This window comes from Haemorhous mexicanus, chromosome 1 (assembly GCF_027477595.1).
Source record: "Haemorhous mexicanus isolate bHaeMex1 chromosome 1, bHaeMex1.pri, whole genome shotgun sequence".
Taxonomy (NCBI): Eukaryota; Metazoa; Chordata; class Aves; order Passeriformes; family Fringillidae; genus Haemorhous; species Haemorhous mexicanus.
The window spans coordinates 44,141,350-44,203,496 of NC_082341.1; the positions used below are offsets into that span (position 1 = coordinate 44,141,350).

Below are 62,147 nucleotides of genomic sequence, written 5' to 3' on the forward strand. Positions count from 1 at the left end.
ACCTGTCCTAAGAAGACAGGCTGAGAAAGTTGGGGCTGTTCAGCCTGGAGAAGAGACGGTTGTGTGGAGACCTCATAGCAACCTTCCAGGATCTGAAGGAGGCCCACAGGGAAGCCAGAGAGGGACTCTTGATCAGGAACTGCAGTGATAGGACAATAATGGGGACAAATTGAAAGAGGGGGAATTTAGGTTAGATATTGGGAAGAAATTTTTTACTCTGAGGGATGAGACACTGGCACAGGTTGCCCAGGGATGTTGTGGATGCCCTAATCCTGACAGTGTTCAAAGACAGGTTGGGTGGGGCATTGAGCAACCTGTTCTAGTGGGAGGTGTCCCTGGCTGAGGCAGGAGGGTTGGGACTAGATGATCTTTAAGGTCCCTTCCAACCCCTTACCATTCTATGATTGTATGTTGTTTGTTTCCTTACACTAGGCCCAGCCTTCCACTTCATGCAAGCATGGCTCAGTGGGTAGGGTTTTCTCTCTTTCTCTTCTTCCTCCATTTGGCTAAAGCCTTGCAAGTCTCTGGGACTTCAGCATCAGAATGGCTTCATGAGTGGGAATGGTCTGATATGAGTGAGCCCATTTAATAGTCAACAAAACCAGATTGTGCCTGCACTGCCAGGGACAAGGACAGACTCTGTGACAAAGCTGAGCTCCTTGCAGTGACACTGCTCATCCATCTCCCCAGAAAATACACCTCCCTCTGCTTGCACACACAGATGCTGAGGCTGTCCCTCATCATTTCTCCCCAGGCCACATCTCAGGCTTGCAGTCAGGAGCCTCATGAGCAGGGCATACTGGTCATATCAATGGCTGTCAGCTCAGTTTCCATCTGTTCCAGCATCATTCCTGCAGCAATGGGCCCAGCAGGAACACTGGAAATCCCACCCAAAATGTTGTAGACAAATTCTTTAGACATATGGCTTATAATCCTCTTGGAGGAAAAAAAAAAAAAAAAGGGTAATATAGATTAACTACACCAGTAGAATGGAATTTTGTAGAAAAATACAACCCTATTGTTCATGTGGTCTCTGAGCCATAAAAATGAGTGCACGAACTTTATGTGGAGGCTTGAATTTTGCTAAGCTTTAGAGAAAGACACAAGGTTATTTCTCCCAAAACTGTGATGTGCTCCTTTGTCTTAATAATCGTCTTTACTTTTTGTCTGTAGGAACCTGTAAGGGAATAGAGTCAGCTTCTTTACACACATCTTACATAACAGACTCTTTTTTCAGCTCTAAGATTGCAATTTAAATATAGTGCAGTGGCTGGTGAGATCTCTCAAGGACAGCCCCATCTTCCAGTATATTGTCAGGAGGGTATGTGTGCATCTGCGCACAAAGACAGGGAGGGGTCAACATTTTGTTGGCAGCAGAAACCTGCAGATATGCTCTGCTTTAGCAAGAAAAATAAGAAGTGGTTTTGCTTGGTTTCAACTGCCAAGAAACACAGCTACTAAGAAACAAAATGATGTTTTTTTTCATGGGCAAATAATGGAGCATTTATGTTCTCTATGGAGCAGATGGGAAAGTGATATGCCATGTCACTGCTGCCTGGCAAAGAGAAATGGGCTGGTGTTCTGGGCCTGGCAGGAGTGCTGCTATGAAGAAAGTCAGAATTACATATCAGACACAGAGGTCAATGCAAGCTCTTTGCTTGCAAGAAATGCATTTAAACTTGCACTCCTCTACACTGTAGAAAAAAATTGACAATTTCTCAAAAACACCCAGAAAGCTCCTGTTTTTTGTTTCCTCACAGCCAATTATTACCAAAAGGACTACATCTTATCATCCTGCAGAATTTTTTACTCATTCCATCCCTGCATGAACTACCAGGAAAACCATGGCCAAACCCTGCCTGGCTGCAAGCAGGGAGCAATGCTCACCTTTGCACCATCCCACAAAAATAAGGGGCTGGATTTCTCCTTGCTCTTGCTCTAGGGGAGGATAGAGAATACCCAGAGTTGCAATCCTGCTGGCACAAAATCTGTTGCAGGAAACCACAGGATACCAACCACCTCCACTTCCACACAAAACTCTTTGGCCAAGGTTGCTCCTGCTGGTGTTCTGCTGGACAGCTGCTGCCCAGCTGCTGGCACCACATCCTTTCTGACCAGACTTAGCACAGTAAAACTGCAAATTTGCTAAGGGTAGTCTGAATCCCCTCACCCAGATCATCAATAAAGATATTAAATAGGACTGGGTCCAACACAGCTCCCCGGGGACACCACTAGTGACTGGATCTGGCACCATTCACCATGACTCTCTGGGCCAAGCCATCCAGCCAGTTGTTAACCCAGCAAATGCTGCACCTGTCCAAGCTGTGGCCTGCCAACTAGCATGGAAATTTGAACTCAAATGTGTGTTTCAGGATGGGTTCCAGTCTCTTCATTTGGGATGCTTCTGCTTCCATAGATTGTGGTTATCACAGGGCTGATGGCCAGGACTGAGAGGCAGAGCTCAGGGGGAACAGGAGGCCACCAAAATTCTGGGCTCACTGTGAGTGTTGTACTTGCCTTGTGAAACCCATGGGGCACAAGTGGAAGCATTGGTCTCAGAAAATGATCCCTACCCAACAGAATGTTTTGCATTAAAAATAGGATAAGAGATTCTTTGATGAGCTAGGCTTCTTGAGGCTTTACAAAACTGAATTACTTAAGGGAATTCCTACTGACTTTTCACTTTACCTTGATCTTTTACTTTATCCATATCCTGGAAGAGTTTGCTACCATGTGCAAATTCCCTCTAAAGCAGACAAAAAGTTCATCCACCAGCACAGACCACACTGTTCAGAGTACACTTGTGCTTTGGACCAAGACTACCTGTCATGACTTCCTGTGCATCTCCTACATGTGACTCCAAGGCTGTGCTCCAAGATACCAGTCATAGTTAGGGAAGGAGAAATGTTATTTATTGTGTTTTAACTTTCCCAAATTAAATGGGTGCTCCCTAAACCTGCTTGAAAAACTAAAGCCTTTTCTTGCCAGAAAAGGTCACAGCTGGAACAAGAGATTGGCTAAGGAAGCAGCTACCAGATAAATTTAGTTTAAGGGAACAGAAATTCATTTTATGTGTCAATGCTTGTTGCCTGTGTAAACCAGCCTGCAAAGAACATCTATTTTTTTTTTTTTTTTTTGACCTGAGAAACATGGAGAAACATGGAGAACAAGCTATGGAGTCCAGAGGCTTTTTGAATAAAGTGAATAAAAAACCACCATCAGTGCATGCCTTATGGTGGGGGACTTCTCTCTACTGCACTCTCCTTGTCTTTTCCAATTAAGATGAGATTAACCTCAGCTTCTCTGTGTAAATGCCAGGAATCTTCTTAAGGGGGGCTGTCTCAGCTGCCTCTGCCTGGAGGCGGCTCTGGCAAGGAGACTGGTAGAGCACAGAGTGGGGGCTGATGTTGCTTCTGACAGTGCCTCTCTCACCCTCCTCTGACTGCAAAGTGAGCAGACAACTCCTCCCAGCCACTCTTTCAAACGCTCAGCTTGAAAATGAAATAAACTGATGAATAATATGTACCTTCAGCTGACAGAAGTTGAACTGAATTTTCAGAGAAAAGGATAATTGAACTGGAGGTCACTCGTAGTATTGTTTCCCCATTTCTGTATTAGAATCTTTTTTTTTATTATGATGCTCCAAGACAAAGCACAGCCCTGCTAGAAAATGAAGGCTTCTGGAGAAGCAGTTTTTCTGGACAAAAGTTAAATGAATGTTGAATGCCTTGTTGAGTGCTCTTCAGAAGGGCAGGAATGACGTTAAACTGTATGAAGTGTTTCTTTATTACTATTTGTCCTGACAACTGAAATTAAGGTAATTTCCATCTTTCAACCAACTTCTGCTCTCACTTTTACCATTATATGTACATTGAAAACAGTTGCATGATTTGCATTTCTTGTGTGACACTGACATATTTTTTACCTGTTGATACAATCATATAATTTTTTATCTCCTTTTCATATATCTTAACTGAAAATCTATACACAGCTTTTCTTCCTTGTAGAGTTGAAATGGGGAAGATAAAATACAGTAGAACAAAAATACAAGTTTTAAGGGGTTTTGAGGTTAAAAGAAAAATATCTAAGTGCTTTAGGTTCCTACAAAGTTCTCCTTACCATCACTGATCTGATGGAGGGCTCCTCAGCTGGTAGAAACATAATATCAGAGCATATAATCCTAATCAACCATCCACAAGGTCTGATGCTTGTACGCTGGAGCCTCTGTAACTCTGGAATCTGTAATTCCACGGAGCCTGCAGCAGGTAAGATGTCATAAGATGAATGAACTTGTTTTGTGAAATGTGGCATTATCCAAGAGCTAACATTGCAGCGCTAAAATCAACCAGGAACAAGCTACCTCACAGAAGCATTTTCCTACATTCTCTGGAAATGCTGGACACAAAATCAGAGAGAGGACATCTGTCCCCATGTAACCAAGCGTTCCTCTGGCTCCTCCCAAAGTGCAAGACAGAACCTTTTGGGTCAGGTGGGTAAGACCTGTGGCATATGGAAATTTGGAGATGGAAACAGCATGAATTACTAACAGGGTTTCCAATCACAGCTGTCTGCCAGCATGAATCAAGTGCCTGCACACTCAGCATGTGTCCTTGGGGAAGATGGAGAAAAATAGAGACTTTTTGGATTGCAGAAACTATTTACCATCTCCTCTCATCTGAACTGTGAAGAAAATAGATGTGTCGGTACACTCCTTTATTTTGGCAGTTAACTGTTATCTGACATAATCTCAAAACACCTTTGTAAAATGGTACTTTCTGCTTTGCAAGTATTGCTTAGCTCCTGACAGCAAGCAGGAGGGTGAGCAAAGCTCCCCAGCAGATACCTGCTCTCTAACCACTGCCTACCCTGCAGCAAGGGTGTGAAGAGCAGAATAGCATGATGTGATTGAGGGACAGGACACGTGCAGGTCAGAATACTTCCCAGGCAGAGGCAGTGATCAGGGCTGAGGTCTTTGTGAGAAGGTTCCTGTGTCAGGGGCCAGCAGAAATTGTGGCAGAGACCAGGAGCAGATCAGGAGCAGCCCAGGAGCAGCCCTGCTGGCTGTGAAGCTCCTGGCCTGTGGGCAGACCTGCCCTGGGGCTTGCTATCACTGTGTGGTCAGCACAAAAGGAGACAGTAAGTGGTGAAGACACAGGTTAGGACTGTCCTCTCATCCCTGGAGAACCTTGGTTATTTACAAAGAGGCTTTTCTGCTCCCTTAGGACAGCTGCTAAGGAGCAGCATACCCCAGCCTGAGCTGAAATAGGACACAGTGATGGTCAGGACCTCAACCTAAACTATTCATTGCTTAAGTGTTGTCTGTTCTATCATGTAAAACCAGAGAGGATGACTGTCTTTGCAAGAATTTACCCTGCATGCCTGAAAACTGCAGCACTGTACAAACTGAGGGCCACAAGAATCTTTCCAGTTAGAACTGAGACTCTGGTCATAAATGTTTCAGGGCCACTTGCTGTCACAGTACTGAATCCTACACATCCCTTGCCTCCAAAACTCGCTGATCACAACCCACTGGATAGATGGTCCCTGTCCTGTGCTGCCTGTGTCATGTTCTGGCTGACCTGAACTACCTACCCTCGCAGATGGCATTAAATTCTGGCAGCCAGGAGTGCTCCCTGACATGCTTTCCTGGTGTAGACATGGCTCTCCTGTCCTCCAAAGGCAGAGGCTGGCTGTAACAGGCAGATTATTCCTTCACTAATCAAAAAAGGAAAATGTCACCAGGAAAATTTGGCCCGAGCTGTGGGGTTTCTTGTACTTTGAAGGAACTTGGTGGCAGGTCTCTGACTGGCTTCAATCAAAACAGGATCCAAACATGGTGATGAAGATAAGCCTTTTTCTAGGATAAAGTGTATTTAGATTTAAACCACTGGTCAGAGGCATGACTGATTTTTCTGTGCTTTTTTTTAAGCTTAATTTCATACAGAAATTAGGCTACTGTGGCCTGATTGTATGCCATCTTCCCAGTCCCACAAACTTTTGATCCTGTTGGCCAGTTTCAACTCACCATCGACCTGGGATACAATTCCAGCCTGCATATATACACAGAGGCAGCTCTCCCAGAAAAGACTGTGATGTGATCTCCTGTTGCATCCCTGAGAATCATCAGGCCACAGAGGTGCACAGAGCACCCAGTATGATGACAGTTCTGCCACAGCTTCGAGATGTTTAGATATCAACAAACCTCAAGATAAAAATCTGTAAGAAACCTGACTTTTCCTGCTCTTAGTGCTTACATTTGTTGCTACTGGCTCTGCTCAGCTTTTTAGGTTTATGAAGTGCAGAACTTTGGTGACCAAGAATCATTTATACAGTGAAGTGCTTAGGAGTTGGATAGCACTCCAGAAAACTGAAAGAAACCACTAGCATATTTGAAAGTCTTGGCACCTGACACATTTACATCAAAAAACAGTGCACATTCATATAGCAGAAACTTGGTAATTGAAAGTTGTCACCAAACATTTTGGTTCAGAAACTGAATTTCTGGCTTACGTATTTGAGCGCTTCGCAGTAAGTCTTTGGTATCTACCTGTTCATGTTCTAGTCATAAGAAGAAATGAGTCCTTTGTCTCCCCAAATGAATAGTTTCACTGCTGCTTTTTCTGTTTTAAAATAGAAGTCTCCACAGTGGGAGTTTAGTTATTGAATTGATTTTCAAAAAAGATTTCATTTGATTTGTTGCAGTCCTTTGAAGTAGCTGCTGGAGAATAGCACAAGATTTGCCCAGACAAATGGATGAAGACTATTATTTAGATGATAATTCCTCATATGAATACCTTTATGAAACCAACGTCTGTGAAATGGGTGACTATTTCACTTTTAACATCTATCTCACTGCTGTCCTCTACATTCTGGTATTTTTCCTCAGTCTGCTAGGAAACACTTTGGTGTTATGGATCCTACTGAAATATGAAAACCTTACATCTTTAACAAACATCTTCATCATGAATCTCTGTATCTCTGATTTAGTCTTCTCCTGCATGCTGCCTTTTTGGGTAGTGGACCAGTCCTTTGGATGGATTTTTGGTGAGTTCCTTTGCAAAGCATCAAATGCTATTTTCTCCATTGGCTACTACAGCGGTGTTTTCTTTTTGACTCTCATGACCATCCTGAGGTACTTGTTTGTGGTGAACCCCCTTTCAACTCTGAGATCCCAGACGCAGTGCTGTGGTGTTCTGGTGTCCTTGGCTGTTTGGACTGTTAGCATCTTAATTGTGGTTCCTGAGGTGATTCACACCACAGTGCAAGAAGACTTGGAAGGGCGCAGGTTCTGTGATTATGCCAATGGGAATTGGAAAAAGGTGGACATTTACGTGAGAAATGTACTCTTCCTGTTTTCCTTTGGAGTCATCATATTCTGTTACTTCAAGATACTCATAATCCTGCTTAGAGCAAGATCTCGCAGAAAGCACAGAACTGTGAGACTCATCCTCATTATTGTGGTGGCTTTTTTCTTGTGCTGGGCACCCTACAACATCCTCAGCTTCCTGACTACTTTTCCACCACCTACCTGTCAGTATGTGAAAGACTCCAACCTTGCCTTTCACATCAGCCGTAAAATTGCTTTCTCCCACTGCAGCCTCAACCCTGTGCTCTATGTATTTGTTGGAGTCAAGTTTAAGAGGCATTTGGCACATTTATGCAGTCTGTGTTTACACTCCAGCAATGGTCAAGCCTCCAGCCCCAGGACCTGCTATGAAGGCAAATTCCAGCATGAAGGGACATCTCTCTATTGAAGCAGGACCTAACAATTAGGACTAATCCTGAATGAACTTTCAGATTTTGCATTCTATGGATAGCCTCTAATTCTTAGAGGCTTCCCTGAGAAAGACACACAAATTTACTCTTTGCAAACATGCTGTGTATGAAAAATAACAAAATGTATTTGCAGTGGGATGAAGAGATGAGAATGCCAAGAAATTACTTTACTGGCCTGAAAATCTTAAGTTCACAATTTCTTGAACAGTGAGATGGATTTTCTCTCCCTTACACTCTCTTTTGAAAAGAAAAAAAAATTGCTTTTTCCTTTGGGCATTAAAACATAGGTTTTAACATAAAAGCTGTTGCATATCTCTTTCTTACCTGATTTAAAATACTTGGATTGTATATAGCAATAGACACATAGGTATTTTTGTAAATTTTAATGCCTTTCCATGTTTATCAGTTTACTCATTGGTCTTTATTTTGTGGGGAGTGATGTTTCTGGATTAACTGTTCTGACAATAACTGCGAGACCTTTGAGTTTCTGAAGTTCTCAGGGCAAATGTTATTTTACCTTTTGATAGATACATATATATATAAAACTAGCTTTGTGTAAAAGTAGTCTTTTGGGTCTGAAATTGATAACTTTAGGAGAGCCCTAGAAGATGCTAAACAGATACTTCACTAGGATATCAGTTTTCCTTTTCTTACTGCTCTTTGCCACAGGATTCTTCCAGTCTTTGAATATGATTTCAGATGATTGCAGCAGATCAACAGCTCATCTCCTGAGCAGAGCAGGAGCATATTTGCCTCTGACTGCTCTTTCCCTCCTTTTCTCCCTTTGCCATGGTGCTGAGAGCAATTAAACTTTTAAATAGGTTATAGTGCAAGAACAAAAGGCTTTTTAATAGCAGGATAAAAATGGTTTGCTTTATTTGTAAAATTGAAATTGATGTTTGGGGTTTTCATTTGGTTTTGGTTTTTTTTTTGTTTTTTTTTTTTTTTTTCTTGTTTGTTTGTTTTGAGGTTTTTTTGTTGTTGGGGTTTTTTTTTAAGATAAACTGATACCCTTCTTCATTCTAGCTCAATAGGTATTTTTAACCCCAGGCAGTGTAACATACGGTACATACTCCAATGTAGCTGAATGACAAAGTCCCTGCAAAGCAGAATATTTAATTTCCAAGCATTTATATAGAAAGCCAAAGTAGTTTTGCAGTGGCACCAAGCAATGGTTTAGCAACAGTTCTAAGTCACAATTTGGCTTTTCAGGCATCTGTCTTAAAATGTCTCTGCTGTTTCTACAGTATTTCATTTGACATCTAAAGATTATCTGGAGCAGACAACAGATTCTTCACAGCTGCTGTGTAGTTCACAAAAAGGAGAAACTCAGATAGGCCCATAATACAGTATCCTATTTCTGATTATACCCAGAAGCAAGATTACCTAAGGAAAAGCATATGTTCACCAAACATATATGACATAGACCAATACAGCTCATAGTTTCTAGTTTGTGCTTTGGTTTGGTTGCCAGAACAAAGTATTCGTATCATGTCCTTTATCATCAGATGCACCTTTATAAACAGATCAGTTCTGGTATCTCACTTACTACAGTAACTGCGTTCAATGTAAAAAACTAAAAAGGGGACACATTAATTCTACAGGGCTTCAATTCACTTGTGTTCAGTCAAACTATGAAAAGATAGAAGTTGTCATTTTTTCTGGCTGTGGTGGAGACCAGCATTTGGCAATTGCTTCCTGACAAGAAACATTTGAAATTAATGTGGCTTCCAGAGACTTTGGGCTGGGGACTGAATACTGTCAATTATTGAAGAGATACCTTATTGAAAGACAAATTGGTCCAATTTCTTGTATTCTGGTAAGCAAGGACCACTTCATTGGTACCAGCAAATCTCCACATGAGGAAAATACTGTGACCATGAGTACCAAGAAGGTCTCATGAACCTACATAATTTCAACAAGCTGCCATTCAACTCATTGTCCTGGAACCACATGACTGTGAAATATTTACTGTTCATATATTTTACATCTGTCTAAAACAAAGTTGAGAATTATAATAGAAGCACAAAGTCTGAAATAATCCTGCTCTGCCCAGTTTTTAGCAAATTATTTAAACCAGTTTTTAGCAAATTATTTAAATCTGCTTGTAACTTCAGCATATTTTGTTATTTTGTTACAGTGTACCTGCTTATGTAAAAAGATTTCTTGATATTACCCAACTGTATTGCTGCCATAACCAAAGTAACTCAGAATGTAGATATGCTGCCTCCTGATATAATGAAGTAGTACTAATAAACATTCAGAAATCCAATGGAATTCTACCCTGTGACTATTGTTCTCAGCCTCTGATAACCACCTATTAAGGTATTTTTAAATGAAGAAGTAAATATAAATTGTCATAGGTTATTTTAGCATGGAAGAGACTTCTGGAGGTGATCCACTGCTCTGTGCTGCTCAGAAGTTTTATCTGTCTGATCAAGGTCACTCAGGGCTTTATCCGGTCAAACTGATAATCTGCAAGAACAGGGACTCCAAGTCCTCTGAGTCCTTGTTGCAGTGCTAAATGACTCTTATGGTGGATGGTTTTGCTTCCACACAAACAAAATTTCTTTTGCTGCAGCCTGGTGATGTTGCTTTTTTCTTGTCTTCTCTGTGTGCTCACATTAGAGAATGGAAAAGAGCCATCAGATCTCCCCGAAACCTCATTTTTTCCTGGGGCTAAATCTACCCCAGCCAATTTAGTGTCTTTGTATGTCATGTGCTCCAGCTCCCTGTTCATCTTGGTGATCCTTCATAGGGCTGACTTCAGTCAGTCAATGTCTCTTCTTCATATTGGTGGCCCCAAAACTAGATACTCTACTGCAGACCACGAGACCTGCAGTACTGAGACATTGTCAGTGACCATGAGAATGTCAGGCAGAGTGGAATAAAGGTTTCCCTCAGACTGATGGTAGCACAAGCCCATAAACAGTTAGTCCTCACTGCTGCAAGACCATATGCCTGTGTTGTGTTCAACTTTTTGTCCACTTGAAATCCAAGACCTTTTCTGGTAAAGCTGACCTCTAATCCCATCTTTAAGGAAACATCCTATTTCCACTAAAATCAATGAAAATTTTGCTTCTGATCATAATCCGAGCAAGAATCAGATGCATAAATGTCTGCAATTTTGGCAAAGCACAGCCTGTACTTCTTTACTGCCAGAAGTGTTTTCACTGAGAGTCAGGAAACCTTCCTATTCTCAATGTTTTGAAATATTGAGTTTATTGCAATCATAAATAAAATTCTACTTTATCTTCTCCTTATGGTTACTCCACAGCTGAAAATGCCCTTGCTCATCCACAGAAGCAAAATACTGAGAAGGACAAAGAAAAGTGTGAGGAGTGGAGTACTCTCTCCATATTCAGGAACTGCTCAGGTAACAAAACCAAAACATATTTGAGTTTGTTTCATTCCTCTAAACAATGCTGCTTTCTTCCAACAAAGAGAAGGGGAAAAAAAATAAAAAAAAGCTCTTTATCCCTGGACCACCCATGTAGGTGTATATAAAAGACTCTGTTTCATTTAAACTGCACAGTCCAGAGTCTATGTGTTATCGTTGCTGGTGCAGTTGAGCCAGGACCAAACCAGATAAAATTCTTGGTACCTACTTTGTCCACACAGGAGTGAAATGCAGGCAGTTCTGATTAGTAATAGCTCCTAAATCTGATGTGCTCTGGTGGAAGTCAGTCTTGGAAGCTGACCTGATATTTAGTGGAATATTCTTCCAAGCTCCTCAGCCACTTTGTCTAAAATGCCATATTTGGTTCTAGATGTTTTCCAGAGCTGTGCTGGTTCTTTTTATGCTGCCTACTCCCAGCTTTATACCTACGGACAATTATTTGTCCACCTATTCAAAACAGAATGCAAACAAATGCAAAAAGTGCTTTCAAAGCTTTCTCCCCACAGTCACAGAAGGTTTCTGATGATGAACAGCAGCCTGTTGTTCAGTCTAGCTACAATGGTATGTTAATCCATTGAGGGTGACCAGGGGAACTGGGAGTGAGCTGCCCTCATAAAATACCTCAAGTGCTGGTGGAAGCAAAGCCCTTCCAGTCATTATATAACACCAATCAACTCTTGCAAAAAATGTAAAGAAAACATGTAGCACATATAACAATAATTTTAGACAGATAGAAGGAACGCATTCTATGGACACATACTCAGAGACCATCTTAAAACACTCATCTATGGTGCACAGGAGACCACTAAGCAGCAATTTAGTTTTTTTAGTTGATTGAGTTGGCTACCTCTATCACCCAGTGAAAAAACTTTTCCCAGCAAAGACTTACCTTTCGGTGGCATGACTGACAATGCCTTTCCTGGCTGGTAAAACTGAAAATAATTCCCATGTAGTCCATCATGGTTTATGAAGAAATTAATCAATAAATTTTATCAGAGTAAACATACAGGAAAGCAGAGCAGATGGAGCAGACCATGTGGGTTTTTTCTAGTGCAGCCTCCAAAAAGGAAAGATCTCTAACATTTTCTATTGCTAAGAAATGAGGAAATATGGAAAATTCTAAGGAAGTGTTGGTCAGCTCTGGATCTAGTTGGAAACAGCATGTTTTTGTCTGAAGAAATTGATGTGCACATAAACAGGCAATAATTCATTAATTAAATATTTCTGAAAGTAGTTTGTTACTTTGTTAATAATTAAAAAGAGGAACAATCCATTCTAATTTATTATTTTCAAGTGAAAAGTAGAATTCTACACAGACTTTTTGAAAATTTGTGAAATAAAATCCATTGCAGTGAATGGGATATGATAATCCATTGCATATGGGATTTGATTTACCATTATTTGTGTCTGATGACCCTGAGATTACTTTTGGAAGACACTCAGTTGCCTAGAGATCAATGGAAAACAAACACTCATTTTCAGCAGATGCTCCTGGCACTGCAGCATGATTCAGCAAAGCATGCCAAGAAAAGCCCGAAGGTTGCTTCCAATACATCCCACTGCATCCCAAATGCATATAACCTGCATTTCTGAGGGCACTAAAATGCTTTTGAGCTATTCAAAAAACATACATTAGATGAAGATTAATCACCAAAACCAAGGTCACTTAGTCATTCCTATGTGTGAAGGATGATGAAGACACGTCAATGACCATGTACTACACATATTTCCTCAAGACTCTCGAAAATTTGATGCTTTGATCTTCAGCTTAAGCTGATGTTTATGACGTTAAGAAAGTCACAAGCGTTGTGGCAAGAACTGATGACAGACTGCTTGCTCACAAGTTTAATTTAAAATCTTTTATTTACCCAAGCAATGTGGGAAAAAAAAGCAAAGGAAGTTTTTCAAGTTTGCACTTCAAGTGCAAAACAAGACTAGCTTATTTCAGGCACTGGGAAAGAAATGTCCTTTCAGAGAATCCTATGCATTGTGGGAGGTATAAAATCTGAAAAGAGGAAACAGCCTGCTTGTAGTAGCCTGGTGCTGAGAGTGTTAGGAGCCCTGTACCCCTGTACTCCCCACACCCTGTCTCAGGAAGAAACCTCTTGTTCCAGTTTCACACCCGCTTTTGGCCAGTCTCTTATTTTATATGGACATACTAATCTGTCCCTATGTCCTTCACAGAGTCACAGAATCAATTTGGTTGGGTAAGACCTCTGAGATCGAGTCCAAGCCATGACCAAACAAACACCACCCTGTCAACCAGACCACGGCACTGAGTGCCATGTTCAGTCTTTCCTTTAATACCTCCAGGGATGGTGACTCCACCACCTCCTTGGGCAGCCCACTCCAATGTCTAATCACCCTTTCTGTGAAGAAATTCCTCCCAATGTCCAACCTAAATCTCCCCTGGCACAGCTTGAGACTATGTCCTCTCATCCCTTCAGATCAGGTATGACGATTTTCCTTTCATCAATGGGCAAGAGCAGAGGGGAAATCTGCTGCATACCAGATTTATCATGCCTGACTTTCACATTTGCCTCAAGTTGTCTGTGCAAAGAGCTTGATAAATTGATGTGCAAATGAGGGGGGGGAAAAAAAAAGAAAGGAAAACCCCCCCATACAGAATAGTCCTAAAAACAAGGCAGTACTGTATTAAAAGGTATTAAAACAAACAACAAAAATTTATTAAGGGTTTTGGGTTTTTTTTTTCAGTGGCGCCCAGCAACAGGCCAAGGAGCAATGGTCACTAAGTCAAAACACAGGGAAGTTTCACCTCAGCGTGAGGAAGAACTTTGCATTGAGGGAGGCAGAGCACTGGAACAGGCAACCTAGGGAGGCCATGGAGTCTCCCTCCCTGGAGCCATTCCAAACCCACCTGGACGCGTTCCCGTGTCACCTGCTCGAGGTGACTCTGCCTTGGCAGGGGGTTGGACCAGGCGTCTCCAGAGTCCAGCCCAACCCTAAGGAGTCTGTGATTCTGTAAAGAGCGACCTTGCGTGAGGGCACCAGAAACACCAGCCTCCCCGAAAAGAAACCACCCCAACGCTGCAGCTGTAGCCGAAAGCGACGATTTCTCCCCCAAAAGCCGCTCCAAACCCCTCAGCTTTCCCCGCGGCGCTACCTCCCCGCCACCTCCGGGCAGCCCCGGCGCTGCAGCCGGACACCGCCCCGGGTGTGGGGCGGCCGCTCCGCGGCCTCACGGGAGTTGTAGTCGGGCGGGGAGCGCCGGAGCCTCACCCCGGGCCGCCTCTGCGCGACATGGCGGCGGCGGCCGCGCAGGTACCGAGCGACCCCTCCGGCACACCCCCGAGGGAGCGCGGCGGGCCGGGGGCGGGGAGGTGGCGGCGGGCGGAGGGAGCTGACGGGGAGAGGGGGAAGTGACTTCGGCGGCTTCCACTTGTTGCTTCGCCGAGCTCGGCTTCGAGGGGAGGAGCCCCGGCGGGGCGAGTTGCCGGGCGCTTTATGGGGTGCCCGGGTCGGCTCAGCGGCGGAGTGAGCGCGGGCATGGCAGGGGCACATCAGCCCGGGGTGGGCTGGATGCGGGCTGTCATCGCCTGGGAGCTCCCTGGAACGGGGGGTCCCCGTCCCATCTAAACCCAGTGCCCTGAAGTGTAGTCGAGTCCCGCGGTGAGCGCTGAGTTTAGGCCGACATCAGCGCTGCCCTCTGTTTTCTGCCCTCCTGCAGCTGCGGGGGGAGCGCAGTCACCCTGCTGGAAACCAAACACCGCCCGCGTCCGTGCCCTCACCCCGCTGCAAAGTGCTGACAGGCAAATATTTGCCGCGGCCCTAATCCCACTTTGCCCTTGTGTCGGCAAATCTCCGGCGGATGGATAGGGAGAGGGTTTTGCTGGCACACGGGGCGGCTGGGGCTGTCTCCAGAGCAGATGCCGGGTTTGCAGCCGGCCCTCCTCCTCCGGCTTATGTTGATCCTGGTAATAATCCAGAGTGAGCAAGGAGAAGGAAAAAACCCAAGGTTTTAGTGAAATGGTTGTCTGCTGCCTTTGGACGCGGGATCCCACTCGGGCAGAGGTGCTGCGGTGGTGAGTCGGGCTGTGGAGGGGCTGTGCCGTGTTCTGGAAGCTGGTGAATCCCCTGGTGCTGCAGCTGCCCGAGCACAGGGCCTCGCTTTCTGTCCGGGTCACCGCATCCAGCCTGCTGCTGACTTTTGCAAGGTTGGTCTGGCACACAGAGTTGGTCAGCTGTAGACTTCACTCTCCTGGTTTTGCCTGTCACTTGAAACCAAGCTTGAAGTTTTAAATTTGAACAGAGGGAGAAGTACCAGGCCTTTGTTTCTTTAATGCTGAAGGGTGAAAGTGGATGATTTTATCCAGCTCTGGCTTTGTATGCTCATGAAGGCAAGCTAGGGTGAAGCTTTCAGGGTAAAACACATTCTCTGTCTGGTCAGTAGCATGGCAATGTGTTCTCTCTTACTGCCATGCCGTAGTGTGTTTTATGTTTTCCAGATTTTATGGTGTGCAAGGCAGTTTCTTGGAGTCTCCCAATGATCCTCATGGGAGTGCTTGAATTTAAAAAATGTTCTAGACGTTCCAAATAGTATTTCCCAATATTCACATTTAGGAGACTGTGCTGCAGTTAAAAAGTTGTATCTTAAGATACTGTGGTGCAAAACAACTGGTAGTCAATTTTGCTCTGCTTGTTGTAGTATATATATGTAATACCTGTAGTATATATATTTGACAGCATTTGTTATAAACCTGGTTGAACTACTACTTCACAAGAACCTTTTAGTTATGGAGCCTGATTTTCATGTATAAAGGAGTCTCTTATGTACACCATTTGATAACAGTGAAAGAGTGTATTATGTTTGCAGTCCCTCTGTCCACTGCTTGAGAGTTACATAAATGGAATAGGAATTTGTCGTAACATCCTGGAGGCGAGGTTCCTCTAAGGCTGGTTTGGTGCATGATCAAGACCTAAAGAAACAACTAGGGAGAGAAAACTAGTCAAGATATAGTCTGTGAAATTGCAGAAATTATGCAGTAGACTCAAGGAAAAGTAATACTGAAATTTTTTTACATCCAGATTGTTATTCATTTTTCTTAGTTGATCACATTTAAAAATTAATTGTTTATTTGTCAGGTAAACATCAAACTCTTCTACTATTCTTTACATATTTTTGAGATTATTAAACTTAAGGGAACTGTAAGAGCTCTAAGTGTTTTTATTGTTACACATGATCGTTTTAATATATTTATTTATTTGTATTTCTGTGTATTTATTAGTTTGGTTTTGACAATGCAAGGACACTTTAGCAGGTTGTATCTAGTCTAGTTCATATTTTGATGTAGTAATTCCATTTTTTTAGTGGAGACATGGCTGTTTATGTCCAAAAATTCTCTAATAGTAATAATTTGAAATCTTTTGCCCAAATGTATTCTGAAGAAGGTTTTACAGTTTCTAACACTAATAGAAAGAGCAGAACTTTTTATGCAAAGTGCCGGGATCTCAGTGTAAGCATGGGACCTTGACTTGTATGCCCTTCCTTTGCTTTAATACTTTTGCCCATGTTGGTGTTCTGTGTTGGTTGGTGATATAGTGACCTCAGCAGATATTTACAAACAGTTAACCCCTGGATGAGTCTTGCTGGGAAGAAGGATGGGGACAGGAAAGGTCTTGCTACTGCTACAAGCCAGTTTAGCTTTCAAAAGTGAACTGGTTGGATCAGGATATCCCAAATAACTGGGTTCATGCCAAGCCTGCGTCATCTGTGAGCGTGTCTCCTCCCCGCCACCCAGCATGACAGTCTCATACAGGCATCTCCTCCAAATCCTTCTAAATCTTTGGAATTTTCAACTCTGAAATTTCCCATTTCCACCAAAAATGGTGACCTTCACTGGAAAACTCACAAGAAAAGAAGGAGAGAGGAAATACTCCATTCTTCCTGCTATAGAGGAAGGAAAACAAGCATTCTTTCTGTTGAATCTGGGCAGCATGACTCACTCAGTGGCCTGTCAGTTTGGGTTGTCAGCCTGGTTTTTGCTTGCCTCACCCTCTATTTGGTCCACATGTGTGGTCAAAACCCGTAATTTTCAGTGTTGCAAGTTGGTATTTCACTGGGAACTTCATATAGGCCGGGAGTTATTGTGGGGAGCTGCTGGCTGGAGGGAGGACACTGAGGTGCTACAAGTGTGCAAGGCTCAACACTCATCTGCCAGACTTCCCAAAACCATTAGCTGGAGAAAGCCTTTTCAAGTACTTCTGAAACCTCAGCTTGGAGGGACAGTGTGCAACGGTGAAAAGTGGTACAGAGGTAAAAAGTGCTGCTGAGGAAAGGTCCCATTAAAAGCCATGATGTAATGGTTGTTGATTTTAATTATCCCGAAGTCTCGGACGCGGCTGAGATACTTTAGTCAGGAGGAAGTTAACAAGGCTTAGAGACTAATTTTGGCGACCTGAAAAATGAGAGATTTTTTGACATCTCCAAGCTTGTACAATGGGTGAGTTGATTGTCATGAATCACCAAATGCTCCTCTGCAGCTGGAAGTCCTCTGGTATTTCTGTTTCTGTAGGTTTGCTACGTGGTGCTCCTCAGAGTAGCACCTGAGTGTCACGTGCCTGGCTTGAAGAACGTGTAAGGCATTTAAATGGTTGAATGACTTGTAGAGAGAAAGAACAGATTTTGTGGCAGGGAGGGACACAGGGAGAATTGTTTAGGAGAATGAGAGCATGAAGGGGAAAAAAAAATCTTTTTCATTTTTGAATGAATTCTGTCTTTTCTGCTCACCATATAGGCATTGAGACAGCAGAGGTAGCTTCTCCCAGGGGGAGTGAAATAGGATGGGAGCTGTGTCGAGAAGCAAGCCTGGGAGAGTTATGGTTGGGTTAATTGATAGATGTTAGTAAACAAGGCATAGTTTTCCTGACTTGGGGCGAGGTGTGGCATGTCCGAAGGGAAAAGGGCAGACAAGTTTGTTAAAAGCGATACTTGTAAAATTCCTGTTATCAGAAGAGAGCTCTTCTCTTTGTAAACTGACTGCTTCCTCAAACAGGGAAGTTCTGTCATCATGAGATAGGGCTGAGACAAGGTTGTCTTTGTGAGATATGTACTAGGTCATCCCTGTGGTGTTGTTTGCAGAAAGTGGTCATTTGAGTTCATGTTGTTCAACAGTTATTGATGTGAAGGAATATCAGAGACAAAACAATATTCTCCAGGTCAGGAATCTGTGTCCCTAGTCTGATGCATCTGTCCTATTTGGCAAAGTACAGCATAAGGTTTTAAAAGGTTTCAAGCCAGGTGTTAGGGTGGAGATCCAGTTTGATAGGTGCAGCATTAAAAAAATTTGTTTGGGTGCCAGCTTTGTCCACTCAAGGTTAAAAATTAACTCAGTCTCATGGAGTTCTTATCGTGCCACTGTATACTCTTGTCTGTTGCCTAGTTTTGATCTTTTTCTGGGAAGAGGTTGCAAATACAAGGAATAGGGATGGAATGTAGGTCAGTCGTCCATAGAATAGAGAAGATTGCACAAAAAAACTTCTAAAACTTTACTGATTCTTTTGTGTCAGTCTCTTCTGTCAGGTTAGGGGTAAACCCATATTTTATAAATGTCATTAGTTAGTGTTCTTATGCTGTAAAATGCAAATATTCCTAGAGCACAAGAGCCTTCCCATGAAAAGCTTTACTGCAAGGAGTCTTTAACTATAAAAATGCTCCTTTTCTGCCAAGCATTTGTGAAATGTGAATGTTTTTATGCTTTTCATCTAGTTACTCTCTTCTGCTATGTTATGATCCTCTGAGAATTTGTTTTTCTGGACATGTGTTTTCTGTGAGATGTCTTTTATTGCTAATTGTTTATATTCCTGAACCATGTTTTTGTCATTGAAATGAGAAGGTTTGTTGGTGTAGAAAATGAAGGGGGATGATTAATTTGAAAAGAAAGTTTCACTTCTCGGAATGGAAACCCTAGCTGTTGTTCAGGCTGTGCCTGCCTTTTGCTTTTAATCCTCCTATTTAATATAGTCCAACGAGTGTTTTTATCAGTCACGTATCTTTGTATGCAGTGTTAAAGCACAAAGGGTTGAGTTGCCCTATAAAAAGCACGTGTGTGCATGACAGAAGAATCATGCTGTCTCTTTTATACCTCAGATCCTTACTTTCAGCAAATAGCTCTTCAGCTTTATGGATATGTGGCTCTATGTGCCTGCATGGTACAAAATGAGAAAAGCTGCAGCACAGCTACCGTAAACTTCACTGAGGCTCTATGTTTGCTGCAACAACAACGTGCAAAGTAGTTTTTTCAGACAATTACTGGAATGAAATTATTTAACTAAATCAATGCTGTTACAGTTCTGAGAGTTAGGGACTTTTTTTTTCCCAGTTCTTCCTTCATCTTTGCCATGAGGTTTGCATTGTGTCTTTTGTCAGTGTGTCTTGCAGTCAGCTGGATGACCAAGTAGATTGTTTGGGGTTTTTTCCCATAGTGTGCCTTGCAGTTATCAGTCAGTATCTGCTTTTATAGAATGTATCATGTTCACCCTACACAAAGGAGAAATGCAGTTAAAGTTGTGACTCACAAACATAGGATTTTTTCTCAGTATACTCGCTTGCCTGTTTTGTTTCATATAGAATGTTAGAAAGGGCATAGGGTTGTGGGCACCAATCAATTAAAGGTCTTGTGATACCATCTGGGGCCATGTGATGAAGTGCCCTTGTTTGGAATGACTAGATCAGAGTAATCATATTAACAAGAAATATTTCCGTAAGCAGTAGAAAGTAGTGGATCTTGGTTTCCAATGAATATTTTTTGCAAATCTGATTTACTGTTTACCTGAATTACACCAAGTCTGCAGTGTGAGCTCTGCTCTTACTGCACACTGAAAACATATTTGGGTGGGGAATGGATTCTCTGGTATCAGGCTATGACAGAGGTCTCACTGTAGCATTCTTAACAATGCAGAGACACTTATGGACATCCTCCCTGTTTCCTGTTTTCATTGCACATGGAGAAGTAATATTTTGAAGTTATAATATTTTGAAGATGGCTACCTTCTGTTAAGGTTGGCTAAAACTGACCAATTGATAAAAAAATTATTAGCTAGCTGTTGGAGATGCAGGCATGATGTCAAAAATGAAGATAGATAAATTTTTTAGAATCAGATTAAATATAGGTCATTGTAGCTACTTCATTAACCAGTTTGATTACAGCCATTATACCTTGTTGCCTGTTTTATATGTGTCTCATCCCCCTTCAGGTAAATCTTTCCTTTTCCTGTATGTGGGCTATTTCCTTTCTGCTTCTTTTTTTAATCTCCAGGATATCCTCCTCTGTAAAGAAGATTGCCACCCACACTAGCACTTATGCCAGCAAGGAAGACAGGAACCACCCTCTGAGATCAGCAGGCACGGCCCAGGAATACGAGGAGGGACTGGTGGCATGCCTGCCCTGTCTTACCTCCTGTGTCAGGTCCTTAGTGTAGCTGTGCTGGTGTCATTGCAGCTCAGCAGTTCTGGGCAAGTTAATGCCATCAGCCTTAGGCCAGTGCTGTTGTATAAGAGGTAACAATGCATCATCGACCCACAGCAGGTCACTCGTGCCTGAGGGATGTATCACACTGTTTTCACAAAGCAAATATTTACAGGCATGCATAGTAGGATAGGAAATGCTGGAGGAACAGGGAATTCTGGAGGAGCTAACGAATTCTGGGCAAAATGTTCTGTGATCAGGAAGGACTAAATCAGGTGTTTACAGAAGCTTTTCCTATTTTGTAACCTCGCGAAAGCAGTTAAGATACATTATCAACTTTCTTTGCCATAGGAAGTGAGAGCTCTGCACCTTTCTGTGGAATTAACTGTGCTTTCTAAGAACTCCTCTGGAAGGACCACGGAGGGGAGAAGAACCTTTCTCCCCATTTTGTATAGAAGAAAGCAAGTAGAAGTTTCAGCACATTTGTCGTATGTCATAGCCCAGGTCAAAAGATCCCCTTCACCTCTGGGAAGAGGAGGGGATAAATGCATGTGTCATCTGTGGGAGCTGATGCAAGAAGGGGAAGCTATGAGACCTTGCTCCAGGTATTGAGCATGACAGGGAGGTGACAGGGAGTAGGCAGAGGAGTGGGCTGGGCGGCTTCGTGTCTCCAGCTGACTTGTGGTGTCTTTTCAGGGTTCTCACATTCTACATAGGAGATCCAAACAGGAATAAAGATGTGTATCTTTGGCTGCTTTGATACAGCAAGAACAACCCACTGGGAGCACAGAGCCTTCTCTTGCCCTGTGCCACAGAGCTGTTGTGCACCTAGTAGTGACTTAGTTGTGGCTTCTGGGCATACACACCGACTTAAGCACTGCTAATGGTGCTGGGGAAACTCTGAACAGCCTTAGTCCTCTTCCAGTAAATGTCTGCTTGTGCACCCTGCTGGGAATTAGCACTTGACAAGGTCCCATGCTGTGCCTGGCTGCCATAGGATGCCCAGTGTCCCACTCCCTGCTGGTTATTGCAAAATAAAGGCTCAATTCCCAACTTCCTACTCTCTCTGTAGATGCCTGCAGTTGGTCTGGTCACTGTTTTCCCGGCATCCCTCTTGCAAAGCCTTTGCGTCCCTGGAGCCTTGAATGGAAGCTTATTCTGGCCTTTGGGAATCGCAGGCAGGACCCCTTGTTTGTCCTTGCTCTTTTCCCTCTTTGTGCAAGGAAAAGCAGGTGGTTTGGACACACTTTTTTTCTTCCATTGCCCTCACGGCAGAGTCTTCTCACTTCATCTTCTTTCTGTAACAGTTGCTAAACTGAGCAGATAGGCTGATATTACTGTGAGTGCTTAGGAAAGGAAACATTGACTCGCTGAGTTTGTTACTCTTGCTTTTTTTCAGTAGTAGCCAAACTCAGCAAGTCACCAAGAAGTGTGGTACTTTGTATGGTCTCTGGATAGCATTGAGTTTGGAATCCTGGGTATGTTGCATTGTTGATTTAAGGTAAAAAATTGTGTTTGGCACTGCAGGTCAGGTGGTCTATGCTGTTCTGGTCTTCTGTCCCTGAAGCAACTGGTTGTGGTGGGGATTTTGCAGGCAAAAGCCTTTCCCCAGACAGCATATGGTCCACGTGACACTTGTGTCATGACTAACATCAAAACATGGAAATGGAAACTAGCATGTAACAAAGCACAGGTGTGGAGAGAAATGCAGGAGTAAGCCTAGTTTCAGCCTTCTCTTTGTACTTAATGTTCTTCTGTCTCTATGGCTTTGTTAATGTTTGCTTTGTTTCAAACAGAAAAAAATATAGGATCACATTGGGATCACTTCCTAGCAATACCTTAATACATAGGGTAGGAAGGATGATCTGTTTGATTAATTCAGACACCTACTTCAGCCATGCCAATGTAGCTCTTTTGGGAGTGAAAAAATAGAAAGAGAAAGGAGATATAGTAATGTGACATCATCACATTAGATTCAAAAGTTGCAAGATTTTAATTACAACTTTATTTCATTGTAGTTCAGTTTGAATCATAACAAAAGCACTGATGTGTAACAGCAATTTCTCTAAAGATTCAGTACTTTCGGTATTGTCTTTGCTTGAAACTTTGGCTGTACCTCTGCAGACAGAATTCTGAACAACCTTTTAACAGGATGCTTAGTATGAGTTCCCTATGTAGTTTCTATGTGGCTTTTTTCTTTGAATGATTGTTCCCAGATTAGTTTTGGAAAGATTGCATCCCCAGGCATGGTTGTTTTAGTAAAGTGTTTGAGGCTTTCAATTAATTTTACCTTAAGAAAGATTTTCTGTGAGTGCCAAGTATAACTCATCCTAAGCAAAGGAGGTGTCGCAAGTATGTTGATCCAGCCAGGGGTGCTGTAACAGAGCTTAAAATAAAGTGGTGTCATCTTACAAGTGGGTTCTGAGAAGGGGTTGTGAGGTGCTCCTTGTGCTAAAATCACACTCTAATACTAAATATTTAAATAATTCTTGCACATTAAAAAATATGCTTCGGTGTCAGAGAGTCAAACATGCATGACTTTTGACTCCTTGGCTCGTGCCTACTCTGTGTCTTGAAAGTCCTTCTGAAATGGAAAAGTTGTCTTATCTTTTTACTCTACAGCCTGTAGGGAAGATCTGGCAGAGGGTTTGGGGAGGGAAAATCACATGTCATTGGAACCTTCCTCAGGGTCACAAGATAGATTGAGTGAAATGCCAGCCAGAGCTGAGCTGTACTACCAACTGTGTTGTAACTTCAGCCAGAGAAAATTGCTCTCTGGGGTTTGCTTGGTTGTTTTGAAAGATATAACTGAAGAAATAACTGAAAGTGAAAACTAGAAGAAAACGTTAAGGAGATTCCTGGAAAAGGGTTGGCCTTGGAATTCATTACTCAACAGGATCTAAAATGCCAAAGCACCCATTTTCTACTCATTTGAGCTGATAAAGACTTTAATTTAATTTTTGACTTTTACAATTGCAGGTGTCACAGAGAAAAATAATCAGCGTCAACCCAATGGTCTTCAAGGATATGAACTCTTCAGTTTTTATCTAGATGGATGAAAAGGTTAACAGCCCAGGAGAGGAGTTCCTTTTGTTTCCAAGATGGCAGCAACGAGTGGCGAAAGCCAGCTCCAGCGGATTATCAGAGACTTGCAAGGTACACTGAGTGCCACGCTGACAGATTTGTTCTGGAGGCTGGACTGCATCCTCCAGAACAAATCTGTCAGCAGGAGTTGTGTTTTCTATTGTGTAACTCTTTCCTGCAGCATTGTAGCAACATGATTCAAGGTGTGCAGTGTGACTGTTTTTTTTTGCGAGACAAGTGCTGTACCTCCTGCAGTACCCTGAATTCTTAAATTCTGTAAATTTAAACAGATAAGAGAAAAAATAAGTTTTACAATTTAAAGAAAGGTGTGTGTGAGGTGTGCCTTGTGAACTAGTACTTCAGCAGCATGCATAGAGCTGTGCTGCTACAAGACTTCATGTGAAGTAAGGAGAAAGGGCCTAAAACTCAGCCTTCCTTAATGGGAAGCTGGTGTGGAGTTGATGTTAATGTGGGAAGGGAAAAAACAGGATGTAGTATTCACATTCTCTGAACAGAGAGAGATGTAATTTTCTCTCCCAGGATTTTTCCTGGGGAAGGCAGTGAGAAACTTAGAGAAGAAGAGGAAACAGTTCTTATCTCTATTTACTACTCTTGTTGCACATGTAAAATGTGTTATAGAGATTGCTTACCTAAAGTGATTTGTTAATTAGACACCAGGGAAAGTTGTTTTGATTCAATTGGGTCAAAGCTGTGTCTTGACTGTCTCCAGACAGTCACGAGTTTTTTTTGGTATCTTTGTAATATAGTATTTCTGTAGTATGTAATTTAGTATAGTATTAGTGTAATATAATATAAGTTAATAAAACATTGTTCAGCCTTCTAAAATCATGGAGTCAGAGCACATTATTCCCTAATTAGAGTCACCCTACATTGATACCAGGAGGCCAAAACCTAGCTGGGAAAGGACACCCAGAGGAAGGGTGCTGGAGAATTACACCTGCTGTTCTTGCTGCAGCGGAACCTGTCTTCCAATAGAAGCAGCCAACTTAATTTAAACAGTTCTGTTGCAGGTAGAATTGTTATCAGATTCATAACAGTTTTTCTGCTCTCTTTCTCTCCTAATCAGCTGCCTATCCCAAGAATCTCATATTTTTCCTTTTATTTTTATTAAATAAAAGGTATATTATACATATAAAAGGTATATATCTATATATACACCAAAGCTGAAAATCTACATCTTCCTGTAACATAAAAAAGGAGATCTATGTGACTTCTAACAAGAAGAAATTTTAATTTGCAAAGGGTTATTGAGTGGGACTGGGAGCTAAAGCTCACTCAGTCACCTGAAAAAAATATAAGACCAAGGGTAAAGTGAACTCAAAATTATTAATTTCTGATGCTGGAAAGTCAATCCTTTTGGGGCTAGAGTGTCCAGGGGGACAATAAAGTGTATTTTGACTTGAGATTTCCTTACCCACTATGGGTGTACATTTCAGGGAAGTGGAGTTGCTGTATGCTTATTTTTTATGTAAATTATTTTTTCATTTGTGTTTGTAACCAGTACAAGCTGAACCTTCCTGAATAAAGCGTGGAGAAGATAAATGTGCTGACTGAACGACTGTTCTCGTGTTACTGATCCCCTTTAGCAGATTACATGCTTTGTCCTTTCTAATCAGAATTCTGTTTGTCCTGTGGCAATACCTTAATGTGCACATGAGACAGCAAAAAGTTATTTCTCTTCCCTCTGCTGAGGAAGCAATTAGCAATTTTCTGTTAGCAGGTTTTGCTAGGTGTCAGAAGTGCTAGGTGTGTTTTTAAGAAGAAATAATCCATACAACAGATTATCACAGTTTGAACTCCTGTTTCCTTAGAGGTGGTCTCAAATTGCAAGCTCGTAAGTCAATTTTTTCATACTGTCATTAAGACATTTCAGCTAAAAGAAAATGAGTTCACATGCAGAGTGTCCATGAAGAAAACATTTATTTAGTTGTTTATGGATGCAGTGGTATATGTCTTTTGCATTAGTTAACTATTTTGGTGTCTTGTTTTAAAGATGCAGTGACAGAATTAAGTAAAGAATTTAAAGAAGGAGGCGAACCAATCACAGATGACAGTGTCAACTTGCAAAAATTCTCCTACAAGCTTGAGTACCTCTTACAGGTAAAAAGTGGTTTGTGTCATTTGTAATCCACCAGCAAAGCTTGGCCTTATTTTGTCTTGCTGACTCTTCAGTATGTGGATTTTAACTCAAATAACCATAAATATCCAGCTGAGTCTCTCTTTCTATTGTATTTTGGTGTGCGTAATAAGAGGGCTGAAATATGTGCTGCCTATTATACTTATTTCAAGTGAAAATAAATGTAATCAAAAGGCAGTGCTGGAAGTTTGACTTGAGGAATGTAAGGCATTTCTTTATTGATCTGAAAGATCTGAGCTTGATTTTAAAGATATATCTTGCTAAATTATCCTGAAAAAACTGTGGCAAAGATATCTTGACATTTTAATGAAAAATAAATATTGGATGTGAGTAATTTATAGAATTTTCAGCAATTTCACTTCGGAAAGTTTTTTTTTTATTGTATGGAAGGCTTAAGGCAAAAGGCTGATTTTTAATCTGGAGTGCTGCTTTTTGTCCACCCTTAAGGTTTAAGTAAAAGAGGATGCTGCTGGGCAAACTGAAATTCAGTTTGCATAGTGTGGTGTCCACATATACCTTAATTATGCCACTGATTGCTATAAATGCTAATTTGCAACAAATGCTAATCTAGCCTTAATCTAGTCAAGGGAGTTTTAATGGGGTTGCAGAGCAGGAACTGGAAAATCCTTTGGGATTTGAATGGTCCAAGGTGCAGTCCATACCCTTGGTGCATTGCTTCTCTGAACATGATTTAGCTAGAACAGGTTTTTCTGGTATATACACATGTGTGCTACTGCCACGCTTAATTGTAGGTCTCTGAGCAGCTGGTTGTTAGTGCCTTGCTCTTGAGCAGCTGCTCAATCTGCTGCCAGTCTTTGTCTCAGGAGTTTTGAATGGATGTCTGTATTTTAAAGAGACCCAGAACACTATTATTTCTTACTGTCAGTTAAGTAGCTTTTGTAACTGCTGATTGCAGTGGTACAGTGCAGTGTATCTTTCCTTTGTGAATGCACTGGCTAAAGCTAAGAAGAGTCATGAAAGCACATGCTGCTGGGAGAAGAACAGGATTCCAAGTAGCTATATAACTGTATTCCTGTTTAAATTTTGCTCATTGTACTTTGTTCTCCTGGTTTAAGTTTGACCAGAAAGAAAAAAGCACATTGCTGGGGAACAGGAAAGACTACTGGGATTATTTCTGTGACTGTCTGGCAAAAATCAAAGGAGCTAATGATGGAATCCGCTTTGTCAAGTCTATTACAGAAGTAAGTATATCAGTTAAGCATCAGAATATGTGGTTTATGTTTTGCCATGTTTTTTCAGAGAGCAGTAGCAACAAACCAGAAAAAAAAAAAAAAGATGCTTTTAAGATATAGCAAAAAAACTGGGGATTTTTTTTTCTCATTTTCCCATGAAGTATAAAAATGCAAGATTACTTTTTTTGCTAGGGCACTAAATTATGAAGGATCCAAAAGCCTGATTCCTGTTTCAAAGGCCACTTAAACAAGTGAATGGACCTGTTTGTCTCTGGTTGTACCCTGCATTTTCATAAACTTAATGTCATTTTCTCTAAAAAGAAATGAAAATTTAGGTCAAGGGTAGAGCATGCCATCTTCAGCAAAGCTTACAGCAGGATCTGGCTCTAAGTGTAAGATGAAAGGTTCATCGTATTTGACTTTTGATAAGACTTTTCAAACTGGTCCATAGAGTTGAGGAGGACTGAGATCAGCAATTTCATCTAATGTCTGAACACTGTTCCTCTGTGTGAAATAGCATGATGAAATGACTAGGGATGATTGTCATTATTCCCTTGGGCAAGCTGTCAGGAATAGCACAAAAAGCCTTGTTCCTGTTAGATTTAGATTAGTAATAAAAGCGTAATCTTGTAAAAACCACATTATGTCTTCAGCTTAATGCGTTGGTGAAATAAAAGCTGTGAGAAGCTTTCTGTGTTGATCCTGTCTGAGTCTTTAGAATTGTTTGAAGATTTTCCTAGTGGGTAGAAGAGGCAGTGGTGTGGTGATTGCAGACTTCTCTGCAAAGGTGGCTGTGCTGTAGTCTTCAGCAGTCTTTTGCCTGTGGTATCACCTGCATATTGCCACTAGTAAAGGCTGCTCCACTTTTTCCTTCCTCAGTACCTCTGGCTATTAAATTGTTAGCACAGTGTCAGAAATTATAGTTTGGAAGCAGGATATTTTCTACTTCAATTTATGTGCAGCCATAGAAATTAGCTTTTTTCTTTAGTCTTTATTAACTTGTGGTTTAGAAATATAAACTCTTAAAAAAAGAATCAGCAATCTGTTTTGGGTAAGTGAGCTGGCAGACTTGGGCCCAGAAATTCGATGACATAAATGTATGTCATAAATTTATATTTGTTATTCCCCTTCATTACAGGTAGAAATCAGAAGCAAATTTTTGAACCTGGCTGGATAGAACATAAAGGATTCCAAATGTCCTTTATTTGCTTGCTGAACAATACTGGTTGACTTTCAAACCTGGAAATGAACAAACAGGAAAGAGTAATAGCAGTTAACTTAAAGAACAGTCAGGCATTCAACAGCATAAATGCTTCTTCTGCTCTGCTGGCAGTGCTTCTAATATTAGAGTGCATGATATGCTAGAGAGGTGGAGCAAGGAAGCAAATTAGAATACCCTGGAAGCTGTTATCTGTTAATTAGGTAGAGGGCCTTATTCTTCAGAGCAGTAGGTGAGCAGTGAGTTCTGGTCGTACAGCCATACACTGCACTTTAGCTACAATGTTTGCTGGCAACATGGAAATATTGTCAGTTTCAGACACTCTGCCTCTCTGATTTCTGACAGGGCTCCAGCAGGAGGTGGCATGGTTTTGTTTCCTAGCAAATAGTCTTTGGCTACTTGTAGCTGCATATATGTAAATATTTTCCTCTGGTTCTCATCATGTAGGTTTTTTTCTGGTCTCTCCGTATTGCTTACAGAAAGTGTCAGAATTTAAATTGATAGACCAATGGGAATAAGGATAGGATTAATTCTGTGGCTTCCAGGGTTTGGGGTTTTTTTTGAAAGTTCTTAAGATATTCAGTAAATATGCCTAGTTAGGAAAAAACACTTGTAAGCTCCTGTGCACAGAGTAGGGATAGCATCTCCCTGAATAAATGTTCAGGTATCTGTAGGGTGAATGAGGGTAAAAACCAGGCGGTCAATTAAATTTGATGTTTCTAGGATACTTAGTACTTAGGGACCGTGGCATTTTGCACTTTGTATGCTGTAGAATTCAAAACAAAAATCAGTAAAAAGTGTTGCTGTCTTTGCTTCACATTTCATTCAGGTTCCATTTATAAGGAACATTTTTGTATGTAGTGGGTTACTGAACTAAATTAAGAGCTTGTGTTGCTTCAGAGCAGAAGCCCAGTAACAGCAAAAACAGGGAAGCTTAGGGTATTGCTCTCATTTCAGCGCAGTGAAATACTGATTGCTGGGAAAGAAAGCTTGTGTGGCCTTTGAGCCTTCTTTCTTTAAGCAAAGTTTACAGTGACCTGCTAACTTGTGCCTCAGTCTCTCCATTATTTGTCTTGGCTTCTATTTTAAATCATGAGTGTGTTTTCTTTGTTAGTTAGATGAGTAGTTAGGTGAGAAATTCTTTCATCATGCTCCTTTTCCACTTCTAAATTGATTTCTGAGTTTGATGGAAAGAAGAAACACCACTATTCAGTGTTTCACTATTTTGCAGGACAAAAAATGGTTCAGATGTAGAAACAAAGTATCGATTTTTCAAGTCAATAGCTATAAAAAAATACAGTGCTGAGCTTTGTGATCCCCCTTATGTTGATTCAACGGCTGTCTTCATAAAAAGATCCATTAATTTTGGTAATGCAGCTGTTCTCGGTCTCAAAAAAGAATTAGATTTTAATCAACTTAACGACTAAATATTAAGAAAGGCTTTTTGCATTGTGTGGGGTTACTGTGTCCATGGGGATGTGTATTTGTATATGTGTACATCGTTGTTCTATGACTTAATCTTTCCTAAAGCTCTTCCAGCTGTGGCCATACACATCTTCAGTAACTTAAGCTGTCACTTCTGTCTTGGCTGGGCACATTGAGATTTGCCTTATATTTTGAGTTGTCTTTAGCTTAGTCTCAGGTACTCACTCAATATATTAGATGATTCATTGGTCCTGTGGTGCCTTTTATATTATTATAAAGTGAACAATAGCCAGCTGTAGAAACAAATTCATCATTCTGAAAAGATTCCACCCAATTACAGACTTACGAAAAGGTGTTTCTCAGTGGCAGTTCTTACTGGCTTCCTTTACAACTTTTTCCTTTACAGTAGCTTATTGTATTTTTGTGTTGCTTTGTAGGCTGTTCTGGACATGTCTCGGCATGATCACAAATGATATTTAACTTTGTTTTCTTGTGGTTTCTCCCTTCAAGCTACGAACCTCTCTGGGAAAAGGTAGAGCATTTCTTCGTTATTCCCTGGTTCACCAAAGGCTAGCAGACACCTTGCAGCAATGTTTTATGAACACCAAAGTGACCAGGTGAATAGCAAAGTGCTTTTTAACTAATGGGTGTTTGCTCAGTGTGATCGAACAACATCACCTCGTTGCTATTGAAAGAAATTGAAACACTTCCAATTGTTTGGCTTAGAGAGCTGGTAATAGGATATGAAGGATCATGGACCTTCTGGCCTGGGTCACTGGCTCATGCCTATCTTGGGCTTGTAAAGATTGAAAGTTACTACAGTTTAATATATGTCGAGTGGGTTGTGCTGATGCTTCTGTACATCAGTTTTAAAGGTCATGTAAGTATTGAAGATCCTGGGTTTGGTGGGCTATTCATCATGAGAGAGGATTAATTTGGATGTGTTGCACAAAGCCACAGAAAGCATTTACATGTATCTGTGGATGGTCACACAAAGGACCAAACTTGCCCTTGGCCAGGAAATTCTGAAGATAGTTCGTATTTGGTTGGAGGGACACTGCTAGGGCTTTAAGAAAAAGCCAGCTATTTTCATGATGTATTTAACTCTGGATACTGCTTTCTGTTCCTCACGTTTGATGTATTAAATGTATGCTTTAGTTACTGTGTGATTATCCAGTGTATTGCAAATATTTTGTATTGTCAATGATTTGCACCAGAGGAAAAAATATTTTGTGCAGGGATTCCTTTAAAGATATTTATGTGGAATTGATTAAATTTGTTTCATTTCATTGACACTGAAGGGATGGAATATTGTTTGGTGGGTCTAATTTGGGTCAACAATATTGGGTGTTTGGCTGATTGTTTTCATTTGTGTTTAAAATACTGTATCATAGTTTTTCTGTGGTGGAGTGAATAATGATGTAGGGATTTTTATGTAAGAGAAACTGTTGCTTCCCTTTTGCCTATGAATGAGTATTACTTCTCTTTGTTTTCAAGTGACTGGTACTATGCAAGAAGTCCATTTCTGAATTCCAAAATGAGTTCTGACATTGTGGGTCAACTCTATGAGCTCACTGATGTTCAGTTTGACTTGGCATCAAGAGGCTATGATTTAGATGCTGCTTGGCCAGCATTTGCCAGGTAAGATGGAGCCACGTTGTGATTTTGTATTAACAAGTATATAAAACACCTGCTTGCTAAAGAATCTGTAAAATCTTCTGCTTTTGAGGGTAGGAATACTTGTGTTTGAGCAGGTATATGCTTTTTCTATGTAATTAATCCATGACTAAATTGTCCTGTTTGTCCTTCAGTATACTGAGCACCAGTGATCAGAGATGGTGCTCTGTAATATGGCACTTCAGTAGCTGCAGTTTAGGCCCAAATCCCAAGCTATTCTCCTCTATACACGCACAAGAAGAAATCTTCTTAGCTTCCTCTGTTTCAGGAGCTGGGACATGTAGTGACTGCACAGCCAAGCCGTGTGCTTCACTTGCAGCACGGTGATCCCGCCTACAAGTGGGGGATAACAAAAGCTGCAAGGTCTGGTCCAGAGCCGTATGTATCACTGGGGGTTTCCTAGAGCCCTTTGCTGCCATCCTCTGGTTGAGCCACCACCACACAGCGATACAATTCCTTAGAGCAAGGCTGTGTTGGTTCATATGGATGAGAGAAGTGACAGCTACCAGCCCCATTACCTTTTATAGATGCCTTGGATATCCCTATCTTATTTTCATCAACTTCAGTGGTTGCTGGCCGAGACAGAAGGTGCAGTTATGTCCTTTTTTATGTGGTAGTTAGCACTAGATAAATCTTAGATATACAAGTAGAAAGACACACATATATATATATATATATATGCTTAGACTTACCTTAGATATTGTTTCTCTGTGTGATAAACAGGAGGACTCTGTCCTCACTTGGATCTTCAGCATATTTATGGAAGCCCCCAAGTCGCAGTTCCAGCATGAGCAGTTTAGTGAGCAATTATTTGCAGGTAAGCAAATTTCAAATAAATGTTTATATGTCATGATAGGTCCTTGGCTGACATAGTTTCAGAGAACTTTTATGATGGTTATGAGTCTCACAATCTAAACTGCAAAAAGCATTCTTAATTAAAAGTAAAGGGAATTGTCAGTCAGCTGCTTCAACTTAACATGCAAATCTTGTAAAAAAAAGAAATATGTTCATAAGACTACCTGCAGACAGGCATTTTCATTTATCTTTTGGGAAAACAAGCTTCATTTCCTATAAGTTGATATCTTGTAGTGCTCAAAGGCAGCAGACAATGTCACTGTACATTAAGAACCTGAACTTGCTCTCATTTGAGCACACCATTTAAATGAATGTTTAATGCTGCCTAAACTTTCTGATTTTCCTCTTCTGTTCATTTAGGCACAAGAGTTTCCTTCCAGCCCTGATGTAAATAACTCACTAAATGTTGAACATCTTGAGGGCTACGAAGAGATGCGTTTAGAACTTGACCAGGCTGAGCTGAGGCAGAGGGAACTTCAAGATCGTATTCACCAGCTAGAAATGGAAAACCAGGAGCTCCAGGCAGCTGTCAGCCTTCAAAAGGAACAAGTACAGGTAGAAAAGGAGAAGAGCAATAACTACAGTGAGGAGAACTCTCGGCTGACAAGGATGATCACAGAGTTACAGAAGCAATGTGAGGTCTCACACTCCACTCAGAGCACTGTCCATGACCTGCAGAAGTGCCTACAGTCACTGGAACTGAGTGCAGCGGAGCAGCAGAAGGAACACTCAACAAAGGTGGAGCAGCTGTTGAGCAGCAAGGAAGATTGTGCCTCACAATTGCAGTCTTCGAATCAGGAGCTGGAGACCTCTAAGGCTTTGATTGCTGTGAAGGATCTTTGCATTGATGAACTCAAAGCCAAGCTGAGTTCCACAGAACAGAAGAACCTCAACCTCCTTGCAAAAGTTGATGCTGCCTTGGATGAAAAGGGCCTGCAAGCCACAGCCCAGTATGACTCTGCCCTACAAATACGGGCACTGTTAGAGAAGCTTCAGGAGATGGAAAAGGAAAAGGCAGATATGCAAAGACTCAATGCTGAACATGCATCTCAGCTGAAAGCAGCAAGGGAGGAGCTGCTGCTGAAAGAACAGGCACAGAAGGACCTGGAATCCAGATACAGTAGCCTCACTGCTAACTCCAAAGAGGAGAGTGAAAAGCTGACTGGGAGCCTGAAGACCATGGCAAAGGAAAAGGATGCACTTCAGGAGGCCCTGACTCTGAAAGGAAAGGAGATGGCTGAGCTCCAGACCCAGGTAATGGGGTCGCTGGCTCAGGTGGGTTCACTGGAAAAAAATCTTGAGGAAGCCAGGAAGGAAAAAGAGAAACTTGAGGAGGAATATGGTAGGAGAGAAGGAGCACTGAAGCAGGAAGCCCAGTCACAAGCAGAGCAACTTGAACTACAGGAGGGTCGCTTAACAAAGGTGAGTCAGACTGTGTGTAGCCTTCAGGAGCAAAACCAAAAACTCATGTCTGAGAAGGAGCATCTCAGACAGAAAGTCAAGGAGCTGGAGGAGCAGATGGAGCAGCAAAACTCTGCAGTGAGTGAATTGGATGAGGAAAGCAGGAAACTGAAAGCAGAGAATGAGAATTTGCAGCAGTCTAAGAAGAAGATGGAAGAGAAGCTGAAAAATCTGGAAGCTTCTAAAGCTTCCCTAGAAGCTGATGTAGCCAAATTAAGAGCCTCTGAGAAACAACTTCAGAGTGAGATAGATGATGCCCTGGTGTCAGTTGATGAAAAAGAGAGGAAGCTCCGGAGTGAGAACAAACAGCTGGATGAAGACTTGCAGAATGCCAGGAGGCAAAGCCAAATTCTAGAGGAGAGGCTGGAGGCTCTGCACTCAGAATTTGAAGAACTAAAGCAAAGAGAACAGACCTCCAGGGAGTCTTATGCCTTGCTTGAAGCACAGCTGAAGAGTGCCAAACAGCATAGTTTACAAATGGAAAAAAGCTTGGACACATTGAAGGAAAGCAAAGACTGTCTCCAGTCACAGCTCACACAGAAGGAAGCAGAACTGCAGGGCATGGAGAGCCAATGTCAGCAGCTAAGAGCAGAAGCTGAAAGACAAAGGAAGAAAGCAGAGACTCTCGAGATAGAAAAGCTCAGTGTTGAAAAGACATGCCTTCATCAGACAAAACTTATAGAATCTCTCACATCAGAAAAGGAATCAGTGGAAAAACAGCAACTACAGCAGTCAGCGTCCCTGGAGAAGGAGGCAAAAGAGTTGGCCTTCAGACTGACCATGAGTGAAGAGCAGCTGGAGGTCAACAGAGGTGAAGTGTCCAGGCTGCAGGCAGAAGTCCTGGATCTGCGAGTCAAGCTTCAGCAGGCTGCTGATGAGAGAGAGAGGATGAGAGGTGAGCTGGCAGTCACTGAGACTGTCTTGAGTGAGCAGAAGACACTTGTCCAGCAGCTGAAAGAGCAGAGTGAGTCTCTCAACAGAAATCATGTGCAAGAACTGGTGGAATGCAAAGAAAGAGAAGAAAAGCTGAAAAAAGAGCAGGAGAAAACAGCCCATCAAAAAGCTGACCTGGAAAATAATTTGATGAACCTAAAGGAAGAGCTGTCTAAGGTTAAGCGGTATTTGGAAAATGCTAGAGTGGAAAATGAAGAAAATAAAGATCTCCTCCACAGGACCAACACTGATATGGCTGAACTTGGCATTCAGATTTGTGCCTTGACCTCTGAAAAGGTGGATGCAGAAGAGCAGTTGGCCCAGGCCACAGAAAGGTTCAAAGAACTGGAAGAACAGGCAGCAGAGCAACAGGAGAAGCTGAAGCTTGACATCTCTAATCTCAGAGAGGAGAACAAGAGCCTGCAAGAGAAATTAGAGGAGGCTCAAATGTGTGCCGCAGCTGTCCCAAGTCTGCAATTGCAGCTGGAGACAATAAAGAAACAGGCACAGAGTTTCCAAGAGACCAGCCAAGAAGAGCTGTCTGCAATAAAATTTCAAATGAGCACAGAGATTCTTAATTATCAGACAAAATTCAAGGTAAATTAATGTAATTATTATAGCTGAGGGAGCTGCTTTACCATCTGCTACAGCAATTACTGCATGAAATCCTAAGGTTTGTGTGGGTCAGGCTCTGAGACTAACGTGCAACCTGCCTTAGCCTGGGAATCTGAAAATATCTCTGTGCTCATGACCTATGTCTATCTGAGGTAAAAGGGTGATGTTTTCTTACATTGGTGGTGAAGGTGGCATCTGCTGTCCCTCTGGTCACAGCTGTGGTTGTTTCCTTTTTTGGTAGGAACATTTCAAGACCTGTTCCTCACACCTCTAACACTGCTTCGTCTAAGAACTAATTTTGATGAAAGGAAACTTAGATTGAGACCAGTTGCTTTTGCGTTTAATTCCCTCATGTATTTTTGCTTTCAGCTGCTCAAGGTAGCAGCTGGGAAGATCAAAGTGTTGCTTCCAGAAAAGCATGAGTGAGCCCAGTGTATATGAAACAGCACACCTAAAGGCTGAAGATTTCATTGTGTTTGCTTTGTCATTCTGATAAATTGCCTAAGATTGGTGGTTGATCAGAGGCTTATGCCACTGCATGGGTTTGACCTTCTTTTTGTTGAGAACTGCAACAGCCAATGCAAAGTAACAGTAAAACACAGTCAATGTGCCACCATAAAGTGATTTTGCTTGATTCTGAGAGTGTCTTTGAGCTGTCTTTCATGAGCCAGTGGCACTGCATTTATCTCATGCATGGCAGTAAGAGCACTCATAATCACAGCTGGGAATTTTGTAGGTGAAGGGGTGGCCACTGGAGGATTATTAACTACTGGCTCAATCTCTCTGCCAGGCTGTCACTGAGGAGTGTGGGAAAGTAAGAGAGCAACTTGAGGAGCAGAAGCGACAACAGCACGCAGCGGAGGAAGAGATTACAGAGTTACAAGTAGGTGCTTGATCTGAATTAAAACCAGAGGTGTTTGTGTCAGCAGGCATTAGTGTTACAAGTGGGAAGGTGAGGAGCATTTCTGATGACTGGCTGTGAGTCTGAGAATGCCCCTTTATAAGTACAGGTGCTGCAGACAAAATACTGGGCAGCTGACAGCCACTGAGGCAGAGATTATGAAAAGCATGATATCACTTAGGATTTGTCCTGCCTTGAAAGCTGGTCAGGTTTATGTAAGACCTGGCTGTGTGTTCTCTTCTTAAAATGGAGGTGTGGGTTTAAGATGTGTTTTTCTTAGGCCCTGCATTCCCATATAGCCACATGTGTAGATCCGTCTATTTGCAGGCTGCAAAGAGCACTGAATTAGAGAATTAATGTGGCTGAAAAATAACCCAGCCAGAAAAAATCAGAAGTTTTGCAATAAGTTTATCAAATGGTTGAGTTAGAAGGGTCATACTGGGTTGTAAGGAATCCAGAAAGAAGAAATTTAGGATTACTGGATGTGGCCTTGCCTGCTAGGAGAAATACATACCTTTAGATGTAATTAGCTATGTGCCCTGAGGACTCCAAGTTTGGCAGACTTCTCTGGAGAGTCTAGCTGTTAAAGAAGTTGGGTTGTTTTCGATTGTCCTTCATATTTCGTATGGGCTTTAATAAACTACATTTTCCTCCTATATAATTTTTATCTTTTGAAGCTTTTAGGTGGTGAAAAAGCTTTCAGGGTGTATTCTTTTACCATTATTTTTGAGATATTTTTCTTGAAAAGGAGGCAAAACTTCAACTGACATAGACTAACAAGAATTACAAGCTTAACACTGTATTACTTTAGCGTGTATCCCTTATTCAGTGTGACAGAAGTAATCAGTCACTAGTACACAACTAATTACTGCCTGCTTATACAATAATATCTTAATTGGTCATTTGGCTGTAACTGATTCTTTTAAAACATTGTTAGCTGTCTTGGTAATTGTCCTGTGCATGGTAAAGTCTTGTTTTTATATGCAAGGAAATACTGTAATTCATTTTACTAGGCTGCAAACACGAGTTTGTGTAGAAAGTTGGATGAAGCAAGAGAGCAACTGTCAGAATCAGAATCTGCTCGGCTGCAGAAGGAAGAGGAAGTGACTTCTCTTAGAGAACTCTTGGAAAGGTGAGAGTTTGGATTCTTTACAGAAGCTGTTAATTTGTAGGCCAAGCAAGGGGGACAGTAATCAAAACATATTGAAAATCACCATGGTTTATGAAGTACCATATGTCACAGGGTTTATATAGAACAAAGAGCTCATGGGACTGGCAGGGAACATCAGATTGACACTTCACATGAGAAACATGGAAATTACACAGCACACATGAATGCATGGCTTAGTTTTTACTCTATTGTTAATTAATACTGTATTATTATTTGGCTGATATAAATTAATGAGAGACATATTTATAACCTCTTTTTACCTCCTAGGTTAAGCACAAAATTAAAATAATATTGGGGTTCTTTTGTAAAAAATTGAAAATTTGTACTTTTGGACAGTTTCTTTTTTCTCTCCTCTTCATGAAGTTTCAGGGAATCAGTAAGAATTATCTGAATGGGACCACATCCTGCATGTCTTTGTCAGGTTTCTTATCAGCTTTAATAATCTAGCTCAGGATTTGTTTTCAAAGTCTGTAGCGTGAGCCTGTGTGGTGTGGATAATTTGGCAGTCAGAAATAGATCTTCGTGAGGCATGGGCTCACACAGAGTCTAATAGGTTAACCAAAGCCTATGTATTTTTATACATTTGTGCTGATATCATATGTATTATCTCTAGCTGATACTATCATAAGCTTTACTGTAAGCAGGGCATCCAAGAAATTGCTGGTTGCTGGCTGTGTTCACTAGATAATGGATCTATGTGCATTTTCAGTGATGCAGAAAACTGGGGAGATTCTGTCTAGCTCTAAAAAATATGCACACTGAGGAAAAATTTCACTGAAACTACCTGTTTATCAGGGTGGAAGAGCCCTTCCTTCCACAGGGAAGACTTGAATTTACATGAGCTAAAAATGATTCATAATTGCCTTTGTATTTGATCAGGATCCAAAAAGAAGCTGATGAAGCAAAAGAGAAGATCCTGGATTACACTGAGAAGCTCAGCAAGGTGGCAGCAGATAAAGATAGCAGTGACCAGAAGTTATTTGCTGAGCTGGATGACCTGACAAGAACAAAGCAGTTCCTTGAAGAACGTTTGATAGAACTTATCAGGTTGGCATCAAAAAAAACAGCAAGCAGAAATTAAAATCCTTGCTTAGGATGTTCAGGGGTACTGCTTAGGTCATCCAGGCTTATATTCCCAAATTGAAGATACAAGTGAAGGCCAAATTCATTAGCAGTTGAAATTTTGCATTTCCATAATATAGTCAAAAAATGTAACACTCAATAATATCTGCTTAATTTGCTGTTTTGAAAAAATATGTAGTTCTCAGCATGGAATGCATTCTTCTCCCTATCTTTGCAGAAGCTTCAGTAGGTTTTTTGATCTATCTTTATGTTTTAAAGCTTCTCAGAATTTTAGGAGGAAAGGAATTTTTACTGTGAAGCTTTCACCAGCATTCCAGTTGAGGTTGGTTAGCAATAAACCAACACTGTGACAACTTCTATGTGTTTTTCTTTCTTTTAACTGTGTCACTGCAGAGATAAAGATGCTTTGTGGCAAAAGTCCGATGCTCTGGAGTTCCAGCAGAAGCTTAGTGCCGAGCAGAGGTGGCAGGGGGACACAGAAGTCAATCACTGTCTGGACTGCCAGAGAGAGTTCTCATGGATGGTGCGCCGACACCACTGCAGGTCAGTCGTTGAACTGTATTGCACTGTTCAAAAGTAAAACTCAGTAGGGTTGTCTGTGTGGAGGAAATATTTCTTGATATTCACAGTTCAGTGATCAAAATTGTTGATACATGTAGAGGCTGAAAGAACACATGAGCTTACAAGGGGATAAGAAATTATTGGAAAGATCCCTTGACATGTATTAAGACAAAGATCTGGATGCAACTCTGACTTGGGGAGTCTGTTAGTTTCTCATTTCTGGAAACAAAGATAATCACACCCTGTATAGTGTGTTTCTTTGAAGGACTGTGCACTGCTCTGTTCTTCTCTACACAATATTCACTAGGATGGCTTTGCTACTGTGGTGGAAGTATTCCAGAACACGTTTCACTTACACTAGGTATGTTCAGAGATAATTAACTATTGCAGACTAATCTTCTTTTTTTTAATGTGGATATTAAATTATTTCCCTTACAGTTAGTGTCAGTTATCCAATATAGATCTACTAAAAAGTATTTAAATGAATACATTTCAGGGTCCTAGTGATATGTTTGGTTTGGCTCTTTACTTTTCCTTAGCCTCATGACCTGATTTCTCATGTAAGGAAAGAAGGAAGCACTGGAACTGCTTCCATTTCACATGAATGTAAACAACATTCTATAGGGATTAGTGAATGGTGAAGTCATTTTGGGTAACAGCTTCCAAATTACTCATTTCTGCTAAGGTCTCTGAAAGCTGCTTGCGTCTTCACCCAGTAATGATTTAAATGATTAAGAAAAACAAAACCATTAAAATTTCCTGAGTAGCAGTCATTCCTGATGGATGCTTTAATTCATGAACATCTCAACATGCTCATTACAAAGTAGTTGACAAGTTTAATACCGTGAGGCTTCCGAGTGGAGAGGGCAGGAGGAATGAATATACACATATGTATCCAATACTGGATTTTTTTACTTTCTGAAGGGAAGAGGGGTCATTATGAAGCAGAGACATACAGATGTGTTTTTAAAGTCCTTTTAATCAAATCAAGTTTTGTTCTACCTGTCTGTGAGATTTGGCCTGTGTAGTATTAAGTTCATTTTCTTCTTACATACTTAATATAAATATTATTTATTTACATTGTATATTTGTGGACATTTGATTGGGTGGTTTTTTTTTTTTTTTAGTTTTAGTTTTTCTGTTTTACCTGTTTATTAAGGTAGCAAAGTGTGAATGTGAGTTTCTATCCTGTGCTTGTCAGGAAGACTTGCTTCACTTCATAAAGGAGTGCGGTCTGTTATGAGTTCTGCCAATGGGTGTAGCTTTCATGCTTTTGCAGAAAACAAGACCATTATGAGAGAGCTCCAACCTCTGTCACAGAGATCTGTTCCGGCTGTGTGTGGTATTTTTCTAACACCTCTGGTTTTGAATCATTTCTAGAATGTGTGGCCGCATTTTCTGCTACTACTGCTGCAACAACTACATGGTGACAAAGCTTGGTGGAAAAAAGGAGCGTTGCTGCAGAGCCTGCTTTAATAAGCCTAGAGTCATTGTGGACGGTACAGATGACTCTGGATCCAGTGCCAACCAGGAAGGATCACCAGCTTCATTGGAATCGCCTGTGTCACCATCTGAGAGAGCTTTTGGTTAGTTTATTGTTTGCATGCTGTGGAGAAATAAGTAGGCTTCTTCGAGAGTCACCAAGAAACCACACAGTCACCTCCTGCTCCAATGACCTGCAGGAGGTCATGGAGTGTTTTCAGGGTGGGACTGACCCTGTCTTTGAATTTAACTGATATTGAGAGAAACATTAATGTATTAAATGTCAGTCAGAACAAGATTTTGCATTAATTCTAATAGCTATCTAATGCTTCTGTAAATGAAAAGGAATGGCCCAGGCTTGCCCCTTAAGGGTTTTGCTCGTTTGTTTTCCAGACAACCAGCTAATAGTGTTTATGTTTCTTCTCACTTTTTTTTGGCACAGTTGCAAGTGAAGCCTCTAAACCACCAGATGATGCAGCTTTTGATATAATCACTGATGAGGAGCTGTGCCAAGTACAGGAATCAGAGTCTCTCCACAATGAAAGTCAGATGGAAAGAGACTCTCTGGATCAGAGTGTGACAGATCTGTGAGTAAACACTACTTCTCAAAGAGGGGACTCTTTGGGATTTGCTTTAGAATGTTCTACTTTTTCTCCCATTCAGTGAGAGTAGTCAACCTCTGTGTAAAGTGAAGATCTCTGTTCCCAGGCCATGTGTTCAGTAGAACAACACAAGATCATTTTGGTCTATTGGCACAGTCAGCATTCAATCTAGTAAATCTAAACCACTCCGTGCTCTCTCTCCACCTGCTTCACCACAACACAGGGGAATAGTCCCAGCTCTGTGCTGTTATCAGGCCAGCTGTCACCATTAAAGTCAGCATTCAGGCTCTCTCTGTCTGTAGACTTCCTTACTACCTTAGAGATGACAGCTAACAGAAAAGAACAATTGTGTAGCTCCATCTGGCACAAGTTTGTTCTTTTAGTTTTGAAGAAAATGGGAGTGGAGATTTCAGTAATTTTTTAATATTCTACCTAAATTACCAATGAAAAGGATTTAAGGCCGTTTGAATGTCCAAATACTTGGTTTGCAAATGACATGGTAGTATTATAGTTTAATTCGTATCTATTTTTTAGGCAAAATATAGTTTTACTATTGTTCAGATATTTTCAAATGTTTTCCAAAATTCTGTTCTTTAAAATATGTTGTCTTTTGAGAAGAAAAAACAAAAAGAGAAATTTCACCTAAATTATGTACTTGCTTTGCTTCCAAGCAGAAAAATATACAGGATAAATAAAAATGCTGAATTGAAAATAGTCACAGAGTAAATATAGTCTGCTGCTGAGAAAGCAGACCTAGACTCTTTTGCACCCAACAGACACATTTCCGGTATAAACCACAATGACTTGCAGTTTGGGTTGAAGACAGACAGTACAGACTTGTTTATTTGGTAAAAAGATTTTTCAAAGTTCTACATATTCATTTCTTGGTAAATACCTTAAATGTGTTCTGCCTACTTTGTAGACAGCTAACACTGACAGTGTATTCTTGCTTATCATGTGCTGAAATGAACTGAGCTTCAGAGTGCCCTTGTGAATTTAGTGTTGCCTTTGTTTTGTAAAAGGACAGTTTGTGGTGGGGAAATTTTGTTTGTTTTGTGAAGAAAAAAGTGAAGTGTACTACTTCTTTTAATTCATGCTGTCTGTAGGTGGTGTACTACAGGTGAGTTAGCTCTGGAGAAAACAACCAGGAGAAGAGAAATAAGTGTGGGTCTCCATTTGTTTTAATTCGAGATTGGTCTACATTCATCTCGTCTGACAAAGTATTCAGGCAGGAAGGAAGGATTGTCACTAACAAGAGGATACTATTCTTGAAGAGCCCAAATGGAACAACTTACTTGCACTATGTAAACTTTTAGAGGTTGTCCAGCTTCCCTTGTTGTCAGATTATAAGCAGGAGAGCCAGGAAATAGTGCTTTATCCTCTGTTGCTTTTTGTTAGCAGTTTCATGAGCAGGTGGGTGAGTCCTACTGTGGCAGTACTTTGAACTTGAGACATTCTTTGCAGAGAACACAAATGATACCTGCCCTTTCCCATGACACCTGTAATGTTTGGAAGGCTCAGGCTCACTAGCCTGAGCCCTGGTGGGGAGAATGGCCTTCTTGCATTGCAGATGACTTGCTGATTGTGGGTTTGTGTTATGGGAGAGATCTAGAAACTGATAAGTGAGTCAGATGGTAGTGTGGTGCCTGTGGTGCATGTTAAAGAAAAACAGCAGGGCACAGTGCTGATTGTGCCAGCACACAGGTCTTCTCACTTGTTTTTGTGGTGAGGCATACACGTGTACCCAAAGCTTGAGAGTCACTTAGCACAGGAAGGAGCAGGAACTGCAGCATGAGATACTTGGGTTGTTTGTGAGTAAATGTGCCAGAGCCACTGTATTGTCTGCTGACCCTCTGTCCTATCTTTGGGAGCAGCCCTTTAAACAAGTACTGAAAATTTTCCACTGTGTTTTCTCCCACAGTTCAAGGACCTGCAGTTCAGTGACTTTCTGAGCTACTGGTTTGATTGCTGCAGATTTCTTGGCTGCACTAGGCTGACCACCTTGAATTTCATGTAGACTTATCATCTTTATTCTTTCTCTTTCTAAAGTGTCCAGTGAAATTTGGCTTGATTTCTAGGTGGAAACTTCACATAATCTCCAGTGGCATTCCCATAATGTTCTGTTCACAATAAATTGAATATTTGGAGTAGAATTTGCTTAGATATAGTGTCTGGGGGACACACAAAGGATCCAAGATTGTGGTTGCTAGATGCAGGTCTGAGGAAGGCATACAAATAAGTCAGTTTTCTGGCTAAACTTCTTCATTGAGATCTGCTGAAAATAATCCAAGCTATTTTGGTTTTGCCAGAGACTTGGACCAACTGGTGGAGTTTTAAAAATGATGTAGATGAGTAGCCAGGAGAGGGAAGAGAAGGGGGGCTTGTTGTCCAAGTGGGAAATCTGCAATTGACATGCTCTGTTGATGTAGTTTCTTATGATCTGTCTCTGGCTGACAGCAGCGATTTTCACACTGACCATACCTAGAATACTAGGTGTGAGTCCTTGCTGGACTAAAAATGCAAGTTGGTCATCAAAGCAGTGAATTCTTTTAAAGAGCATTCCTGTTCCTATTTGTCCCTCTTTTGGTGCCTACTGTACTTTTACTCTATTTTTCACTTGGTGTGTTAGCCCTGCCACTGTTGTTCCTTCCTTGAAGTGACATGAAACAATTACAACAAAATTATTTCATAACAGCAAATCTTGAGAGTCTGCCTTGATTGGTACAGGTCAGTTGAGAATCAATTAAAACTCACCTTAGTCATCAACTGCAGAGGTGTGTGGCAGAATAAGAGAGGTGATTGTACCACCATAACTCTGGCTGACCTTGAAGTAGCTATTTCCTAAAGGTTAGGATTAAGCAGCAGTCACTTCATCCTTTCAGGTTTGTTATGTACGTTCGGACCAACCTGATCAAAATCTTGAATGTGAGAAGCTGAGATTAATTGTAAAATTGTGATACATCCTGCTACTTCAAGGCACACAGGTTTTCTTTTGAAGTGTTGTATTTTTGAACTCTTATTTCTAAAGCATTCACATTTGCATAGTGTGTTCTAAAACAAAGGGCCCCAGGATAAACCAGTGCACTGTGTTTCCATTTTTATGTGTTGTAGGCATAACATGCCTGCAATAAATGTTGCAGCAGCAAAATCAAGACCATAGACAGCAGAAGAATGCTGAGAGTAAAAACCCCAAAGTTTCCACTAGCCTGGTACAGGAACAAAGAGTTTATTCACACCTTGGTAGTGGTAGAAAGAACATCTCAGCCTGTCTGCACAGTGGTTGCTTTGGTTTGGATTGTTTTTTTTTCTTGATGACTCATAACACTCTTGGCTGGCCTAATTACAACCCACGTGGCCAGGCAGGGTGTGGTGTGGCCAAAAGGGGGAAGTGAATGTGGTCTGAAGCGTTCCCTGTCCAGTGCAGAACCAGCCAGGAAGGAAAGAGGACAGGAGCACCTCTTGCCACCCTATGCTGGCAAAGCCTGCATTGCAGCTGTCTTGAGATGGCACCTTTACACATGCAGTCACACCACATTGCTTCATAGCTTTGTTTTTAAGGATATTTCAGTGTGGGAGAAACAAGACATTGTGTAATAAAGACAGGATTGCCTAAGGAGCAGTTTCCTAAAGGGAAAAGTGGTGAGATGGGCACACTACTGCCAAAAAGGGTCAGGTGCCTCTGAGCTGCAGTGCTCTGATAGGAAGGCATGGGTATTAATGGTGAGTAAAGGAACATAAAGAGAGTGTGGCTTTTGCAAGAATGGTTTGAAGCAGTTAAAATTGGTATTTCAAAGCTGTAATGCAAAGGACTTTGACCCTTTGGGCCAGACCCAACCTTATTGCAAGCAGCCCACAGTTGTATGAAGTCCTCCCTTTGCTCCTCTGCAACTTCTTTCTTTTCCCTATTCCAGTCTCCACACCTGCTCTACTACTTTGTGCAAGAGCTTTTGCACATTTTTCTGCCCCCCTGCACATCTTTTTCCCTCCATCTGGGAAGTGAAAAGCCCAGAGGTGGAAAGGGAGAACTGGTGGAACAAGATTGGAAAACAACCAAGAAATCCGCAGTTTCATGACAAGGGAACCAAGATGCTGGGAAAAACAGACTGGAAAGATGTCATGATGCAAAGGATGTGTGGGGAATCAGAGTGTGAGAGTTTGCATCTACAGAAACACTGCTCAGTGTCGGAGCCCATGGGTGTGTGATATGATATTCCTGCTGTTCACAAGGGGCCTGGTAATCTGGCAACATGAGCTCTGTTATCAGATATGGGATACAAAGACGTGTATGGGACATTCAGACTGTGAACCTGATCAAAGGTGAAAGGCAGGTGAAAATGCTGCTTTATTACAGAAATTTTAGTTGAATGCTAAAGGATTTTGTGTACAGACCTTGTCCTAGATGGGAAAAAAAACCCCAAAACATCCAAAAAAACCCAACCACACATGAAACCCAGCATGAAGATGGAAATATATGTGTTTAAAATTCAGGAATTTGCATTAAATGAATAGGCTAAACATATTACATAAAATATGAAATATATTTGAAACAAGTCATAAAAGCTTTCAATAAACAAACACCATTCATAGAAAACCAGCAGGCCAGAGGTTTGGGAGTCAGGAAATTTAAATTACCTTTATGTCATGAAAAGTAGAGTTTTATCTCATTGGGTTTTTATACTTTTTGAAGTTCTTCTGCACTGTTAACTCAGTTAGCAGCTTGGACTGAAAAAGCAGGAAGCAATGAAGTATCATGATGAAAATAGGTTGGTTCTAAGCTGATCACAGTGTTTTTACTAATGGTATTTCCTCTTTCACGCAGACTCCCTAAATCAGTATTTACAAGCAAAACAAACCGAAAAAAAGAAGCTGAAAAATAGTTGCCAGATTTTCTAGGCAGTTTTATAGTGAGTACATGTTTGTGGCATCTGCACTATATAAAGCAGTAAAAGATTTAGAATCTTCCTTTTTGGTGGTTTGCCACTGTTGAGCTGTAACTTTCCATTTGGCACATCTTGATTTTTTAATAACTGTGTTAGTACTTCTGATTTTCATTCTGTGAAGAAATAGAGGGTTAAAACAGGCATAAAAATAAGCAAGAGCTTTTGTTACAGTAATTGCATATTTAAAGCTGCTGTTCAATTTAAAGATCTAGTCTATGATTTTTATCAATTTGAAGAAAGTATAGGGTGTCTGGGTAAGAATAAACAGGAAAACTACAGAAAATATTTTTTTACATTCATTTTTTTGGAGGCTTCTAGCAGACAGTAAGGTTTTAATAATTAGTGAGTAGCAGATGATCATGGCTACCATGGGAATAAAGTAAGCAAGAGTCACTTGGATCACTTCAAGAACCAGTTCTGTGCAACAGTTTGGGTATTCTTCCTGAAATATTGCCTTATCGACATTAACACCTCCCAGAAAACAAAGTGCGGTGCAGCAAATGCTTGTGAGATCAAGACAGAGATTAATTTGCCCCATGTAATTTGTTTGGTTTGCCACATGTGCTTTGGTGGCAAAAGTAACAGCAATAAGGGTCAAAGGTGATAGACATTAGAGTTAACACTGAAGTGTATACAAGGCCCATGGCATGCCATAGTGCCTGAAATCCACTCTTGAGCAGCAGAATATGCTCAGAGTGGCTGCATCCAAAGAAAAACCTAGTCAGCTATAGCTAGGTTCAGCAAAAGTACTGTCAGTTTCTGTCAGTGTCTTCAGCTTCATGTAGAAACTTAGTTTGACAAAGACCAGTGCATTTCCTCCTAGCCCAAGGATGAAAACAACAAAATACATATGTGGCAGGAAGACTCTTATTAATATGAAAATTCTCATTTCTGTTTTTATAGGGGTCAGTGAAGGAAAAGCTATAATAAAAGTATCTGTAGTTGCCATGTTATGTTCTTTTTAAAGGCAGCCTGGAAGGAGACAAATTGGGATTTTTTACTCAGCAAATAATTAAATCCTAATGCATCCAGGAGACAGACAAAATCCTAAGTGCTAACAGATAAGAGTTGTAGTAAAGCATCCATCACAGACAAAAGCAAATCTATTTATTTGCTGAAGAGGATTGTCTTGACAGTCAAGACCCAAGCACAACAGCTGGTGGATTTGAGCACATCATCTGTTACCAGATTTATACTGATGAAGACTCAAAAGCATACTCAACAGACAATTACAAAGAGGCTTCTGAAAACAGTATAAGGATTAAGCTTTCTAATACATCAGTGATTTAGTGCTTGGATTGAGGTTTCTGGGGAAACCCATGAGAGAAATAAAATTTGTTTTTCCAGATGCTCAGGTTGCAGACTCTGAGCATCAGAGCTGTTTGGCTTGGGTTGGACCTGTCCCAAAAAGGCAGGATTTGAGTCTCAGTGAGTACTTCAGAACTTGTGTTCAGTTAAGCCTTGTCTTGTTCTGTAGATGTCAGTCACATCATCAGATGGCAGCACTTCTTCCTTTCCCCATTTCAAGTGACTTACTGAAACATGGAGGATTTTCGTTAATGCACTACATTTGTATTACTCTCAGAGGAAGGAGTGACCAATCCTCTGTCAGCCCCTTCCATCACACTCCCTCACAAGAGTTGATGGGGTTTTGCAGTGCCAGGTCTCCAAGTTAAGGAGAGGCTTAACTCCTTAAACCTCTCCTTAATTCAACAGCCCTGCAGTCAGGGCTGTTGCCAGCATATAAAAGTAACAGCCCTAAGACTGGTGATCTTTGCAAGCAGTTTACCTGGTAAATTAAATCTTTTGTAAGATAGGTTTATTGGCTTTTTAAAGATTTAGCCCAAATGCTAAATGCTCTTTCTTTTGAGCTACAAAAACCATGTTTCTGTGAGATTAATCCTACTACAAGATATTACTCAGTATAAGATTAGCAGAACTCACCTCTGATTCAAAATTGCCTGAAAGGCCTCACCCAGTGAGTTTTAATGTACAGCAGTTCGAGTGTCCCTTGGTTCTGCAAGAGAGGGAAGCTCTATTGAGAGAAACGAGCCCAGGCAGGCAGATCTTTGCAGCAGCCTGTGCTACCATAGCTGGAGTGCCTCTGGGACTTTGACTTGTAGAGCAGTGAGCTTATATCTCTGACTGCTTGAGTTTGGTACCTGCAAATGTGTATAAAGAAAAACAGCACCAAATTTGACTTACTTCTGCGGCATCATTTATTGAAAGAACATTACTGACACGAGAAATGTGAGGCTGTGCAATGCTTTTTAAAAGCTGAATTCTCCCTTGTGCTTCATTGCATGTGATAGAAATTTCTCTGCCTCCAAGAAACATACTGAGAACAAGGTGCTAAATATTCACAAACTGTCCCTGTCAAACAGGGGAGCAATAGATTGTGATAACCACCTGCTTTTATCAGTTATTCTGAGATGCAGAATAAGGCATGAGGATGACACAGCAGTGGCTAAACTGTGTGGTGACATATTGGTTGTGTGAATTCATCCTCTGTAGGGAGTGGGCTGAGAGAGTAGCTGTTACTCCTGGATGGGGCGGTCTGAAGAACATTTGATTGTAGAGCTGTGAAGGACCTTGGGTGCAGAAACCACTGACTGCAGGGAACCAGCAGGCTCTGGGATGGAGCAGCCTCTGTGGATCTACAGGCTGGGCAGGAAGGGCTGGGGAGAAGCTCTGCTGAAAGGACACGGGGCTCCTGGTGGATACTGGTGTAAACTCAAGCCAGAAACTGCTTCTGCTATATCTCTCCTATAATTCTGCCTCAGTTTCCCTTAACAGCCTCTAAAGAACTGTGTGAAAAGAAAATTCAAAGTTATCTTAACTAGTGTTACCTACAGAGGTGGCTGTAGCCTTGGTAATCTACAGGCTGTAGTATTTGGGCTATACTGGCAGCAGCTTGTCGGTATTTTTAGTGTTGATTTCCATTCGTCTGGGTGCTGCCTCCTGCTGGGAAGGGGACTTTAAAGCACCCTGGTAATCCCTAGTTGCTTGTTCTGAACATTTTCCAAATGCAATGTTTGAAACTATCTTCATCTCAGAGCCTTTGCCAAACATCTTCCCTATCACAATACCAAGAAAAAAAAATTTAAAAAAAAATATTTTGCATGTTGTCCCTTGGAGCACAGAAATATTCCCTTGTCGTGATTGTTTCCCTAGCTTTCTTTCTCTGTATTATCTCTTGTCTTGAAGATAGAGTGTGATCGGTTTTAAGGCTGGGGGGTCCTTTTGTGTTGTTTGTTGGTTGTTTTTCTTTGCTTCATACAGGATGTAGCATAGCTAAGTCATAGATACTTTTTTGAGAAATAGTTGGGATTTCATTTATAGCAGTAAGCATCTGATCCATCGCACACAGTGATGGATCTTCATGTCCATCCATCTTTTTCTGTGTAGTTTTGCAATTGTCTGTGTGATGCTTTCCCATCTCAATATATGCCAGGGTTTGCCCTTAACACTTGCATCCCTTTCCCACCCATACACCTTCATGCAAGACACTGTCTTGCACCCTATTAAAAACTCAGTGAGCTCTATATCCCCCTTGCTCTATCCCAAATCATGCCTCTTTTCTTGCCCTTGTCAAAGGCTATCTGTGGTATTCTTTCTTCTGATCCTTTGCTGTCCTCTTTCTATTTTTACTGCTCTTTGTTGGGTTGGAGAGGAAGGCTAATAACTAAGTTAGGGTGCCTGGGGTGGGTCTGACCTGCTAGATAACAGCAGGCCCAGGGAATCATTGGTGCACTTCAGCATAATGCCTTTGATTATTTCTTTGCATTTTCAGATGTGTTTGCTGGGCTAAGCAGCTGTTAGGGGCTCTGTACAGCCTCCAGTCTCCGTTTCAGGTTTCTGCCTTTCACACAATTCGGTAAGACTCTCACCTGGATGACAGAAGTTCTCTCCAGAAATCACTGCACTGCTGACAGGCAGATGGCTTTTGGGATTTCACTGCTCAGCCACATGAAGCCAACACCTCTGACATGTAGCTACAGTTGTCAGAGCTCAGGTGTTTATGAAAACAGAAAATTGCTGAGTCTAAATTTGAACCATCTTTTTTCAAGTTTAATTCTAAAAGTGACTTCTAACTAACCTTTAACTCCCCAAGCCATTTATGGTGTTGGCCACAGTATTTTTAGTATCATTTGTAAGAAATGCTTTCCATGTATAAGAACAGGCACAGTGGACAAGAGCTTAGGGACCTTAGGGACAGTGACCAACAGCAGGTGCCTGAGGAATTGCATAAGAACAAGACCAGCATGAAGCAATAATTCTTCAAAATGCTCTATTAGCTTCCAACAATCTGTGTCTTGAGGCTTTGCTGAATCAGAGCTGTTCTCTTCTTCCTTTAGTGTCTTTTCCATGTTTCACTTCTTTCTGCTTTTAGCCCACTTCATTTCACTTTTAAAAATAAGAAGAAGTGAAAGAATACAGACTGTTTAAATAGATACACCAGAGGCTGCATATTCATAATCTGGGGACCTGGCAAACTGTAGGAAAATCCTTAGTGCTGACACAAAAGGTGAATAGGTCATGCAAGAATAAATTCTCTTGTCAGGGGAAAAATGCTCCAGTTGAATCATGATACTGTTTCTTATATTATCGCCTACCGTACCTTAGTTTAGACTGTTAGACTGAGTGAGATGTCATAAAGAGAGGGAGGATTTTTGTGATTATAGGCACTTTGGTTTAATACACAAATCAGGAGACTTAGCACTTCCTTAGCCTTAGATGGGTGGTGAATGTATTGGTTGGAACGGCCAAGTGGCAAGGTAACCACCTAACCATGTACTGGGTTGCAGCAGCAGGAGTAAGGAAAATCATGTGTTAGAGGAGAACACGAACATATGTTGGTCCTGGGATTTAATTTATGTTTCAGGTTTCCAAATGAAAGATTAAATTAATGGACTAAATCAAGAATTCTAATGGCATTGTGCAGTAAATCATGGAGTTTGACACTTCTGGAAAACCTGTAATTGTGTAGTTCTCTTTCTCTGCATGAATTCAAGGCTCTGAAATCAAAGCTGTGTAGCTAACCTGGTGGGATGGGAGATCACAGCATGAAGCTGGTTGCTGTTCCCACTGTGCAAGCAAAATGTATGTGTAGGTTACAAGCTGTAGTTTAGTTTTCTAGTTTGTTGGTTTGAGGGTTTTTTTCAGAATCAGTTTTCTTATCTGGTTGTATAAAGATAGTTAACAAGAAATTATTTGTATCAGTAAGTATTTGCACAGATGTTGTACTAACCTTTGTGGACCAACTTCTAGTAAGTATTTCATGCCTACATTCCTTGTGTCTGGTTACAGCTCAGGTTTTGGTATTTAATTACAGCTTTGAGTCTCCCATGCACATCCCAGCTGTCACTTTAGGGTCTTAACAGTAGTGGTGTGACTGAAGAAGTCAAGAATTATTCAAGAGACTGCAAAAATAAAAGATCAGGAATATCAAGATAACAGTTCAGGAAATGTATAGACAGTGGGTGCAGTTTAATTTGCAGTCATAACAGTAAATTTGTCCTGTTTCCGAACCATAATGTCACTGCACTAAACTGGCATGTGATTGCATGTTGTTGACACAGTATATTCAGATGCTGCTCATGACCCCCTGAAGGAGACCTTTTCTCATGCTCTTCTCCTCAGCAATGCTGCTTGTAGAGCAATGTCTCATTGGATTTTAAAAAAATGGTAAACTGTGCATTAGTTTTGAGAATCGGTCTACAGGAAGTATGGCAATTATGCTCTCTTGGGGCATTACTGCACTTGATGGTTTAGAAGCAGATATGGTATTAACATTTTATTAGATTCCGCTGGTATTTGGAAGGAACCAACCATCTGGTTCCCTGTAAATAAGAATCCTTGGCATTTTTTCTGGGAACAACAGCTTAATTTTCTCAAACTGCTGGAATGCAGAAAAACAAAACAAGAATCAGTCAGAGAAGCTCTAACTTAGTTGGAAACTATCAGCGTTTGTTTCCTGACTCTCAACCTCATCCTTCTCGCTGCGTCCAGCCCTGTAATTCATACCTGGTGCTACTCCAGTGTTCACCCAGAGCATACACCTTTTTTGAGGTAAGGAGTGGATAGCAGGTTCTTCCCTCCACTTCACTGCTCACTGGGACACATCATGGTGTGGAGGAAACATCCTGCTTTGTCATCTTGTAACAGCATCTTTGGTGTATTTGTGTTTGAATCATGCAATATTTTTTGTAGGAAAAGAAGACACATGGTAGCAATTCTACAGCAATAGACTATGTTTTGTGTACAATTGTCAGAGTAAAGAGCTGGATAATATGTCTGTAAAACGCCTTCCAGATTAAATCCAGGGAGATGTCTTATCCTTTTGCAAGCTTTGTTTAAGGGACAGGTGCAGACTGTTTTGCTTGTGTCTTCCCCTCAAGTTCCCACCTGCCAGGGAATCTTCAAAACCTGTCATCATCTCAACAAGAAATTTATGTTATGATTGCAGAAAAGATTTTCTGGATGTATATATGTATTCCTCTTAGCTCATGAAACCAGGATAAAAACAGTTTTACGTTTGTGCATAGTGATGAGCAGAAGGGGGCTGTGGTTTTGCCCAATTTTCTCACTAGAATGGGCCAACTAAGAATCCTAGAATTTGGTATCAGGACTATCAAAACATTTCTATTTTAGGAAGGCATCAGCATGCAGATTGTATTTGATCGTATACTACTCAGCGAATCATGATTTTCCTTCTTTTCCTTGTTCTAGAAACAGCACGTGTAATTCTTCAACTTTCGATGAATCTGAAGACTGGCAAGTTGCTCAAGATGCTGAGATATGCTTGTTGAAGTCAGGAGAAATTATGTAAGCAGAACAATTTCATTGCTATAGGTCAAAGCATAAAGGCTGAACTCAGATACCAGCTATGTGAGCACAAGCATTGCAGGCTCCTGGAAGAGCTGTTCACTTGTGTCCCATGGTAGAATTTGGTTGGAGGAGGATGAGAGGGTGTGACTCAACCACACAGAGCAGCAGCAATGAGCCAGGTCCTCTCTTCAGTCCCAGTGCAACTGGGAAATAAAAAGGAAAGATGTTGGTCCACATCACGTGAGAAAACATTTCCTATTTTTATTACAAGAATTGCGGTCAACATGAACGGGGTTTAGAGAAAAGGCTGTGCAGTTCTAACAGTATCCGAAAGAAACTGCTAGGGCAAGTCAGGGAATGAAGCTCTAGTTGGACCTTTGCCAAAGGGGGGGAATTCAAGGCCTTTTGGAGCATGTATCTGTTATTTATTGGTGACTTCCCAGAATCTGTTTTGCCTGCTCTGGTTGATGCATGCCATAGCATTAAATGTTTGTCTAAGTCTCAGCTCAAGCTCTGTGTGTACTGTGTGTGCACAATTCTCTGCAGGTGTCCTGCTTTGAAATTCCTAGTTGCATGCAGTAGTGATACAGCATGTCACTTGCGCAGCCAAGAATGGAATCCAATGTGTGGAAATACACATACTTAGAGAAATTCATCTTTGCTCACTGTCCCCTTAAACCTAGCTTTGAAATTTTGCCTTAGTTATGGGAAAGGTTTTAAACATTTGACTGCAAGGAGATAAATCAGTCCATGTTTCAACCTTGTTGCTGCTGTTCAGAGATCCAGGTAAATGAAGCAGTAACTAGAATCATAGCAGGGCTGTAAGACAAAACCAAGAATGATATTTAGTTTATTTTCAAAGGTCACCTGAGACACAACAGGACTGTGGTTTACTCTGATCTCATTGATTTGCAGTTTATTTGGCCTGAAAAGTGTCAGATGAGATTAGTTTTAGTTAGAGTAATGTAGGTGAGATCCCACAGATCTTAGAAATGACAGGTTTCCCCTGAAGAAAGAAACCAGTGTTCTCCTGCTTCAGGGCCTTGCTGATCACAGTCCTAAACAGATACCAGAATGAAGTCAGCTCATTTAATGCTGCAGGACTCTGCATCATCTAGATGCTAAGAATTTCCTTTTTAACTGGAAGTATTTTGAGTCTTTTTTTTTGCAGCTTGGTTGGGTAAAGCAGACCCAAATGTAGCATTAGGCGCTTCAGAACAGAGCTGCTGTTCACATTTCATCCACCTGTCCCTCTCTAATCCTGATTCCTCCTGTTTCCTGTGTAAATTTTTATATTCAACTAGGAAGGTGAATAAACCAGGTCACTTACTTTTTGTTTTAAAAGAGCAGTAGAGGGCAGCACTCCTTTCTTATCTGTAGTAACTCTAAAAAACTTTATTCCAGCACTGGTTTTCTTCAGTTGAAATGAGATAAATAAGTGAACAAAAACCACTCGTGTCAGAGCAGTGAACGTTCTTAATATCAGTCAGCTTTTTTTGTAGCTTTTACCTTCATCTGAGGCTGAATTTTCATGTGTTTTCTGGACATGTCCCAAATACACTGTGGAGTCTACCTGAAATAGATGGAAAATAAAAATCAATCATTTGTGGTTTTGTCTGAGTAAGTGAATTGGATCTCTTCAAGTAATCATGTATTTCTCCCTCACAGGATGAAATTACCCCTTACAGTAGAAGAGATCATGAATTTTGGAGAAAGCAACAGAGAGCTGTTCATCAAATCCAGCACCTACAGTATCATTCCCATCACTGTTACAGAGATGGGACTAACAATCAGCTGGATCTTCTCATCAGACCCCAAAAGCATATCCTTCAGTGTTGTCTACCAAGAGTCCGAAGACACGCCGCTGGATCAGTGCAAAGTAAGGCCTTTGTCTCCTTACTACCTCAGAGATTATAGTGCTCTACACTCATCCAGCCTACTGGAATTGACAAGTATTGCTAGGAGGTCTTCACCAGAATGCCACTTGCTAATGCATTAAGGATTTGTTCTTCCAGTTAAGCTGCGGTTCTGCTAAAGGCAAAGCTACGTCTTTAATGTTGCCTGCAAAAGTTGAGTTGAGAAGCCCTGTAGCTTCTATTAATTGCATCTGAAATTCACCCAGTATTATTAAGCAAAATTGAACTTCCAAGTATGTAAAATTCTCTTTTTTTCTCAATTTCACTTAGTTTGTAAACTCTTTAAGGCTGGCTTTGCCAGGCTTTTTAGAAGAAGCCACAGGGAAACAGTTTCATTTCTTGGTTTACCTACATTTCTTACAATGAAGCATATACTTAAGTGCCTGGATGGTGTGCAAAATCTCTTTGCCAGTGCCCGAGGTACCCGGTTTTGTATGTGCTGTCCATATTTCATGAGGATTACAGATTAAGCGAATCTGTTTTACTCAACTACTTGCAAAGTCTTGCTGAAGACAAGGCAGCTGTTGGTTTAATTCACTGTGGTAGTGTGAGCTCTATTTCTGTGATTTACTGGAGGAATAAGACATTTATATAGCTTGAGTTAATTCACTGCACAGTTATTAACTCCATGTAAAATATCTCTTTTCCTTAATCTGAAAGCTGAATGAAGTGTGAATGCTGCTTTTGTCTTGATATATTTCTTTGGTAAAACTTTCTGTTGTATCGGGTCATCCTTGATCTGTGTCAACTGCTCTTCTGACAGCTGTGCTAGGGTTTTACAGCCAGACTCACATAGAACCACAGATACATACATTTTTTTGCTGTAAGCTCAGATAAAAAATTAAGATTTGCTGAGAAAGCTTATTTTAAAACACAGGGAGTATAAAAACATATAGTAAAATATCAATTTAGTTAAATCCTACTCTTGGATATATGGATTTAATACACCACTTGATTAAGTTATTAAAGTTTCTTAGATTAACATTTAAAAGTTCAAAATTTGATTCTATCTCTAAAGCAGAAATGAGTAGCCATAGGTTGGTCCTGTAAAGATACAATCCAAGGAAAACAGATGTCTCACTGTGAGATTTTAGTTTGGGGGAGTTTTAATGCTAATCAGAGTAATTAGTTTTACAGGCATAGATGCACTTTGGGAGTTTCAATGTGGCTGAAATCAAGGCTTTCTGAAAGAAAATGCCAATTTATAGGGCAGATAGCAAACTTCATTTTGATTTGTATTGAATTCCAGGTTCTTATCCCTATGACTCGCTGCAACTCTCATAAGGAAACTATCAGAGGGCAGGTGAAAGTCAGAAACCCTGGAATCTACACCCTGATATTTGACAACACATTCTCTAGGTAGGTCCTAGAAAGGCATAAAAGGTGAAATAAGCTTGGTTTTACAGGCTGTGGGACTGATCAGACATACCATTATTCTGCCATTCATAAGTAAGTATAAGAAAATTTTCTGTGGTTGCCAGGAGGTCTTCAAGACTGAGTTTTGGTTCTTGTTCTTGTTTGGGTTTTCTTCTACCCCCACAGTAGAATTCCACTCTTCTTTCTGAACCTCTGGGAGGTTTAACAGAAGTAAGCAAGTCATTGGTGACTCATTCCAAGACAGTTCAGTCAGGACTGTCATCTTTTTAACAACATACCTGATGGCCCTTACACTGGCATACTTTTTGACCACAGTGAATTGAAAGACTGAATAGACTTTTAAGGCTTCCCCTCTCTGCTGGCTTCAGCTAATGTGATCTTTTTGCTCTCTTTCTTTCCTTAACAGGTTTATCTCAAAAAGAGTGTTTTATCACTTGGCTGTTGAGCGACCTGTCATCTACGATGGAAGTGATTTTCCATAGCCTTTACTATACTGTGTATTTTTAATTAAATTTTAAAGATATGCTATTATTTATGTACATGTGTAAGCATTCTGATTACACTGTTTGAAGACTTTGAAACTATGCAATAGTTCTAATGCACTTAAGAGGAGTTGTGTACACTAAAAATGGAAGCCTTTTCAGGAACACTAATGGTTCTGTACTGTGTACAGATTGCTGAAAAGCCATGTTGTTTGGTTTAACAGGTCAATAATAACCAATTTTTTTTCAGTGGGGAGAAGAATAAGTGTGGGGGTATCTAAATGCAAATTGAAATTATCAGCTGAAAATTGAGCTATTTTTCTTCCAAAAATATCCTTCAAAAGGAAATGTAAAGAAAAATGCCTAATTTTGACCTCTTCACTGAGGTGTAAACATAACCATCTCTGTTCTGCTGTTCTGCTCTTACAGTCAGAGCATCAATTATGCAATACTTCAGTCTTCACAATTATTGTAATCCATCTAGAATTTTTTATCTTTTCCAAGTTTTATAAGCAGCAAACCATAGGAGTTTTATACATTTTGGGCTAAGATTTGGTAAGTCTTAACTGGCTTTCTCCAGTGCTTTGGCACTGAATACCAGTTACAAAATAATAAACACAACCAGCAACTCCTTTCACTTTGGCTCACCGTACTCTGTACATTGGCCCATGGAACCCAGTTCCTATGGTGAGCACTAGTGGCAGAACACAGAATATCCCCTGTGGAATAAAGTTCTGCTCACTAGGTGATATTGGGAAGAGGAGCATTCCTTTTTCCTGCCTTAGCACCTTAGTCATTAGCATTCACAGGAAAGCACAGTTTCTGAGGAGATCAGCAGCATCTCTCTCTCTCTCTCTAGATCACGTGGAAGGCAGCAATAATGTTTGAATGGGTCTCAAAATGTCCATCCAAAATGGAATGCATATCCAGGCCTGGTGAGCTCTCCAGCCAGTGGTGTTAGTGCATTCTGTCCCTTTCCTAAGCCTTGCAGTTGCCCTATCCAACTGCTAACTTTTCATCTCAGATTTGGGGGCTGTTAACACTGCCTTTTAAGGGAAGACTGGGTTCTTGCTTATACAAAATTTCTATGCAAACCATCTGCTTTCCATATAGAATTTCAGCTTTTTGTCAAAATACTTGGAAGTGGATTTTTCTGTACAAAAAAAAAAACTGTCTTCCAATAGAATGGCAAAACATTTGGCAGGAGAAAGAGCTTTTTTTCTTTCTCCCAACCAGCCCTCCTCATAATTTAAGTGTGTCTGATTTCTCATGTTACTGTTCTCCCAGGAAACCTCAGACCTGGAAGGGTTTAGTGCAGCAGTTGGTAGAAGACCAGCAAAACCTGTGAGGAACCCTGTAGAGACTTGGTGGCAGCTGTAGCTGGCATAGTCATGGTGGGAGACAGAAAATAAAGCATGAGGAGGAAGAAGAAAAAAGGGCAAGCATAAACTGCAGCAAATGGTTTGGGGAGAGGAAAGGGGCAAACTTGTTAAAGCAAGGAGAGGGAATTGGAGGGATGAGCTCAGCTAGGGAAGGTGGTCAGGAGAGGCCAGCTGGTGTTTATGTTTTGCTGGCCCAATCCACTACCCATAAGGGATCTCCCACCCCAAAGGACTGGTTGTTTAGAAGGTGGAGAACACAGACCAAGTGTTGGATATTTACACAGGAGCAGCTGAGGCAGAGAGAAATTTCTGATCATAGAAAAAAAAATTGCAGTTAAAGCTAAAGGTTGCCCATCATTTGTTCAACTGTTAACAATCTATAATACAGTGATCCTGAAAAAGATTGTTAAAGAATAACTACTTTTCATGGAGCACCTAGGTTTAGGTCCCTGGCTTATGGATAGCATTCCCTTGCCTTCAGCTGCCTTTTTCCCCATGGTGGTGGTGTGCTCCCAACCCTCTGCCAGGCAGAGTGGTCAGTGGAAGGTGCCAGCTCCTGAAGGCTGCAGTGTAGTAAACCCTGACCTGGTTGTGTGCATGAAAATGAGATGGACGAGAGACTGATGTGGGCAATAAAGAGCAATAAATGGCATGGATCAGTCCATGAATTACAGCATATTTCAGTCTTGAAGCTATGTTTTGTATTTAACTAGGCAAAAAGAGATTATTTATTGCTTAAAAATGGAGTACTGTGTACCATATGCTATGCAATTTCACTGAGCTGTTACTGAAGTCTGCTGCAGTTTTCTTTTAAGCTTTTAGGTGTGGTTTTTAAAAACATTTTGCTGTTGTTTACTTAGAATACTAATTTTACTTAGAATCCCTAATACCAGGGATATCTTTCTAACATGCCAAATGTAAGGTAAAGGGACACTGTCAAGTATCTTCAGCCAAAATATGACATCTCTGTTAAAAATTATTTGAAGTCTCTCTACTAAAAATAATTTGACAGCCTTGCCTCTTGATTTCTCACCACATCCAGTTCTTGACTTTTTTTTTATCCTGTGGCAAATATTTTTAACCCCCTGTTCATGTAGGTCTCAAAATAATTGTCTTTATGTAGTAAGCCAGATGTTCTGGAGGTGTCTCATGTAGATAGTCCTGAGACTGGCTGAAGCCTGTATTTGGGAGAAGGGGAGTAAATCCACTGCATTGTTCTCATTTAACATTTGAGTCTTTATGGTCCCTTTTCTTCAGGTTTTCTTGCCCTTTGAGAGTAATTTTATGGCTGGTTTTTTTCTCTCTCTGAAAGAGGACTAAGAGTGGGAGTCAGAATCTGTAGTTTAAGGATGAAAAGAAAATGTTTGTTTTTGACCAAAGATAGTACTTAAGCAGAAAAAGTTTCAAATGATGAAATATCAGGCTGGTAAGATGCAAGTGGACAGGAGTGCAGCTATTTAAAGAAGCTTCCCAGGAGCAGTAATCCCATCATAACTGCTGGAAGAGGCTGTGCAGAGACAATAAAGAACCTGACATTACTAGAGACCTTTTGTTTAAATGTCCCACACAGTTCATTACTGGAATCATGGAAACCCAGTAAAGGACTTTGCACAAGCGCAGGCTTGGGCAAGAGATTATTTCATTCAAGCACTTCATTCTTCCATTCATAAAACTCTTGTTCGTGTGAGCTATGCCAGCAATGCTGAAAAATCTGTTTATTTATAGGTGCTCAGGTGATTTATTGAATTGGACTTTTTATTATCTGCAGGAATGCAATAAAGAGAAAAATATTTTTAATTGATCATGAAATTAATTGAAGGAGATATCACATTCATAGGACAATGAGGTTATACATTGTGATTAGCATGAGTAATTAGATGTTTTTCTGGGTGCTGGAAGGGTAAGGAGATATGGAGGGTAAGATTTTTTATTAGAAAGAGGTTTATGTGAAGGAAAGAATGTAGTTTCTTCAAGAAAATGACAGTGTTCCTTTACACAACATTACTCAATGTTTCTTTGTGAAAAATAAAGAGGTATTGCACAAGAGTGTACCACATTACAAAATAGCAAAGCTACAAAAGCCTGACTTCTTTCCTAAAACTGAAATTGCACTATAGTTTTAATTATGCTCAATCACTGAGGTTGTAACTTGTTCAGAAGCATCTTTTGGTCTTAACTGCCAAAGAATTGCAAGCCCTGTTCACATCAAACATCCCGCTCCAGATATGGGAAAAATCATGTATACCAGTGTCTGTACAGTTACAGAAATGTTAATGGCTGTGTTGGAATGTTTTTCTTGATGCTCTTTTTTTCCTTTTTTAACCTCAGGAATTTAAGAATAAAATTCTTTATCATTGCGAATGTTTGTCCCTTTTTTGCCTTTGTAGATATAGCATTGTGTGGAAGATATATCTGATTGTATAATCTACTTGGGGGTTTTATGAAATTTATATTGTTCCATCCCCTCATTTGAAAGCTTCAGTTACCAACAGAAGGTTCAGAGCATCTCCAGAGGCATCTGGAGTCCTGGCTCCACATTCAGAAGCTTCCCTCTAGGAGAGGCTCCAGCAAAGCCTTATCTGGACTATGAGGGACCTGCAAAGAGTGAGTTTTACATATAGCCAGTACATGTGTAAGTGACCATACCTTGCTGTACCTCAGCTCTGCAGGGAGCTGCTGCAGCCACTGAAAGTCTTTGTGTCCATCTCCAGTAAAGCATTTTTATCCATCCTGGGTAATATCCCCTCCCTTGATGCTAGGGGAAAGGCTCTCCCGACCCTACTTCTGCCTTATATTTCTCAGTCTGTGCCCCAAGAACAGGCCTTGACACACACAGGATAACATTTTTCTGGGGGGACCATGTGAAGCTGCCGCAAGGCTGTCATATCCTCTGCATTAGTCCTTGAATTGTCACAGGGATGCTTTGAAGTCCAAATATAGTAATAATTCCTGTACTTTCACATCCTTCCATCACTTCCCTGCTCTCTGGAAGGGGTGCTTCTATAAAGATGTCTCTGGTTTGGGCAGAGCAGGCACCAGGTTTGCCTGCAGAGAGTGAAAGTTTCCCATGGCTCTCCCAGCTTCCTCCCTTGTAGCACAAGTAGGCTGGTGCTGTGCTGCGTGACTGCCTGCTCCATGGTGACAACGCAGCACTTGGGGCAGGGACAAGTCCAGCTGCATCTTCAAGGAAGAGCAACAGCATAAGAGACTACAGCCCAAAACTGGGAACATCTAGGAAAAACTGGGCTCAAAGAGAAGGGAGGGGACCCAAGCTATGGAAGATCTCAGGCCTCTCCCAGGTCTTCCAGCAACTGTTGGGTGCTCATCCTGCTAGAACTGTGCATAAAACATGAGCAGAGTCCCCTGGGACTGCTCATGGAGCAAGGGAGGCAATACCCTTTGCCTGTGAGGAAACCTCTCATCCTGGAAGAGAGCAGCAGGTGAAGGTTGGGGACACCTTAGCCAAGCACAAGGGGGATTGTGGTGGGATAAATCCACGTAAAATATCAGGGCAGAAGGACAGAGGAGCCCAAGAAGGATTTAATTACAAGGAGCTGTGCTGCTGGCAGATGGAGGCCCCTGGCAGATGTAAGAGGGAGTAATGGCAGAAAACACCTCCATGACTGAGTCCCTGCTGTGTGCTGACCAACAAGAAGGGTTGCTGATGAGGCTGCAGTCAGAGGGGTGCAGGGAGGCAGCTTACCCCCAATTTCGTGGTGTGAGAGCAGCTTGGGGAGCCACCAGCAGCTGCTGGACTGCAAGCAGCCGTGGTGGAACCAACCCCAAGAGGGAAGAACACCCACAGGGAGGTTGGTTGCCAGCTTCCCCTGGCACAGTGATGGGAGCAGCCTAACTCAGAGCAGGATGTGCATGACCCAGAGACAACCCCATTACCCCAAACTGCTGAAAATTCATTGCTGTTTCACCACCCTCAGCAGTTTCACCTGCTGATTGAGCATGAATGTTTCCCCCTGTGTTTTGGGGACGGAAGAAGCTTTACTTCTGTGAGATAGCCACAAAGTTCAGGTTCCTGGGGCTGGTGTGATATAGTGCAGGGAAGAGGAGCTTGCAGCAGCTAAGGTTTGAACACTTATTTGTTTGCATACTCAAGGGCTCTTTGGGGGGGCCAGGAGAACCCTCTGAGTAAGAGCCCTATCAGCCCCAGCCTCAGGAAGGGGTAGTGGGACTGAGGTGCTAT

At 41.2% G+C, this 62,147-nt stretch overlaps 2 protein-coding genes across 7 annotated transcripts; both read left to right on the forward strand.

Annotated features, from left to right (window-relative positions):
* Positions 1–6,665: 6,665 nt before the first annotated feature.
* XCR1 (X-C motif chemokine receptor 1) lies at positions 6,666–10,053 on the forward strand. Its single transcript, XM_059847816.1, has one exon. The coding sequence runs from the start codon at positions 6,750–6,752 to the stop codon at positions 7,752–7,754; it is 1,005 nt and encodes a 334-aa protein (XP_059703799.1). The 5' UTR covers positions 6,666–6,749; the 3' UTR covers positions 7,755–10,053.
* A 4,265-nt stretch (positions 10,054–14,318) lies between these two features.
* FYCO1 (FYVE and coiled-coil domain autophagy adaptor 1) lies at positions 14,319–60,310 on the forward strand. Of its 6 annotated transcripts, none has more exons than XM_059847827.1 (19): positions 14,319–14,458; positions 23,581–23,757; positions 25,700–25,806; positions 26,920–27,045; positions 30,191–30,297; positions 31,178–31,321; positions 32,081–32,174; positions 32,573–35,203; positions 36,012–36,104; positions 37,136–37,254; positions 38,173–38,340; positions 38,770–38,919; positions 40,318–40,523; positions 40,862–41,006; positions 49,755–49,838; positions 52,694–52,789; positions 54,461–54,671; positions 55,958–56,067; positions 56,492–60,310. In XM_059847827.1, exons 2-19 carry the CDS (start codon positions 23,703–23,705, stop codon positions 56,565–56,567), a joined length of 4,722 nt encoding a protein of 1,573 aa, XP_059703810.1. In that variant the 5' UTR covers positions 14,319–14,458; positions 23,581–23,702; the 3' UTR covers positions 56,568–60,310. The 6 variants fall into 6 exon arrangements, with proteins under 6 accessions (XP_059703810.1, XP_059703837.1, XP_059703824.1 ...); XM_059847854.1 differs by having other exon boundaries at positions 32,573–33,634; XM_059847834.1 differs by lacking the exon at positions 14,319–14,458 and adding an exon at positions 15,219–15,351.
* Positions 60,311–62,147: the final 1,837 nt, after the last annotated feature.

Bases quoted from the DNA above. Each gene is read 5' to 3' on its own strand.
- XCR1 (XM_059847816.1), top strand. From the start codon at position 6,750: ATGGATGAAGACTATTATTTAGATGATAATTCCTCATATGAATACCTT.
- FYCO1 (XM_059847827.1), top strand. From the start codon at position 23,703: ATGGCAGCAACGAGTGGCGAAAGCCAGCTCCAGCGGATTATCAGAGAC. The intron at 25,807-26,919 runs GTAAAAAGTGGT...TCCTGGTTTAAG, and splicing joins AGCTTGAGTACCTCTTACAG to TTTGACCAGAAAGAAAAAAG. The intron at 30,298-31,177 runs GTGAATAGCAAA...TTTGTTTTCAAG, and splicing joins ATGAACACCAAAGTGACCAG to TGACTGGTACTATGCAAGAA.